At 38.4% G+C, this 72,089-nt stretch overlaps 2 protein-coding genes across 3 annotated transcripts in view; one reads left to right on the top strand and one right to left on the bottom strand.

Moving 5' to 3' along the window:
• PSME4 (proteasome (prosome, macropain) activator subunit 4) overlaps positions 1 to 1,360 on the bottom strand; it is a 69,111-nt gene extending 67,751 nt beyond the window's left edge. For both annotated transcript variants that reach the window (XM_010574877.1, XM_010574878.1), the window contains exon 1: positions 1,158 to 1,360. In XM_010574877.1, the coding sequence (XP_010573179.1) occupies positions 1,158 to 1,333 (176 nt within the window). In that variant the 5' untranslated portion in view covers positions 1,334 to 1,360. The remainder of the gene's footprint in view (positions 1 to 1,157) is intronic.
• Positions 1,361 to 19,470: 18,110 nt separating this feature from the next.
• On the top strand, positions 19,471 to 65,179 carry ACYP2 (acylphosphatase 2, muscle type). The gene is made up of 4 exons (XM_010574876.1): positions 19,471 to 19,540; positions 20,218 to 20,234; positions 22,504 to 22,613; positions 64,998 to 65,179. The coding sequence occupies exons 1-4, from the start codon at positions 19,471 to 19,473 to the stop codon at positions 65,110 to 65,112; spliced, it is 312 nt and encodes a 103-aa protein (XP_010573178.1). The 3' UTR covers positions 65,113 to 65,179.
• The last annotated feature ends 6,910 nt before the right edge of the window (positions 65,180 to 72,089 follow it).

The following is a 72,089-nucleotide window of genomic DNA, read 5'->3' as shown; positions in this document are numbered from 1 at the left end:
TTTGACTGCCACATATATTAGATTCCCAATTAATATTAAAAAAATTACTTAGGTAGGGAGGAAGATTGCAAGTGAAGATCTCAAAATTGTACAAAACGCACATAATTTCATCATTTCTAGCACACAGGAAACACCATTTATGAAGGCACATGGAGCATTCAGAAAAAACAACATTTTAAATACCCACAGAGGTAAGATTTACTGACTGAAGCTACAGGAGTCATTGTCATACGATGCCATTTCCAGTGTCAGAGTGTCCAAAAGAAAAGAGGGTTAAGTACGCTTTGTAAAATTCACAAAGAGAAACCTACATTCTACTCGGTGCTATCTGTGAAATGACCGTGTTTTCATCTGTATTAAAAGCGCCTTGCCAGCACACACAGCAGAGCCAACATCAGCGTAAACTACACCGTGCCACAGTACGGGCAAGCTATCAAGGGCACCAACGGTGTTTACACAGCATTAAGCCAGAATGTAATCCTGCTAGCGCTAAACTAACAACCAGCCCGTCTTGGGAAAGACTTCATGTTCCTACAGCAGAAGTTACACGGAGACGGCGTCTCACGCAGCTTGCTTAAAAAGGTAAGAGGTGAAACAGGTGGCCAAGTACGCATTTGGAAAAAAAAAAATCAAACAAACCAAGCAGCGATCAACCCCACAAGAGCTTGACTCGTAAAAGTCTGGAAGTTTCAGAGACCACAGGCACGCTCTCGGAGACGAAGCCACCTTTGTCCCCGTTTCCTACGTCGAAGCACCCACGGGCCTTGTGAAAGACCCGCGCTGAGGCCTCGCCGCTGGCCCGCAGTCCTGCCTCGGCTGCGCCGCCCGAGCCTCAGGCGAGCCGGGGGGCGGCGGGGGGGGGAGGCGGGCACGGGGCAGTCGGCACCCGCTCGCCTCTGACGAAGCATCGCGGGGAGGAACCGTTATGCAGCGAGCCTGCCTTCCGCCGCGCTTCCCCAACAGCCCCATCGGCCCCGGGGCGGCCCCGCGAGGAAGGGACAAGCCCGGCGCCCCGGCTCCGCACCCTCTACAGCCCTATAGCCCGCAGGCCCCGCTCCGAGGCGCCTTAACCCCGGGCGCGCCGCCCCCGCCGCCCCGGCGCGGACGGAGCCGCAGCGGCCCCGGGGCAGGGGGGGAGAGCCCCGCCGGGCACTCACGTCGAGAGCTTCCTGGTCCAGAAGAGCCCGCCGGGCCACAGCTCCTGGAGCTGCACGGCCCGGGCCAGGTTGTCTTTGATCTGCGCGAGGAAGCGGGCGGCCTCGGCCTCCAGGCGCTCCCCGTAGGGCAGCAGCTTGTTGTAGACGATCTCCTTCTGCGGCGGCGGCGGCGCCATGGCCGGCGCTGGGCTGCTTCGCGCCCCGCCGCCGCCCTCAGCTGCGCGCCCGGCCCCCGGCGCTCACCCAGCGGCGCGCCGTGACGACACACCGGGGAACGGCCGGGGAGCGAGGGAACGACCGCCCGCCCCGCCCCGCTCACTTCCGGCGCGGCGGCGGAAGGCGGGGGCTGAGGGCAGCGCGCAGGGGCGGCAGCCCCCCCGCCCCCCCCATCTCCACACAAACGAGGCGTTTTCCCGAGGAGAAACCTCGCGGGGCCGGGCTCAGGGGAGGCGGGTGCGTGAGGGGGGCTCGCTCCCTGGCCCCCCGGTTCTGTGGCGGAGGGGAGCCGGGGCAGCCCCTGGCAGACTCGGGGAGAGGGCGGGTGGGTTTGGACACCTGGGTGAGGAGAACGATGTGGCGGCAAGGCCGTAACGCCTGCTCGAGTTCAGAGTTCGCTTTCTGCGGCTTTGCGGTTTATTAAACAGCCCTTTTCGTACAGCTGCCGCCAGCCGAACGCATAACTCGGCATAAAAACGTTCACCTTCCAGCTGTTCTTCTCTTAGGAAGAGACTCGAACGTTAGTCTTCACCCCCAAAATTTACTGTAATGTGAAGCGGGGATGGAGTTCATGAGGGAGATAACTGGCCACGCAGTTTGACAGCAGATTGTGTTGGCTGTTTAAGAGGCTTATTTGAAATAATAACGCTAGTCAGTAAAGCAGAGCTCAGTGGTGCCTGGTCCTGCCATTGGCCTGCGGGTGTAGGATAAAGCTTGTGATGGATATGTGATAACAGCACTAGCAGTACTGATAGCTGTTATCTCCAGCTGTCTCCTAAATATAATTGTTAATTGAATTTCCCCTCAAGAATCACATCCTGACCATACAACAGCTGCAAACTGATTAGATTTAAAGCTACCCACAAGGGCAAATCCTGTTTTCTCATCTTTATGCTCAAACTAGCTCTGCTTAAAATTAAAAAAAAAAAAAAAGATGGCTAACTAAATGCTGAAACACATTACGAAGAGGAGAAATGCCACAGAAAGCCCAAGTATGACAAGCAAAGGCTGCAATGCTCAGATATTGGCATTTTCCTGAAGAGCACATTTATACCATCTCGTTATATGCCTTTTGTATCGGGTATTATTTTTATTTCCAGTCCACTGCAACAGGAAACAATCCTGAGTGTTACATTCACCTACACTTGCGTGAGCACAGTCACACTACTTTGATTTACAGTCACCAAAAAAATAAGCAGCACAAGTGCTGTAGGTTTCTTCTGACAAAGAGTACTAATAAATCAGCATTTTATTTATAAAGTTTTTTTCCAGGTGCCCAAAGGAGGCCTGATGCTGCTTTTTCTTGTATTTTTTCTTGTAGTATCTTGGGAAAGTTCAAGTCTATTGTCACATTAAGTGCACCAAATAGCTCCTTTTCCTAAAGCTTCAGTGACAGTAATTGTTCTGTGTTATAGGATGAGATTAGGACAAAACAGATACTTTGCTAATTTGCCTTGATTGAAGTGCTACAAAGGCCGAGCCTTTTCAAGCAGGTATCCAAAAAACAAAGTTAGTTCTACATTTTCTCACCTTCCTAGACCTATACTTTTAAGAAAGGAAGCATAATGATTTTGTTTAGTGTTCAGTAATTTTGAAATACCCTTCCATTCCTAGAAGATTTTGTATCACATAATGTTGTAGATTATGTGTATCCCCTTTTACGTTATTAAAAAATAGCTGGACTTCACTATAACTTTTACTGTGATTTGGAGGGTATTTGTTGACATCTTTCACAGTGGCTTTACAATTACATTCTATTGCCTCATATCTACATTATGCAAAACAATTTATACATGAATTTCTGTCCTTTCTGGCCTGAATTAAAAACAAAACTTGATTACGGTCAAATTTCTATGGGGACAAAGTACATCTTGTTTAAGTGTTTTGTGGATGAAAACAAGAACAAGCAAAAGGTGTAGCTAAACACTATGAAATGAATAGTTTCAGACAAGGATAAATTGGGTAACTGGCCCAGAAGCTGTAAAAAAAACCCCAAACCCATGTTTAAGGATTAAGTGAAAATATATGTGCCTTGAAACTGAAAAGTATAAAATTACTTATTTTCTATCATTTATGGTCAATTCTTCTTTCCTACTTAATTGCAATAGTGGTTGGTCCAGACAGCCGTTTCCAGTGTAGGGAAGTGTTTATTAAATGTGAAGCATGCAGAGTTTGTTTGGACTTGGAGAAAAAAATAATCCAAATTATAGTCCAATTTTCTGAAATTGAAGTTGGCAGATACATAAGGAACTTCAAAGCTGCATTCTGTTGCTTCACAGCTACATTATCAAAAAAATACTCCTGCAGTTTCTGCCCTTTCCAACCCGACTTAAAACTGAAGCTTGTTTTTTCACACGTTTCTAAGTATTTTGCAATGTTTATTCATATAAACACCTCTGACCTCAGGGAGCCCATTTTATCTGAACCAGCAAGCCTCCTCATCTGCGACCGTTGTACCTCAGGCACACCAGTGCCTTCCACCAGAATTAAACACTTACCTTTCAGGGAAAAATGTGCCAAGTATGCCGTCAGCCCCTCGGATAGTCATTGTACTAATGCGACCTCGTCGTTCACAGAAATATGACTCCTGTTTTCAGAATCTGAAACAAGGAAAAAGGAGATTCTGAGTCCCTTCGCAATTACAACAGTAAGCATATATATAGCACTTGCATTTTCAAAGTATTTTCTGCACATTGAATAATTTACTAATTACATTTACTAATTATTAAAAAACTAATCCTTTCCCCCCAGTATGCTGGCATTCTGCTATTCAAAAGGAAAAAAATGATGCATTTTGCCCAGTGAGTCACAAATAAATTTGTTCTTCAAGTTTGCAATATGTTTTGGCTGCAGCAGTGTGTAGAAGCACATTTGGTTCCCAAGTCATATGATGAAGGACTAGCTTTCATAACAAGGAACCCGTCTGTGCTACTTGCATCAACAGCTTTTTCCTCTTTTATTAAGTAGGAGGAATATGAATTGAGAGCAACCCAAATATGGCTGCCACCTGTTGTTTTTGGCATTAAATCTTGAGAATTGATGAATCCAAGTGTTGTAGTTGTGAAAAAAATACAATCTTTCCATTCATGAGAAATTTCAACGGTTAACAGTGGCTTAAGCCACGCTGCACATTGTTCACGCATTCCCTTGTTGGACGGCTTGCTGCCTTAGGTCAACTAACACCAGCACTGTCATCAGTATTTAGGAAACTTGCCACTCAACCTTAACTGTGGCTTCTACTATCTTGGCTCTCAAGCAACTACTTTTCTTATATAGACATTTGGCTTAGTGACCCACCTGTCCTTTCCGACCTAAGTCAAATAATTTTTTGAGTGACAAACTCCTATATATTTTACAATTTGGAAAAGAGCACCCAATCCAACAGGATCTTCATATTACCTGATCACACCCGTCCTGGTCTGTGACCACCCCATAACTCAAAGAGCCCCATTACAAAAATAAAGAGGAATAGTTTGCTTTTTGATGTTGTCAGTGATGAGGATCCTCAGACTCTCTCACTCTTGTGTTTCTAAATTGGTCAGTCATCCAAAGCAGGCACTGAAAGATGCCAAAGAGAGTCAAGAAGCTGCTGCCATCCTGCTCACTAACTTTCAGACAAAACAGCAGTAACTTACTTTCTTCAAGAAGAAGCATCTGTGATTACTAGCTGCAAGTCTTTATACTAACAAGGGCATTTTCACTGCAAGGAGCTGCTCCATCCCTTCAGGATGGGGACATGAGAAGAGCCTGTAATTACAGCCTGCTGTGAAAGCATTTACTCCCCTGCCCCTGGGAAACTGAGTTGCTCCAAAGATTTTGGGTAGTAGCAGTTCTTTGGTGTAAACAGCAAAGAGCAGTAATTACAGCTGCTCACCTCCCCTCCTGCCCCTAGGAACTCAACTGCAGTTATTACTTTCTTGAGAAACAAGCAAGATGGCAGTAGGATTAGTCAGTCTAACCAATCGTTTGAAGTGTGTGAATGCATTTTAAATCACTAGTTATAAGTCAAAGAAACAGAAACACTGATTTTAAAACCAACATATCTATGCTGGTTTGTAACTAGAAAAATCTCATCTGAAGACATGACCTCCTTTGCCTTATTTTAAAAAAAGTATGAGAAACACTGCTCTGCCTAAAGATAGAGAAAATTTTCAAGAGCCAGAGAACAACAACTTAGAAACATACCTATTGCATAAACTTCTATTTTACAGAGAATTTATTTGAAGGATGGCGGCAAGAGTGATTACAGCATCTGAATGAGGTGCCAAGGAGCTTAGGCTTCCTGCATAGTATGGGACAAAAATAGGTTCTTCTAAAGCATGATTCAGAGTAACTAATTTTAGGTCCCTAAAGTAAGGCTGTCTAAATACTCTACATGTTTCAAGTTGGATGGGGAGGTGGGTTCAGTATCACCTAAAGCACATACACTGAACACCGATACTGTTCTGTTTCTATAATGCCTGTTTAGATACACATGTTCTAATGTAAGTGGAACCTTTCTCAGTTTAGCCTATACTGAACACAAATAAAAGGCACTTGTAATAAAGGGTTAAAGTATTAATATGGACACCTGTACAACTTGTAAAGCTTTACTACATAGACCAGGCTGACCAAATATGTGCAACATTGCTATACTTCACTTTACATTCTTGGTGATTCTGTTTATGAGAGTTCAGGTGGTTAAATCCATCCTCAATTATACCAATTCACAAGATATTATTTGGCCTCCTCTCTTTCCCAGCTAAAGTTAGTGGGTTACTGTTCTTACAAGGATCGACAGTCACTGTTTGTACAAAAACAGGACCAAAATCCTCCTTGGTAAAATAAATTAATTTACAGCAAAATGGGTTTTCCCTCTCCACTCCCTGGATTTGTTCTCTTTAGGTGTCTTATTGCCTAAGATTTGGAACACAAAATTGTCTCAAATCCACACAAGAGAATCTGGCTTTGAGTCTGTTTCCTCTACATATCCGAAACTCCTGAAGATATCCCTGGAAACTATTGTGCCTGCAGTGTGAAAAAGTAATAGACTTGAGCCTCATAATAGGAGCTTACTGCTGATTTCTTTCCAAATTACTCATAGCTATTTGAAATAAATAATTCCTTGGATATGAAATAAATGCAGCCAACTTTGGGGAAGGAGACATTACTTTTGTTGTTGTTTTCCTCTTGAGGCACTGAGATGGATTTTTCTGTCTTGCCAAACAGAAACCAGCTGCAGAGGAGCATGTGATGACAGTGAACTCACAAAGGTCAATTCTAGGAAATCAAGGAAACACAGTTCCTTGGCAGCCTGAGCATAGAAACTGCTCATTATGGACTTTGCAGTTTCATACCACTACTCTGTGTTTGCCAAAACAGAATTGTGGCAGACCTTACCCCAAGTGCTTGAGTAGTTGATGGTATTTTTTTTTCAGTAGTAAATGCATCTGTTGCGTCTTCACCTGGAGTTCTCAGTTCTCTGATTTGTCTATTCATTTCTCTCATTTCAGTCTCTTTCCAATTCTTAGGTTAGCAAAATGGCAACTACATATAACTTTTCTGGGCAGGATTTATCTTTCAGAATAGGAACAAATTGTGAAATACCAACTTGTGTGACAGTATCCTGTTTCATTAATAGTCCCATTGACTTCAGTGGGGTATCACGCACAGTGGTGTGCTTCTTTGCATTAGATTATAAATACTGTCTTTTAGAAAAGCCTTCAAAACCCATTTGGATATCACTGATGGATGGAACCCGTGAACAGGTACTCTTCATCCTAAAATATCTGCAGTCTTGCCTCTTTTGAATTAGGCATTAGCTGAAAATGTAAGGTCTTCCATGTTGTTCCAGTTAGGAGAATAAATCGGCAATGTCTATTTAAAAAAAAGAAAGAAGTATAAGGTTTGTTTTCCTAACCCAGGATAAATCAAGCAACAGCCAAAAATCTTTCCTCAGGGTTTCAACCTTGTTTCAAGTAGCATTCAGCACAAATAATTGTTGTGTTTATCACAGCCGTAGCTCAAGTGGTTGTTCGGACTTTAACTCTTTGAGTAGATTGTGTGTTCACTGTTTCGACATATGGATCAGAAATATTTAAATATTTATGAATTCTGGAAGAGAAGCAAGCTCACTTAAATATTGCCTTAAGCAACCAATCCTTTCTCTCCTGCTAAAGAATTATTTATACTTTACTTCTGGCTGCATGGTTTTATGCATTGAATCTGCATGGTAGACATTTTGGCACATTTCTAAAGCAGCAGCAGCTTCTCTCATAGGGTATTACGGAAACATCCAGCAGATTAACAAACCTTTGAGAGGATCACATGAAACAAGCTCAGAGCTATCTAGCATTCATTTGGTCTAACGTGGCAAGTTGTTTATGCTTATGTCCTAGTAACATGGGGATAATAAGTATAATTGTGTCAGGGGCATGATTATGGCAATGCAGGTCCCCCTGACTAAAATTGGGATTCAAGGAACTGTAAATTGGTGGGTTTTATTTTTGTGTCAGGTGTCCCGTTAAGAAGAGTTCAAGGTGAAACAAGGACTGTAAATCAACACTTTGTAACAACCTTGGAAATGTAACTGTCAAAAAGGCCATTTAGGATAGAAGGAGTGTTCTAATTAAGGAACACAACAGGACTGTAAATTCAGAGAAACCCCAGGGAGAGGGGAAAAGTCACTTTTGCCACATTTATGCATTGTAACTTAAAGGCTAAGCCCAGTGGAAAACTGAGCCATATTTAGTATAAAGCCAGAAGCTGCCCTTCTGCTGGGCAAAGTACCAAGAACTGGGTGAAAGAACTAAGGAAGCTTAAAAAACTTGAGAATCTGTCTTGAACAAAAAGAGCAGAAAAGATAGCTTGTAATCTCAAAAGAGAGCTCTGCAGGACAATACAGTAGGCGTTAACTGTTATTTCCTCAGACAGATAGTGATACCACTATCTACAACCCCCATGTGTTTTCTTTTTCAGTAACATTGCAATGGATGAATACAGAATCTGATTCATGCTTTCTTGGCTTTGCCAAATGCGTGCTCAAATCCTATAACCATGCTATGAATTAATCTGTCTGATGAGACATGGCTGGAAAAATGGTTGTCCTTGGAGATTCCAGCCCTCTTTGCCTGAGTCAGATGTAGTAAGGGATTGGTCATCAGCATCTGGAATGGTATCAGCAAGAGGCCTGACAGGCTCTGAAATTAGAAGAAACTGGGTCAGGGTCACTCTGGTTATCCCCAGCAAATGAACACCTCTGAAAAGCAGGGCATTTTGAAACAGGAGGTTGGGAGGAAAGGGAATTTGGGGTGCTGTCAGGGGTACCAAGCAGGGATCACTTTCAGATCCCAACAGACCACACAATGGCTTGATGTGCTTTAGCTGCCAAGCACAACTCCTCTGTGTCACATTAGCTGCAGCGCTTACCAGAGAACAGAGAGAATGGCCATACTAGCCAAGACCATCAGCCCTGTGTACCTAATGCTATCATGCCTCTGCTCAAAATGTGGGATAGCATCCCCTAGCTCTCTGGGGGATTTTCAGGGAGCGGTTGATACCTTCAGGGTTGCTTTGTTCAGTATCTCCTTCTGGTTCCCTCATTTTGATGTTTTAATCTTAGATATTCACCTCTTTTCTCATTAGATTCCTGGGCTCTGTGCCTTTTTGTCTCTCCAGCCCATGCAAACATTTATTTTTTCCAGGAAAGCTTTCAGTTTCTTTAAGACTGATCTCAGTCTTTGCTGCGGAAACATGCAAGAACAGTTTCCTGTGACAAGACTAAAACTAAGTACTTAAGACCAAGAACTGGGCATGCATACAATTTTACTTCCCCTTTGTATACTCTCCATTTTCTTCAGTTCACAGACAGACATCCTGAGTCACAGGCTACTTCATTGTGTTTAATAGCGCTAAATTGGTTTTTCATCCCGTCATTCATCTGCTTTTTAAGCACATTATGTTTTGGCATCAATGTTCTGCAGCCGCAATTTCCGATTCATGCACAGTGTGAAAAGTTGTTCCCTTTTGTTTGTCATAAACTTGTTACCCAGTAATTTTGTTTGATGCCCACAAATTCTCATATGTGAGAAATAATGAGGCCTATTCACCATTTATGATTATACAGATCTATGTGGTATTCCCTGGACAGACTGATATTCTTCTGCCTCAACAAGACACAGAAGAATATTAGTCTAATTAGTCTTTCTTTATATGAAGTTGTTCCAGGCTTCAGATCATCCTTACTGATTTTGTTTATTGCATTTTCTGTTTTTGAGGTGAGGAATGGCTAGAACAGGGTATTTGGTACTGCCAGGGTTTGCAGGGTGACCTGAGGGTATTTTCTGTTTTACTCTGTTACTTTGTTAACATTCTTTTCCTAAGAGCTTTTCTTGACAGCTACTGAACAATTATGCTGATCTTCTCATAAACTGTTCACAGTAACTCCAGAATCTCTTCCTTGAATGATAAATGGCTCATCCAGAAACCACCACTGTGTTTGTACAGTTTGGTGTGGTTTTGCTCTGTGCATAGTGTTTAATAACATTGAATTTAGTCTGACTTTTTAATAGCCAGTCATTCAGTCTAATGAGATACTGCAATAGTTCTTTGCAGTGGCACTTGCTCTTACTGCCCAGAGTAATCTAGTACAGGATTTTGTCAAAAGCTTTTTAAAAATCCAGAAACACTTGATCAACCAGATCACCCTTTTCCACACAATCACTCATATCTCAAAAGCATTCAAGTTGATTCGAAACATGATTTCTTTCTACAAAAATCATGCTGATTACTCCCATTTTGTCAGAACTACTCATGTTCTTACTAGGTTGGATGGGGAAGATGGCATCGAGGTAGTATAAGAATGGAGGGAAGTCTGGGTCTGACAGCAGCAACCTTTTTATCTAAGCATAAACCCTGTCTAGGTAGGACAAAAGAAAGGGCACACAAGACCTCACTGTAGGGGTCTGTTTCATTACCTTTGGCATGCACTAAGTCTTGCCTGCTGCATCTAGATAACATGATATATGTTTCTAGAGCTTCATCCCACCTTTCAGAAGCAAGAGAGCATCTTCCTTCATCCAGATGCTGACTTTCACTGATTTTGTCACAAGTTAATGCCTTTGAAACATACTCCCCTCATTTGATTGGAGTCGGCCAGCAGATTCAAACTTGGAGAAAGATACGGGAGGTTGACAGACAGGTGGATACAATCAGTGCATAAACATTGCTTCTTCAGCAAAGAATTGTTATTCTTATCAGCTTACTCTTACCAGTACAAGGTGCTGTACCAGGGAACTATGAATAGAGAATAGAAGGACCATCTGAAACCATCTCACAGTTTTCATGTGTTACAATATAGACAGTATCTAGGGACTTACTGCCTTTCACACTTTCTCTCTTTTTATCTTAGCAAGATGAGCATATCAACATGCTTTTATTGTTATGACTAATTTACCATTTAATCTTCTAGCAGAAATAATAACTCAATGTACCAGTTTAAGAAGGTAATATTATGGGAACTTAAAATAAATGTTTAGAACAGACTATTCACTTTCCCAGAAAATGTCTGAATTAAAATGACAATATGACAGTATTTATTGCTAAATCTAAAAAGCTATTCTGACCCCCCACTCCATCAATGCCAGCTGCTTGGCCATCACTTGTTCTCAGATATCCCTGTAATAATAACAGATAGCTCATTTTATCTATTTCAAAACAAATTGTAACTTAAGCTTTTGAAGTTATCCAGTTCCAAGAATTGAAGCAGTAACCAATTCAGTGAGACTTGACTGAAATACTTGATGACACAGGCTGCACTAATATATTTCAAGATTCCAAAATATTAATTAGGGGTTCTCTTTGTTGCTTTTGAGAAGAAATAGTGGGCTAATGCAGTTAATGAGAATGAATCAAGTAGTTTCACAGAACTGCAAAATTTAATAGCTGTCAACCCACCTCTATTATAAACCATTCCTTTACCAACCCACGCTCTTTTGTGCTTTCTTAGATCTTTTATAGAGCCCTAAATCCTCCACAAAACCTGACATCATTGTTCTAGTGGCGGTGGGAAGGGTGATGTTTAAATTTCCCATATTTCAATGGGAATAAAGAACTAACTGCCTTAAATGACCATATCTCCTCCTCCTCAGCGTATTGCATAAGAGAAAATATAGCCATCAGCAGCATCTCAGCTGCATCAATGTTTTCCCCAAATTTTAATGCATTTCCTGTGAATGGATATTTCATAAGTGAAACATCAGATAAATCTCCTTCTGCTTTCCTATCAAACTATGTGAGTAAGACTTCTAAAGTGCTCCTTCTAAATATAAGAAGATGGCCTGGGGTCCCCTTCTTCACTGAGCCCCAATCCTTCCGCACTTTCTCTCTTTGCCTTTGGAGCTCACCAATGTTTCCAGTAAAACCTCAGGAAGCACGACATTTCAAATCATTAAATAATAATCCAAGTAAAACAGAGATCACAAAGACAACACCAAAAGAGCAGCTTGCTAAATTGAAGAATTTTAACATTCCACTTGCATGCAGAATAAGCTTTTTCCTGAATAACATTCCTTTTACATGTTTGTTAGTTTAGGATCTAATCTAATTTGCATAAAACTCCTAGGACTTGGATTCACAAAATTAAAATATTATGGTTAAATTGTTCCTTTGTTCCCAAACTGCTTATAAAGTCAACTTATACTTAACTTCTGTAACGAAATTATACACAGTGAATTTAAATCCTTGCAGGCATTATAGTAGGTGGGTTTGTGTTTAGATTTAATCATCAAGCCAAGACTGACTTGATCCATCATGCCAGCACAGGACTGACAGACTTAACCCCAAATTGCACCCTCTGATTCTTACACTTTAGAACTCAATAGTATAACTTTATCAGTCACATTTTTGTTTGAGATGGATTTTTTTGCTATAGGATACATCAGTTCATATTCTCATGTTTTATTTAACAACACTTTATGATTTAAGAGAACATTGCGATGATCATGCAAGTCTTCAAGGCTGATTTCCTTATACTAAGTATTTATTTTTACCCAGTGGTTTAGTTCCTTATTATGTTTTCAGATAAAAAATTTTACTACTAACTAGAACTGATTTACCTGAAGATTCTTTCTTTTTATTTACCAGTGAAAAGACTTATTAAAGCTTAGACTGAAAAATCTGAACTTTATTTTCACATGGTTGTTTTGGTGGAGACTTAGTGGTTTATTGCCTTAGACATTTATGTGGAAGAGTGTTAAGCAAACTAAGAACTTTGACATGGCAATGATAAAAAAAATGTTGAAAAGTAGACAGAAGTTTAGTTTCATGAAATATTCATATCTACATATGATGTCAAACAAAATTCTTGAGCTGTGAATAGGATCACAAGCAAAAGAACTTTGGGGATTACTGCTTATCCTGGTTTCAGCTGGAATAGAGTTAATTGTCTTCCTAGTAGCAGGTACAGTGCTACGTTTTGAGTTCAGTATGCAAAGAATGTTGGTAACACTGATGTTTTCAGCTGTTGCTAAGTAGTGTTTAGTCTAAAGTCAAGGATTTTTCAGCTTCTCAAGCCCAGCCAGAAAGCTGGATGGGCACAAGAAGTTGGCACAGGACACAACCAGGGCACCTGACCCAAACCAGCCAACAGGGTATTCTATACCATGTGATGTAACATCTAGTATATAAACTGGGGGGAGTGGGGGCAGTGGGATCGCCACTCGGGGATTAACTGGGCATCAATTAGCAGGTGATGAGCAATTGCACTGTGCATCATTTGTATATTCCAATCCTTTTATTATTACTGTTGTCATTTTATTAGTGTTATCATTATTAGTTTCTTCTTTTCTGTTCTATTAAACCGTTCTTATCTCAACCCACGAGTTTTACTTCTTCTCCTGATTTTCTCCCCCATCCCCCTGGGTGGGGGGGGAGTGAGTGAGCAGCTGCATGGTACTTAGTTGCTGGCTGGGGTTAAACCACAACACTGCTTTATCTTAAAAAAAATAAAAGCTCATTTCAGAGAAAAATACAGTTGATATATCTTCATGCCCTAGACAGAATCAGGATGTAGTGAATTAGTGCTTTGATAAAAGGAAAAGTCTTCCCTGCAATTTGCTGTATGGGAACACAGTTGTTCTACACATAGACTCTCAGAATAACTGTTTTTAAAGGCACAAAGTAACACAAAATCTACACAATATAGTCTAGCCACAGTAAAATAATAGGTTCACAATTTCATATCCATCACCATATAACTTGTGTTACTTAATGTAAGCAGTCCATGATTTTAGAGCATGACAGGGACAAATTTAGGTCCCATCCACACAAAGTTTGGCTGCAGTCCTGTAATGTGATCTGTGTACGCATGACCCTTTGCACAGCACTCCACTTGCTTAAGTGGGCCTCCGCACAGGTGTGTGGGTCCTCCCACACAGATCAGATTGCTGGATTTGGATCTTGCATTATAAATGGATCAGAAGACAAATGTTGTAACCAGGTCACCTGCCTGTGCTATGGGTATACTGTAGATTCATCTATAATATGTTTAATTAGTCAACTGCCAAGCAAATATTTTAGCAACTGTTATTTTTGTCCATGCATTATTACTTCAAGAACCTTTCATTTTCATTTTTCTAGAAGGGTAATCAAATCCTCTTTCAAAACTGAACTGAATGCAGTACTTCTTTCAACCATTCTGTTAAATTTTTTCTCTAGGTTACACAGTAATAATTACAATATAAGTAACCAGGTAGATCATTCTCAAAGATTTTATAAAATATATATGGTTGAATTTCAAGTTTTGCAGTTCTACAGCACAAAGTAATTTTTAGTTTATGATGCAGCTAAAGAAAACTGTTTCCTTCTATGTTGTTCTATTTTAACACGTGACTTCATTTTTGCCGAACACTACTTTGTTTTTTGGCTTGTTGAGTTATACCTAGATGCTCTCTTATCAGACACCCTTTTCCTACACTTTTCTACAGAGTGCTTAGACTCTCTATGGTATGAAGACACCATATGAGAGGTATATAAGCTTAAAACTTTACTTCGGTTGACACTTTTACATCCGTTCCACTTGATTTTTAATTTCCTCTAAATAAGCTGACTCATGGCTGTTGGTAATAGTACTGGCAAAACCCTTACAGGCTACAAACACTTCACTATCTTGTACTAAAGCTTATAGAATAAAAGTTGTTTTGTGTTTATTTCTGCACAATTACAACATTTCTATTCAGTAGTTCTGCAACAAACCATTGTTTTATATCTTATGCTGAAGAAGGCAGACTACTGCTCTTCAAGAATCCCACTGTGTGCCTGTCTTGTCTTGCAGGCTTCTAAATCTAACCTTTAGTGCTAAAGAGAAGACAACAGCTACTGTTAGCCAGCAATTTGCAGAAAGAGGAAAAAAATTAGGTGAAGTGAGGCCATCTCTTATTTCACAATTGATCAAGATTATGCCTTCAGAAAGTTTTCAGTCTATTTAGATACGATGTAATAAACAGGACTGCAAAATACAGACCCTGAAAAAGCTTGTACAACTTTGCAGTAAAATCTGTAAAGTTGGAAATCCTATTAATTTTTCTTCAGAAATGAAGTAGTGAGAGTGAATACAATTTAGGAGAAGAAAACACAATAAGGGAACAAAGAAAAGCAGAAAACTACTGAAGAAGAGAGAAAGTTTATAATTTTGCTTGAAGAAGTAAACACAAAGGAAGAATAGAACATTATTTTAAAGGATAGAAGAGAGAGACTGATACACATTGCATTTGACAGAAAACAAACAAAAAAAAGACACTAGAAAGGACAAACTAAACTCATAGAACTTCTAACCTTTTTCCTGGGTATTCACTCCACTCTAGGTAACAGCAATAACCAGGCAAGAGCAGCAGTAGCTTCTTTTATCTAGAGGCTTCGGTATCCTTTGGGAAACCACTCATCAAAATCAGCGGGGGACCATTTGCAAGTGGATCAGGTTTAGAGTTTGGTTCAGATAAACAGTGATGAAACAGTTGCACAAATATTAAAAATTCTAAAGAAAATTTATAGCTAAAGATATCAGCTAGCAAGTTGAGGGCTGAGAGAGAGGGGTGAACTCCAAAGAAAAATCAGGAATGTTAATAGTTGTAGACAGTGCAAGAAACTCTACAAAAAAGCAGCAGGAGAGCAGAAATGCAATCATGGACAGGTCTGAGGAGGAGCCATGTTAAATTAAAATGGTGCAGAAAAACAGCAGCATAGTTACAAGTTGAAGGATGAATTAAGACAGCAAGGCGGGAGGTTATGTGCCTGATGGGACATCTGCGTGAACGCCAAAGATAGTAATTTTAGGAGTGGGACACATCAAGTAGATACGGTGGTGCGGGGTGACAGCCACATAGAGAGAAAGCAGGAGTAGTGGGTATTGAAAGAAAAAAAAAGGTTTTAACAGTTTTCCAACTATTCTGTGCCAGAGGTGAACAAACAGCATAAGTAATAAAGCTACAACTTTCAAAATAACTTTAACAACCAAAACAAAAGCTTAATAAATAAGAATTTTTTTTATTGATAGTGGTCAGTGTCAAGGGCACCAATAGGTCTAATTGTCCTGACCAGTCTCACCTGGGACCCAACCACACCTCTCTGCTCCTTGGTCCAGGAGCTCCATTTAAGCTCAGGACTGAACACATCTATTTCTCCTAAGGTATGGGTAGACTAGTCTTTAGCCCTGTTTTTAGCCTTACCTCTTGGATGCACCTTGCTTCTGTGTTGTAGCTTACTTCTAGTCCAGTCTTCTACAGCACCTGGATGAACCCTGTTGCTACCCTCAGGCTCTGCCTGCCCTGCTCAGGTACTGTAGGGCTGTGTCACATAAATGCTAGGATCACTCTCAGCTCCTTGTACAGCCATGTTTGTGCTCTTCTCTGATGTTTGGCCACAATGGCACCATTGTGGGGTTTTGGTGTTTTCCAATAATTATATTTTTTACTGTATTTCTTTATACTATGACTAAAAACAGCACAGTGGGAAATTTTTACTACACTTAAAGTAAATACTGGGAGGAATTTTTAAAGGTTTAATGTTCAGAGTAGAGGCAGATGACCTAGTGGTAAAATGAGACCTATCTGCAATAGAGTTTTCACCAATTGCAAAAAGCTTGGTAATTAAAGCACCTTTCAGAATAAAGAAGCCCTTCTGTACAAGCTTAAGTTGCAATAATAGCTGTTCCTAGATGATGCTGTGCTGGTAATGAAAGTCAATCTGTGTATCAGAAGTGAGAACACAAAACAATGTCTTCCGAAAGAGACAGAGGAATAAAAGGACATGTAGTGATCAGAAAAGGAAAACTGAACTTAATAGGGTGAAATCGGAGATAAATCTTGAAAAAGCAACTGCTGTGAGTATAGCAAAGGCCTGCGCAAACTGGCACCATAATGGTTATCACTGGAATTCACTGCAGCCTGGAGTTTCTCACTCAGATATTAATTGTGACTGTTGCTGCTCTGCTTTAATAATACAAAAGGTCACCCTTATTTACCAAGTAGCAAACTGGATCCAACATTTCGTAATAGCTAAGCTGTCAGCAGAATGAAAGACTCTGTATTTTATCTACAGATGTTATGGCATTACATTTTTCTGTTCATCCTCAAGCTCATCCTAAAGGTACAGCAATTTGTTTGTTGCAGGAAATGTTCATAATCCTTTGCATTCTCTACAGTATAACCAAGGAATGTATCTCATGCCTTAACAGATGTAGGCATTTAGCATTTTTTACAATTGGCTGTAGCTTTACAAATTGCAACCAGCTGATTCTTCTTAGGCCAACATCACTGCCCTAGAGTAAAGAGATGGGGGGGGAATTCAGAATTTCACTGAATTCATACAGACTGTCTACATTCTTGATAGTATATGCCAAAGCTCTCTTGTTAATTAGAGTATTTAAATACTGTTTGTTTACTGATTACTTGGACTGTAAAATATTGGGTGTTTCATGGTATCACTTTCTGGAGTTCTTCAGGTTCTGTGTGGTATCTCTGTTACTTGTCATGAAATAGTGAGAAATTTGGACTCATCTAGGGAAAAAGTGGCAAGATGTTCTTATGGCAAATAAAAAAAAAAAACATTAAGCTGAGTTTTCTGTAAGAAGACAATAGCAGTAGGAAGACAGGAGATCAGATTATCTTTGAGCCAGGAAGCTCTCAAGGACAGTGACACGAATGGATTCCCATCCTGAGAACAAGCCAGTACAGATATGAGGAGACCTAGCTGAGTGACATTGAGAAAACTCACTTGAAAAGTCAAAAGATTCTCTTGATAAAACAAAGGTTGCCATTGCCAGTACTGGAATCTGCAGATAGCAAAGGGTAATCAGTACCAGAATAAGCTCTGGTTTCAAGGCATGCATTACAATGCTTTATACTGTAAATAGGTTGCTATTGTACCTTTATTTTTTTAATCTGTCTTGCTCTTCACTGCTGATAGATGGCAGCAAATGACAAAAGATTTTCAGTCTATTCCTCTTTCTGTTCCTCTTTCTGTAGAATCCTCCTCTTTAAAAACAAAATGGTGCTGATTCCACACTAGCAAAATGTATGACCCCTGTAAAAAGGGTATGATTTAACATGTTATACAGTTAAAGTGAATGATGAAACTTTGTCCATTGTGTTCCTATTCCCTGTAATACTGGAAGTTTTCTGATCCTATGTGAACATTTTTGTTCTGCACTGAATCGAATGGTTGTTTCTCTAGTTAATTCATGTATCTCGGAAAAGCAATTTTTTTTTCTAGGTCTTCATCTATTTTTAACCTCCCTCTAGTCTTGAGATTCAAACATGTAAAGAACTCAGGTTATGCTGTGTTACTGTTAGGACATGAAGCAGTGTGTGGGATGGAATTGCCTAATGGAGAGAGCAAATAAAAATTATTACTTTTGAGTTTATTGTAAAGTCACAGTTAACCTGCCTTTATCTGTTGGTGAGTAAGGGAAGGCTGAGTTCATCTTCCAAGGTTGGTTAATGTTGCTTCTAGTGTAGAATTCTACCTAAAGACACTGAAGATTTTTTTGGAAAAAGCAAATACAGGAGGGGGGAGAGTTAAACTGCCAGCAGACATAGAACACTCCAGAGAAAAATTTTCATGGTGTTTGGTTGGAGGTTCACTCCACTAAACAACTGATTCCTGGCCTGTGGTTTTGCGCATGTAGCACCTACATAAAAGAAATAACATGCCAACACTTCTGAAAAGGGTTGCTAATGAGAACATGAGCACTAACAGATACCAGTGTGAGGGTCTGGTAAGTAATCGTTTGTGTGAGGTGAGCTTTTTATCTCCAAGGCCCAGTGCTCCAGCTGAGGAGTCCAGCCCCTTGCTGGCTTTGGTATTTGCCTCAGCACAGTGGTTGAACAGGGAAGAGAAAAGAGCTTTTAAAACTCCAGGTGAAAGCTGAAGTCACGTGGAGATGTGAGAAAAGGCAGTCATGCAGCCAGCCTTGCCAGGGAGGGATGCCCAAGATAAACTGGGGGTGGGAGAGTGTTGTATGTTGTAGCTTTCAACTACTTAACTTTCCACCTTATCAGTCAAAATTGCCTCAGTTCAGCCATGCGTGGAAAATACTTTTTTTGTTTCAATGATTCCTGTAAATGCCTGAAAGCGGCTAATGCTGGTTACCTGTGTGCTGGGTGCTCGAGGTGGGAAACCCAGCTGGGCGTATACACCTACTGCACGAGCCCTGAAAGAGGAGAGTCTCGTTCAGACCTTTGTTCTCTCAACGTACTTCTAATCTCAAATACAAGAAGGAATAACGCCTTTATGAGGCCTCAGCAAGTACCTCACCACACGCCGCTGGCGGCAGCTGCCGCAAAGGGGTGGTAGCCCGGCTGAGGCGGCGAAGGGCCGCGCCGGCCCTCAGAGGCGAGGTACTCCCCGAGTGGGCTCCTCCCGCCCCCAGTCAGGGGGGTCGTTTGGGGTGTCGTGCCCCGCCCGCCTGCCTCTGTGTGAGGCGGCCGCTTACGCGGGAAGCTTGAGCCTCGCGCGCTGCCGTCCGGACGCCGCCGGCCGGGGGAAGGCGGCGGCCCCCTTCGGCCGCGGCCCGGAGAGCAGCGTACTACGCGACGGCGGCTCTTCCTTCGCCCGCGCGGCCGCCATGTCTGCCCTAGCGAAGGCCTCCGGCGCGCTCAAATCGGTGGACTACGAAGTGTTCGGACGAGTGCAAGGTAAAGACGGGCGCTGGGCTGGGGGCGCGTGGGGAGGGGCGCCGCACTGAGGCGGCGGCTGCGGTGGCGCCAAGGGCGCGCCCTTGCGGCGGGCCGCGCATGCGCGCGGGGGCAAGTGAGGCGGGAGGGGGCTGAGGCGATGGCGTCGTGTGGGGGAGCGGGGCAGGGGCGGGAGCGGCCGCCGCCTCTTCGCCCCCAACGGGAAGTGGGGGAAAAAAAGGTTGTAAATATGCCCCGGCTGTAAGGCTCGCCCGGTTCCCTGGAGAGCACAGGCTGTGCTGTCAAAAGCACTTGCCGTTAGCCGCGTTTATGCTCGCGTCTTCTGTCAGCGCGGTTGTGTGGGAATGCCTCCCCGCCCCCGCCGGGTTGGCAGCAAACCTCTAACGTGAAAATTAAGTCAAATGCAATTCGCATACAGCAGCGTCTTCATTAAAGAAAGCTACATGAGCTAACTGCGTTAATGAAAATAATCGGTTGTCGAAGGGAAGACTCAAGGCCAGCTTGTACCCGAATTCTGTAGAGTTTGCCCAACGTTAAAATTCATAACTGCTGTCCAAAATTTCTGTAAGAAAAGACCCCAGATGACTTGTATGCAGTTTACTGTAACTATATGAAGTGAAATTCCTAGAAGTGGTATTCTTTCAAATTATTTTAATGTCTTTTTCTTTCTTTTCTAGGTGTTTGTTTCAGGATGGTAAGGCAATGTCTAATTTACCAGTTCTATTTTACAGGATAGTATTTCCAGTGCTAAAAATACGGCAGCAGGTCTGTAGAGTATAAACATATCCAACCTGAACTTTGAGTTCTAGGTTAGATGGTTAAGTATTGCAAGTGGATTTAAAAGGAAAAAATATTTGGTTTATATTACTGTTATATTAAAATGGATTTTTAAAAGCTCACTAATGTGTTGCTTGTTTGCATACTATCTAAAGATTGTGTTTGGATTACTTGTGATAAAACAGCCACAAGAGCATTATAACATGTTAATCTCTAGATTCTTGATAATGGCTTCTGAAACAGTGTGTTCCAGTTTAATTTTTTTTTTAATGGCAATTGTACCCATATTTAAGGAAGCTTATTGTGTTTCCTTGTAACAATGTGCTACAAACACACAGTCTATGGCTCGTATTCCAGCCAAATGTCTCCCCAGCTCTGAACATGCAGCAGGTAGTTTTGCATTTCACAGAAACCCAAGAAGCAAGAGGACACATTTCAAATAAGAACAGTTCTTTGCCTGAAAATAGTGGACCGTGCTTAATATTAGACCTGAAAGTTTTTATGTGTAGTTTATATGTATTGTGAAATAGTGAAAAATTGAAATGGATAGAGAATTATGATATAGTATGCCTTGAATTTAATTCTTCTATCAAGTGGAAAAGGTATGCCCACACATTATGTGGTGGGCAGGTGCAAGCTTGCTCTGCCTTGTTTTGAGCTGACCTGGAGCTGTGCGCACACACACCACAGTGCCAGTACTGAGCTAATAAGCAGCATTGAGAAACAGGTTGTCAGCTGCATTCCCATGCTTTTGGACAAGTTCCTATGGAGAAGCTATTCACAATCAACTTGAAAAATACTCTTTGTGATTAGCAACACCTTTTCATTGCCTAGATTACCCCAAAATTTGTTTCATCTTTTGGAGTGTAGTCATATTGACCTGCAGTTTGGCTGTTGACATTAGAGTAAGTGTGTAAAGAGGCTGATAATGCAGTGCACAGATTTAGTATCTGTGTACTTTTTGGGTATTACTGCACATACTCTAAAATGTTTGGCTATTTCCCATCAAAATGTATTGAAAACTCTCAGATCTTATTGTTGGAGCCATGAGTCTGTTGATGTTCTGTAATACAAAATAAAAACATGGGCCACGTAGTCTTATACCTCTTTACTAGATGTGCAAGAAGCAAAACAGAGGATGTACCTTTAATATAAATAAATTTGCTATTGATAAAATGAAGTACTGTGTATTGGCTAATAGTGTTTTTATTGTCCTATATGGAACAAAAATTTAATGGATTTCTGCAAAACAGGTGTTCAGTTCCCTACCATTTCAGTGTTCAGAGACAAAATATGAAAACCATGCATATGTTTCATATGTACATGAAAGACAGAAAATGAGAAAGTTTAAAAAATAAAACAAAAATCCCAAACCGGAAGAAAAAATCTCAGAAAACAGGGTACTCAGAAGAAGTGAATAACTGGGAAACCACAATTTGTTGTAGTATTGCAAAAATACTAGAAAACCAGTATAATTATGTTATGACCCTTGCAGCAATTTGTTAGTAGTAATGCAGCAGCTAGGGGTAGAATTTAGGGAGTGAAAGTCAGGTGGCAAAGATTTAAAATGAAACTGGAGAAAAGGAACTATGAAGCTTGTACATGTAGCAAATTTAATGATTTTGAACATGTGATTGAAGAGGCAAATGAGCAGTGATAGGAGCTATAGAAAGGAATAGAGTAGGTATAAGGGAGTGGTGTGGGATTAGTAGAGTCCTTTGTGATCAAAGCTGTGTTAAGTTCCTTAAATAAGGGGAGCAAGTCTTTGGCCTCCCTGTCTGAAAAAAGTCATCACACCATCAGAAGGTTTCTATGTATGTACGTATGATAAAGCAAAGAGGAAGATGACTTTTATTACGAGCAGTGTAGTGTCTCAGTGGGAGCCATCATATCTATAGGGGTTTTTTTGAAGAAAAGTATTAAAAGCTGTGAAAATGGAAGTGGGAATTAACTCATGCGTTTATTACCTATATGTAAAATCTCATTCTTGTTCAAAAGCTGGCTGCTTCTGCTGCAACTTCAGAGCTGACAGGAGTATCTTAATGCCTGAGTATAAGTATCATCCATGGATTTTTTTCTTAAGTGTAGGTATTAAAGCTATGAAAATGAAAGTAGGGTTTTAAGTGGTATGCATGTGGTGTATGTGCTGACACTGATTGTCCTTTTTCATTATTTTTTCAAATCAGTACACAGAAGAGGAAGCTAGGAAATTAGGAGTGGTTGGCTGGGTTAAAAATACCAGTCAAGGAACTGTAACGGGCCAAGTTCAGGGCCCAGAAGATAAAGTAAATGCGATGTAAGTATTTTTGTGGGGTTTTTTTTAGTCTTATTAAAGTAATTTACAGAAACATTTTTCATCCAAAGTGACAAGTACATTCATATGTCAGTAATGTAACAGTACTTTCAGTAATCAGTTTTGGTTTTGAGGAGATACATTCTTTTAAGCCGTAGAAAAGTCTTTAAGGTTTAAAAATAGTGTGTGGCATTAGCCAGTTTTAATTTCTAATGTCACACAGTTTGTCAGTGTATTTCCCTAACATACTCTTATCTTGTGAAATGAAGAGGAAGCCTTTATTCATACATGTGAGCACGGATCTGGTTAATTCTTCAAAACATCTCTGTAAAGAAACACACTGAAAAATTTCTTGAAATGCTTGTTCAGCCTGTGCTTAATTTAATGGAAACTGAGTTTAAGTATGACTTTTTTTCCCCCGATTAAAAAAAAAATAAAATACACATTTCAGTAAAGGCCTGTAGTCTCTACCATCTGTAAATAAATTTTGAAATATTTTGGTGTCTTTAAAGGAATGGGTATTATTTTCTTTATTAAACTGCCAATTTCCAAATGCTTACAGCTATCACTCTGAGGAAATGATGCCTGGAAAAGCACAAAGCCCAATTCAGTTGCTTCCAACTATCATTTTTTGCAAGTGTATATAGGGAGATTGTTGGGAGTTTTTAAAAATCCTTCAGTGGTTTGTTCTCTCAACAAAGAATGAGTGATGTTAAAACTTTCCTTCGTAAGCTTTAATATGGATGGGCAATTATTAGTGCAAATTCTGCCAGCGCTTTCCAATACAGGAATTGCTTCAAAACTGAACTTAGATACTAAGTGAAGTTGGCTTTTTTGCAGAGAAAGTAGTGTTACACTCTCTGGTAAAGAGATTTATATATGATTATTGAATGTGACAGAAGTATTTGTAGTAATTTTCTTTGGTCTTGAGCTTAACATTCGGTTGCTTATCTTGGGCTGCAAAACATTTACAAAGCCAGAGAAACATCAGTTGTTTGTTTCATAGGTCAAGTTTATACTTGTGTTCTGGAAGACTTTTGCCCTATCTAAGTATTTTGTAAATTTGGTAACTTGGTGCCACCTCTCTAGTTAATTTAGAACACCTAAAATGAATGTGTGAGAAATTGGGATTTGGTTTCTATTTGTTGGAGTACTTTTTCATTTAAAAATTTCTAGTCCATTGATTTATTCTCATGAAGCAGGTTTAAGTGAAAGCACAGCTTAGCTCCTGATATTTCTTGTATTTGCATGAACTAGGATTGCTGCAGAATGCAGTGTTTTCTTCTATCCTTTTCCCCTTCCCCATTATCTGTGTCAGTAGGTTTCAAAGGAAACAGTGCTTACCCCAATGCCAGAAAGTTTGTGTGTAATAGGGGATCTGGCAGTACAGCTGCAAAATTAGACTAACAAGGCTAGGTTTTTTCTCAAAGATATGTGCAGACTATTCCAAAAGGAAGTAAAAGTTTTAATTTTTCATTGTTACACAATTTTAAGTAGGGTCAGCAAGCTGGATTGTGACCAAAAAAAAAAAAGTTGAAGCTTTTGATGTACATTGTGTTGCCACTGCTTCATTTCATGCTGGAAATCAATCCCACTCTGATGTGGGAATAATGTTGCAATACTGAAGTTGAAGTATGATTTTGAAGTATGCATTGAGATCTGATTATTAAATTGGAGATCCTAGAGTAGAATGCTGAAGGAGAAACTTCACTTTTCCTTGCTGCCTGTGTGCACTCTGATATAGTGAAAAGATAATGAGTTTATTTTTGGCATTCATTCGGTGAACTTGCACATGGAAAGGGAGCTCTTGTATATGAACAGCTACAGGCCCTTATTTCCTTCTGCTAGTACATGTTAATAGGAGATTAAAATAGGTTTGCGTTTTTGAAGTTTTTTGCAGAGCTTATAGCATTTTTTGTAATGCTCAGTCATGCTTCCTAGGAATTCATAATACTGTGTTCTAGGTTGAAGTGTTATTTAAAATACTATATTAAATAAAAATCTGAGGCTTGCTTCTGCTATGGCAAATTAGTATTAACCAGTAATCCTAAACATACATTTGTAATCAAACTGTGATAAATAATCAGGAGAAAATTCTGGCACCAGCTTCCTATGCAAGCTCTTGTTTGTATTTGCTAGATATTCAGAACTTAAGAGACTGTATGTGTATCACACTTAAAAATTTGGAGATCTCATGTGTTCAAAGAAATTGAACACTTTTCAGAGAAATACAGTACATGAATCAATATTGTAAGATATTTCAAGAAAGGTTCCTGTTGAGTGCTATTTCAAATATTGGGACAATCTGTTACCTTATAGAAATCTTTCAAGAATAGTTTGTTCAGTGTCTTTTGGACAGGTATTTTCATACTTGCGTTAATTTTCCAAATTAAACTTTAGGCACAAAATAGCCTGATTTTCAGAGGTACAGCACCTGGACTTTTAAAAATCATATATTAATGGTAATAAAATGATTTGTCAGTTGTTTTACTGGTTCTGGCTTGTTAATGTTAGTATTTTTTTAGGGGGAGATGGAAGGGGTGTTTTGGTTTATCATAAGCTATTGTTTGTTTTTTCATGATGCTAAATAGAATCATGAACATAGACTAAAAAGAGAGTAGGGATGCCATGAGAAAGTACAGTTCTAGAACAGGTAAACAGAAAAAGCAATATGGGGGGGAGGAAAAGAGGAATAAGGGTTCGAGAGGAGGATAAAGACAGGGAAAGTATAGAAAATGTGGGAAAAACACCATGAGGCAATTCAATGTTACCAGAAGCATGGAGTGAATAACAAAGCATGCCTTTGTTCTGGAGCAGTAAAGCGGCAGACCTCTAACCCAACGGTTTTCCAGCACCAGTCTTTTGCTCCTGATTTTCTGACCCTTTTTATTCTATTTTGTATCACTGCTTGTATTGTGAGGCACAGCTAGGAAGCATCCAGTACAGGCTCAAGAAACAATGCCTTTATATGATTTTTTTTTTCATGTAGGCTGCAAGGTAAAATACAATCTGGGAGGAATTATGAAGATGGTCCTGGTGATCTATTTTAAGCATTATTGTAATGCATGCATGGAGTTTAGATGGAGAGTGACCAGAACCAGTATAAAGTGGAGAACATAAGCTTTAAAGCAGGAGAGTTTGAGATATGACTATCCACCCATTCTTAAAACTCTCTAGTGAAGTGAGAGCATGTTAGAGAAGATGCCTTTTGAAAATCAGTAGACCAGGCAACCAATGATCTTTGGAGAGTCTTAGGTAGTCAAATACAACTTTATTGCATTAGAACTGAGGGTTTAGGTGTGGGAAGGCAGCCAGAGGCTATGTGTCTACTGCTGCAGATGCAGCACAGAGGAGCGTTTGCTAATGCAGGCAGTGGTCTGCGGCTTTTGTTCCTACCCATCTTGCCAGCAAAAAGAACTGGCCTTTTTTACCTGAGCCTGGTGTAGTTTCTTAAGCAGAATGCTGAAGCCTGGATTTTGTCCTAAAGTATGGAAGTAATTGTTTCTCTGCAGACATAAAATATGGTTATGATGAATTACTTTGAAAGATGAAATGCAAAATGGAGTTTCCTCTGGAGCATGTAACAACTTAGCAGGGGCATTCTGACTTTTGCAGAAATGAGTGGAAATTGGTAGGTAAGTATGAAGGATTGGGGCCTGAAAAGTGTTGTATGTAGAGGAAGTTTAGTTCCTTACTGGACCATTCACTTTGTGTTGAATATGGGTCTAAGTTTTTGATTTACGTTCTGTGTGGTGAAATCTTGACCACATTGAAAACTGGCAAAATCTACTGACTTCCCTGAGGCTAGGATTTCAGTGTGAATTTCACTGAAATTCAAGAAGCTTGAGGTATGAATGAGAAGGTTTTGATTTTTAGATATTTTCATTTCAAGATTTGTCTTAAATTTGTTTTAATGAAAAACTTTGAGATTCTCAAAGATCAGGTGACTTTAAGTAAAAGTGTGTTTTGAAGCCAGTTTTTCATTTTAATTGGGAGATCTTGCAGACCATTTTAGAGGGTATTTTTAAGAAGACTTGAGAACCTTTTACCTGGAAGCTTGCTTTAATAGCCTTTGCTTTTTAACCTCTAGATGGAGCTGTTTGGTCTGTAGATACTTTCAACTATACATGCTTCATTTGAAGTGTATCTATTTTTAGACTCTTATGGTAGAATCCATCTTTTTCTTCACTACCTCTTTCCCTACTGTATTTTAGAGTCCTGTTCTATTTGCTGGTACTGTGCCACATAGATAACACCCATTATCCTTAGATACTGAAAGCTCATATTCAGTCTTTTGCCTGTTTGTAAGCCAAAGAATACTGAAGTCACAAGAAAAGCCGAGTTGCAGCATTTCTAAAACATAATGGCATAAGGTTTTATGGTAAACTGAAGGCTTTTTTGCCAGCCCAGGTATTGTTAAATGGAGTAGAGGAGGTAGCCCTTTGGTTTCTTTTTTTCAGGAAGACTTATAGTACAGGGTTTTCATTATAGTGTCTTGTAATATTTTTTCCATTTTATTCATTAAATAAGGTTAGAGCTGTTGTAGTCATTGTAGTTGTTGCCATAGCAACTTGCATTGACAAGCTAGAAATCACTTTCCTATGAGAATTTTTGAACTTTGAATGATGACATATTAGTTAGCCATTAAAAAAGGAAGAGAAGACTCTTGCAGATTGCCAAGTTCAGAATTTATTCCAAAAATCAAAGATTTCAAATCAGGTTGACACTTTAAAATGTGAAATCTTACAACATTTTTTAGACACAAGTAGTATATAACAGCATAGTAAGTATTCTTCCTGTCTTTGTAGAAAGGCATGATATTAAATATAGATTGCTTGTCTTGGAAATTGTTCTTAATTAGTAAATTAATGCTAATTTAATTTGAATGTTTTACCTTTTAATATCAACATCAGTTAAGAAGAATTGATATTAAATATATAAATGACACAAGACTTGAAAATTACTTCAGTGTGTATCTGCATAGAAAAATCTAGATTTTTCTACCATGTAAGAGGGGAGAACAAAACTCTGTATTAGTTAATATTGTATCTGTCCTTCTGTCTCTGCTTCATTAGTTGGGTGTATCCAAGATTCCTGTCTGTACCAACTGGCATTGAATAAATACTTTTTTCCTCAATATAATTTTTAATTGTTTGCAGAGAATAGCCCTGATGGCATGAAACGGAACTAAATGCTAGTAAAAAAACCCCTCCATATTTAGACTATGACTGGGTTCCTTGAGCAAAATCCTGGATCTTAAAACCCAATTTATGTTGAGATATAAAATGAACAGATTTTGAGATTTTTGTCCATTTTAAAAGGATTTTTTTTTAAATTTTCAGCTCAGTGTAAATGTTGTTTAAGGGAAGAAACTGTAATGCTTCTTTTCACATGAACCTAGGCATAATAGTAGAAATGAATCTGCAGGGGACACTTGTACAGACAAGGAAGTGGTTTAGGTTTTTAGATACATTCAAGACTTCTGTGGTATACCCAGAAGCCTGCTATTGAAAAGAAGACAAAGGCAGTTGAGTGAAAAGTTCAGAGAGGTTGGAAATGTTGATGGATTAGGGAGAGAATATGGAAGTCAATTTGTGTTTGGCAACAGCTGATCTGTAAAATAATGTGATTGCAGACTGGGAACTAGTAGATTCAAGAAATGGTGAGTAACATCAGACTAGCAGAAAAGATACAAAACTTCCAGAGATACTTTTATATCTGGGGGGCAGAGAGGCAGCATGATACAGTAACCAAAGGTGTGCTGTAATAGAAAAAAATCATTATGGGAGATTGGTTGGAGAGGTAGAAGGAAAATTCTGAAATCTGTTAGTGTGGGAGAGGAGAATGTCAGTGGTGGAAGTGAAATATGGAGGGGAGGTTGATAAACTCTACCAAGTTTATGATCAAATGCGGTAGAGAGGATATAGCAAGAAAGATATTTAGACCATCTTAATACAATTACTTCTAAAACAAATGAAGTAGGCTGTGAGAAACTCTTACCATTATTCAAAGATGAATGTAGTTCTCAAAGTAGACTCCAAATTCATAGGTATACATTTTCAGGTTTGTATTTATTGAAAGGCTGTAAAAATTTATTACTGGAATGATTTAATTGCTAGCCATGTTTAATGAACACACTGGCTGAAATTCCGTTGTATCTTTTATCTGATCAACCAAGGTGAACATTAGCATCCCACATGTCTGGAAAAGCATATAGAAACAAAATTGCAACTGCTAGTTTTGAAGTTGATCATGCAAAGAACACTGGTTGTTATAGGCTTTGCTGTTACAGAAAACATTTCTCAAATTGTGAGGCCTAATACTTTTTGCCATGCTTATTTTCTATAATACTCTATAAAAATACATCTGCTCTGATGCAGAACAGTTAATGTTTACCTTGTGTCTTGTCAATGAGGTCGCTATGTGCCATAATAATATGGCTGAAGTATTTCCTGAATGTGCTGTTCTTGGGAAGCTGACAGTGATATATTTTGAAGGAAAGGGGAGGGGGAAATTAAAATCACATTCTTTAAGCTTTCTTTTTACTTTGCTAAAATGTGAAATACTGAAAAAGGGTTAGGATGTGTTCTCATATATGATTGTAATGAAGTAAAGTTCTTCCATTAATCACCACTGAAGGTGATTTACAGTGTTTCAGTGACTCAATAGCAGTCAGATGACAAGAAATATGATGGGGGCTTTTATAGTTCAATGTGGGTCCAAGTATAACAAGCTCAGGTTTTTTTGTTTGGTTTTATTTTTATTTGTTTAAAGGTTAAACTAACCTATACTGGAAAATTAAATTGTGTTAAACCATAATCTTTGTGGCTAGTGTAATGGTAAATGTGACCATCTCTCTTCATACTGAATACTTGAGGTGTTAACTTCTTGTCTATGATTATTAGTTTATTGCTTAAAAGTGATAGGCTAAATTGTGAACTATTTAAGTTATGCAGGCTCAGAGCTTGGTCCTGTAAAAAAAATTTACTAGATGTTACTGATGATGACCTGGGAAGAATGGAATTAAACCCTGTTCTTTGGGATCTTAGCAGTTCAAAACTAGATAAATGAAGGAAATAATTATGGTTTATTATAGCAACTGTACTCTGGTTAAAAGACAAGGAATGGGTCAGGTAAGTCAGGAGATGTAGTTTTTTGTTACTGGCTTCTAAGAATAAAACCAGTAAGATATTCATGATACTTAGCTGAAGGAGAGCGCTGTGTGCTTCCAACATAAAACTGGAGACCTGGTGGCTTACCCTTGTTCTGCACTTGCCATTTTATATCTTGCAGTAGTGCCAACTGCCCCTAAGTGAAGTCTGCTCTTGTTAGTCACTTAAGGGCATAGGAAAAGGCAATTCTCTCCCTGAGGACCAGGAGTGGTCGAAGGAAGAGAGGTGTAGCTCTCCATTAAGGTCACACAGCCCACCAGTGACAGAGGCAGAAACAGAAGTGGACTCCTGGCACAGGTCCTGTCCTTTAGACTGCTGGATTGTCACTGTTGGTTACTTTGAAATGCCATAAACCACTAAAGCTTTTAACCATGGTTATGTCTTTCTTGATATGGAATAGTGCAAAAAATGTTTTCCACACCCCTGATTTTTCTGCTGGAGTATAAAGATAGCTGTATGGTATGGCCCTGTAGATTTTTTTAATCTAGAAATTTTTACAGTCACTGTGAATTTGCAGTAGCTCAAAGGAACTGGAATTCTTTATAAAGTGTCTGTTTCCTTTTCTGATCACTGAAGTGTTTGCAGTAATATATTTTGATAGAAATATAGTTTAACAAATTATGCTAAATGTAGGCTTATAATACAAATAGTTAATTAGGATTTACTGAATACTGTCCTATTAGAGCTTAATACTCATGTTTTCTTTACCTTTTGAGTATTGGATTTTTTTGAAGGAGTGCAAGCTAAGCAGTTTAGTCAGGTTTGAGAATAAAAAGTTCTTCTTGAAGATTACGTTCTCATTGACACTTAAGGTTAATAAGGTAGTGCAGTGTTTTAATTCTCACAGCTGTTAGTCTAAAATATATGTTATAGTTTAGTCTTAAACACAAGTCTATTGAGTTATTACCTCATTTGTTGGAGGGAGGGGGCCACCTCTCAACAGCTTATGGTATTTGATGCTTGAATTGATTCAGTGAAGAATGTTTCTTCCTTCCACCTCCCTCTCAAGCTGCCAGAAATGTCTGTTTGCTTTACTGGGAGCCATATGACTCCTTTTGTTCATTAAAACTTTAAGGTATTCCACACTTGCATGTTTGTAAGTCTGTGTAAATGAGGGGAGAAAAGAAGTTGCTGCAGGCCTCTCATGCATACCTGGTCTCTTGTTCTTATTACTAGTGGGCATATTAATATTTGTTTAACTGTTAGATGCAGAGAAGACACAAAGCTGCTTTCCTTTTATGTTTATAGAGCATCTACCAGATGTTATTCCTGCACTGAAACAGGACTGAATTTCTGGAATTGTGCCTCTGCAATAAGAAGTGTTACTCTGTACGGTGTCTTGGAAAACTCAGTATGTGATCTTGGGCAAGGTGCTTAACTTGTTTTCTTAGTATGTCTCTCTAGTGGCTTGCCACTTTGGAAATGATGGTTTCACAGGGATGTTGCATTAATGCTTCAAAGTCCTTTAGCAGTGTTAGTATGTGAAGTCCTAATTTGCTACAGAATTCCAGGCTTTCATTTGCTTAGCTGATGACTATCTGTGATAACATTCAATTCTCAAATTTCTGTTGTATGGTTGAAAGCAAGTAGGATTGCAGGGTTGTATTGGATTGTACTGTAAACACAGGCAAGTGAAACTGTTGTCTGAACACTCAATTTAGGCATTTCCTTGCATAATTAGAAGTGAGATGCCTTTCATCTGCACTGAAAATTCAGGACTTATTTTGACTCTAAATAAATCTTCTTAATTAAACCACAGTAACGGTTCTATAGCAACTTTATGCAGGATTGGTTGAGCTTTCTGGGAGACTGTTTTCAAAATGCAGATTCCACTATGATGTGTGTTTTCTACTGGAAGCTTTTTATTCACTTGAGCATTTAAAGCATTTTTGCATTCTTTGTAGTTTATATTATTGGGCCCACGTGCAATGCTTTGATATTTTCAGAGTGAAGGTATTCTCTTATTACTGATACAGTAGGATGTGGTACAGTTCAATGCCATTATTCTGGCTTTTTTGTGCTGAAGAAAGAGTGTTCTAGATGTCTTTAGTGCTCCAACACAACATTTACAGAAACACTAATGAGTAAAAGTTCAGTTTCAACTAGTATTTTTAAAGGAAGCTTTTGTACTCCAGTTTATCAAGGGGAGTAACTGTGTGCACACAGTTAAAAACAGATCTTTTTAACAAACTGGAAATTACATGAAGTACATGCTTTTATTGATAGGGGTTTTTTTAAACCTACTATAGGCGGTGTATTTGACAAAGCTGCCTGGTTTTTGCAGTATGAAATAAAACTGGTACTTGAGTAGTGTAAGGTTCTAAATGTTTGTCCTGTAGAATATGGCTTACTCTGTCAAGACTGCTGAGACAATGTCAGTGTTGCCTTCTGAAGGTGCAGTCTTCCTTTACCTCTGTTGAAAGAGCCAAAAGCTGTGGGACTATTTTCACAGCAGTGAACCTAAGCTGCTGTACTTCACTTTTGAGCTTAGTGCTTCACCAGTCATACTCTGTAGCTTCCAGTCATCTTACCACACTCTAGAGCTTACTTGTATTTGCCTGTATCAAATTGCATAAACATAATGGGAAGGAAATTGAGAAACTTTTTACTTCCTGTGTAGAAAAGACTCAGATGCTGGTGAGACTGAGTTTATTCATGTGCATGGATTACACACATGAAATTGTATATAAACTCCAGTGAGCTTATGTACGCGCATCTTGGCCACAGCTTGCATGTGATGTTTCAAACAAGTTCTGAAAATAAAAAACAGCTAATGTGGTTCTTAAAGAACAACTTCAGAAATTTAATTTTTTGTTTTGCTTTTTTTATTCAAACACGTTTTCTTTGACCTCAAATTCCGAAGTGTGTTTTGTACCGAAATAAATCGGGGCACTTTAAAATGTTTTTTTAAACAGCATTGCTTAAGGCTAATGTGTTTCAGCAGATTAGGCACAAAGATTGTGTAGGATGGTTGTGACTTTTTTCAATGTTGTACAGGAAGCCATGCCAAAAGTATGACGTAAATTCTGGTATGAAAATTTTTGGTTTGGCTTCATGTAAATTCTGATGTTTCTCCCTAGGTAGGTACTAATTGACATTAGCATGAACCAAGAAATAGCCTGGGATACCTACATGGTAGCTGGATATCATAGTGCATATTTGCCTTCTGAAAAGTGCAAGGCATAAGAATTAACAAATCTTCTGTATACTGAAAGGGTAACTAACACTCTTTATACAAACTTATAATTTGATAAGGGTGTCTACTCAATGTTCTAACCTATAGAAGCTTACTGAGAAGGAAAAGAATTCAGCTAACTGGTCTAAAAATGGAGATTAAATGTGCAGAGCAATGTTAAAAGATCATTACTGAATTTGTAAAGCCAAGCATTCAAAAGTCAGGGTAGACTAGAAATACGTTGTGCTACAGTGTACTATAATATCTGTTTTGTTCTCTGATCTTCACACTTGATGGCTGAAGGGGTTTGTTTTCGTTTTGTGCCTGCCGATTTTATTTGAAGATTAATAGCCCAATAAGTAGGGAACAAGCCTGTTGTGACCACTTTTCTATCATAAGAGGGATGAAGGGTGTTATTCTGGGTCTAGAGATTTGTGTCTATAATCCACAGGAGAAAGCAACATTAAACTAATATTAAGGTTGCATAATATAAGGATGAAAAGACCTCTACAAGAATGCTGCCGCTCTCCCCAGAACAACTGTTATGAACTAGGCAAACAGATTCAGGATTAAGCTAGTAGTAGCCCTCACTTCTGGTAAGAAATCAGGAGGGAATATTTTTCAGATGTATTACATCATGCGTATAGTACCAGATGGAAGAGCTCTTCCATAGGAATGCAAAGATTTGGTAGTCAAAAAGGACAGCATACAAAGCGGGGGGGCGCAGATAGTTAACCATGCATCCTACGTTGAGTGGGTGGATTTGATTTAGTTCTGAATTCACTGGTGTAATGATGCACATATCCTATGAATCTTGCTACTACTGATCTTATCAACATTCTGGTGGTAAAAATGCTGACTTGGAAAAGCATAATCTCTCTAGGATTTAAGCACTTGATTAGCTAGGTGAATCTGGGACTTTAAGTGAAATCTGTATTACTTATGCCATGCTGCACAGATAGCGAGAAAGGAGGAGGAAGCTAGTTAGAGCTTGTTTTATGGGCAAAGAACTCTGAAGCCTTTTTATCTTGCTGACAGATACCTGTTTGTTTTATTCCATGAATTACTGTAGTACTGATTTGATTCATGGGCAAGCTGTGTTCAGTTTATTTACCATATTTTTATAGAAGATGATTATGTTTCACACTTATGTACTTAAGATATGCCCTTTTGCCCTTTGCCAACGGGGGCGGGGGGGGAATCAAAATTTCTTCTGATGCTGCTCTTCTCTCTGCCACTATTAGTGCATTGCAGCAGTAGAAAAAAAGGTATTGCTAGGTAACTTCATTATATAATATATAACTCAATTTTACCTTCTTCTCTTTTCCCCAACTCCTCCCTCCACTCCCTTGTCTTATGCTCCAGGGAAATACAGTGTTTATTTGCTTAATGTGGTGCCCTGAGATTTTTCCCCTTGAACTATGCTGGATGCTACCAACTATCCTGCAGAGTTAACATTACTTTTTGCATCTTTGCCTTTCTTTTTTATGTGGCCCCTCTGAAGGGGATACTGAAGTCTCTTTACAGAGAATCACTTGGATAGACTTGGAGAAGAAACTGGGTTTGGTCTGACATCCTTTTGCTCTTGAGTTGATTAACTATAGTCACTCTGCTACTGGATTAGAAGCTTTTTCAAAGCTGGTATTCTTTGTGATGTTTTTTTCCCTAGCTGGGGTGCAACAGCTGGCTGTTTTAATCTATAGTGAATACTCTGCTTGTGTACCTCAAATGCTTTCCACTGGTGTTCAGACTTGTGCTCCTATGTTGTGATGCTGTGGGCTCTTCCTGCTTGTTTCCCTTCTGCTAAAGGAAGAAAGAAAATCAGCCAGGAAAAAGTCTGGAAAGTATTCAGAACTTAATGAAAGAAAAGCAGGCTTTAAAATGGGCAGCTGATACTATGTTTGGAAAAAGATTCCTTGAACTCCCAGTGACCATTCTGATGGGAGAGGGTCCTGGACAAATAGTTTTCCTTCCCTTTTTGACTCTATAAGCCATAGAATTTTACTACATACTAGTAAACAAACTATCTGGAGCCACAAACCTGATCTCACAAATCTCCTAGCAATCATTTAATGAGATTTCAGTCATCATGTTTTTGGATCTGAAGAGGTTTGGCCTACCATATAGGAACTCACCTGAAATCCTGTTATGCTGTACAAATGCTAATCCTGAGCCTCTGGCCTTGCTCATTGTATAATATAAGCCATTCCTTGAAATTAGATTTCAAGGTCAGTACTAGGAAACTTTTCAACACAGCTATACCCACTGTCAGTCTGTATGGGTTTAAAATATTCTTTAAATTTAAAGGCTCAGTGTTTTTTTTTGCCGAGGAGATTTTTCAAGTTTAGGAAAATGAGGTGGTTTGGCTCTGTATTCTAGGAGGGGTGAAAAAGAGCAGCTGGCTGCTGCCAGTCTGAGACCTCCCTGACGTGCCCTGCCTTTACAGACTGTGGATCCAGGAACTGGAGCCTGGAAACTGAGGTCTTCTTTGTCAGTCATGGGGCTGTAAGGACTCTGGCCGTAAGAGAGCTCTACAGAGGCTGTTGCAGAGCCAGGACTGTTGGAAGGATTGGTCTTGAGCAAGTCTGCATAGCACAACTATTCTGAGGCTGTGAACTTTGAAAGCTCAGGCTCCCCAGCAGCCTCATAGACAAACTGGCAGCATATTCTGATGAAAACCACTTTGTTGGAGTGCAAATTCAGTTCCTTTTGGAGATGAATCTGTTCAAACTCTTAGGTCAGCTGCCTGTTTTCCAGTGAATCACACCTGTAACCTATCTGTGCTTGGGAGTATATACACAGATAGAATTTTTATTTGTGCTGCTGCAATTTACTGTTGCATGTGCTATGCCCTGCTTGGCTGGGAAACTGTGCTTGAGCAGTATTTTTCACCTTCAGCAATAGGAAAACACATTTGCTGTTCCCTGCTGTTCGTCACAAACATCACTCATGTGGTATCTACTTATGTTTTAAAAAAGTCATAGCTAGGATGTGGTCAGCTTTGCAAAAGTTCAGGCAAATAGGGCTCCCGTGATGCCTTGCAAAATGACTGCTGTCCGTTTGGCTGCTTTTCCAGATCTTTTTTGTTAGAGCATGAATTGCTATATTATATTATCCTGCTGCCCTCATGAACACTCGGTGGTAATCCCCACAATGTGTTGTGTGAGACCTGCTAGGGAGAGCAAAGCTGATTGAATGCTGGCTGTCCTAGTGATGAACCCTGCTAATAGTTGTATTCATGTTTTCAGCTTTCCTCTAACTGCTGTATCCTCTCAATTAGGGGAAAAGCGCTGAATATTAGTATGAGTGAAATGAGATACATCTCTACTTGGTTTGAAGATTGAAGCGCTTTGTATGCTAAGTGTGCCAGGGATGTCAGGATATCTGTTGGGACCCCCCCTGAAGATCAAGATCTAATGGATTTCTGTATTGTCCAGTTTACACAACACTTTAATGGTTTTGTGTGAAGTTTGGCTGTCAGGACCTACTGTTACCAAGCCGAGGGGGTGTTTGCTGCTATTGCAGTAAGTGATGTCATAAATACATCAGTAGCAATATAGTACAACTTCAAAAACCAGATAGAGTTCATAATTACTTTTTGCTGTTGTAATGGAGCTGAAACTGATAGCCATGACAGTCCTATGTATATTTGGAATGATGGCTGAGGCAAATTTTGGTAAATTCTTAGCACAAATGTGAATTAAAATTGAAATAAATTCTGTTGAATAGCTACATAGGGATTATTCCCATGCTGTACATAGAAGAACTGGGGCACAGAGCAGCATCAGTACAGTCTCATACAGCAAATCTGTGATGGAGTTGAGGGACGTGTGGGACTGTTGATACCCTGTCCTACACTAATCATCAGCACAAAGTTTCTCCCTTTAAATTGTTGGGGTTCTGTGCATTGGTTAGCTAATGTCAACAAAGCCCTGAAGAATAACATCTTGCTCTAAATTTCAGGGTATAGTATGCTTTTATCTAGTTTCCAGTAACTGCATTTGGATTGTTTCAAACTACAGTCATACATTATTGTATCAGCTGATTTCTCTGGGCCAGCTGGAGCAGTCAGTTTCTGCTAGGTTTAGAAGAAATTGTATCTTTCTAATCTCAAAATCCCCCTGACGTTAAACAATACAAAGAAAAAAAATTTGTAGGCTGCAGTCAGTCAGGGCCCCATTCTGCTTTATTATCATGTTTTAAGAGAGTCTTACTACCAAAGAACAGATAGTAAAATTAAGCAATAAAGCCAGAGAGTAAGAAAGTATTAATTTACAAATGGAAACCTGTAGCACAGAGATGAACTGATTCGCTCAGTTGCACAGGAATTTTGTTGCAGACTCTGAACTCAAGTTGTTTCCTGACTCCCAGTCCAGTCCTTCACGACTCTGTTCTCTTTGCCTTTCTGATCCTGTAGTTTAAAACAAAACTGTTCAACTTTGTCTTTCATAGCTATTAATAAGAAAACAAATGCCTTCTGTAGTTCTTGCACAATAGAAGTGAAGTGATGGTTATGTATGCCAGCTGGCATTTTTTTTGTTAAATGCTAGCAGTATTAATAATTAATTGGATAATTATGTAGAAATTTTCTTTCTGGCTTACATCCATATGGATAGTATAGGCAGAAAATTCTGAGCCATAGCAGTGTGGAGTGGAATGTATGAGCAATTAATCGTTTCAGTGAGTACTTGTAAACAAGGTCAGCTCAGCAGGCATTCAGGAAATCTCTTATGAAATGTGATGCTGTCTTCATTATCCTTTTAAAGGGTTTTGGTGTAGGACTAGAACAGCAGGCAGGATTTTTCTCTGCCATGCTGTTTAAGTACATACAGGAGATTTCTCAGGACTTGCAGACCTGTAGATAAACATTTAAAAAACCAGACCTGTAGTCTTGTATTAAAACTGTATGTTATTCTCACCTTCTGAAAGCTGTTCTTTTGCCTGAGTTTAGTCACAGTTATTCAGTGAATTCAGGCTAACAAAAATCTATTCAACTTAGTGTCTGGTTTACTATTTTAGCTAACATTAAAAGAGATGTTCCAGTTATTCCCAACCAGAAACATGTAGAAGGCTGACAACCTAAATATTGAGCACCATACATTCTGGGAAATGCTAAATATTTTGCTTGATTGTGTTGGGAGTGATCTAGTAGACTTAAAAATCATCTCAAGTTTTCTAGTTGTTAGGCATGTAAGGTATGCCTCTTGGAGACAAATGGAAATTGTAAAGTGTGGAGCACATATGGGACCCGGGCATGAAGCAGCATGTTGAAGGGATAGGTGCCAGTGTTTGCCTTGCCCAGTGAGTTAAAATGTCACATTGCTGCGTGGGATTGACGTGGGAGGGGATGCTAGAGCTTGTGGGACAGCAGTGTGAGCTGTGTAGGGATTGCTGAAGATTCCTTCCCATGAGAGACCTGCCTGATGCCTTTACCCTGACAACAGTGCCCCTAAGGAAGCCATGCTATGCTATTGGCTCTCCTCTTCCTGACTGCACTTTAACTATCTTCCCAAAGGGAGGTAAAAAATGAAGTTAATGTCTTTAGTTGGAGTCTTGCATGGAAACCTGTCTTCTCCTGAGGGGATTGTGTCACTGGGAATGTGATTCCCTGTAGAAAGAGGTCTGTGTTACCATGTGGTTTGAAAATAGAACTTACTAAAATGCTCTAAATGTGCTAATGTGGCTGTCAAAAGTTATGACATTAATCTTGAAATGGATAGTTTTTGTATGAATATGGAGCCCAGGTGTCTTTAGTGGGACTCTACTGGTGCAAGGGTCTGTCCATATCTCCTTGACTACATCATGGCATTTGTTATGGGAAACATTTGCCTTACTCCATCCACTTCATAGCCTGTTTGAAATCACAGCATGTGCTTTGAGATACAGGGGGACTCAAGAGAAATAGCATATTTTCTTACTCTTTGCCAGGTGATATGTACTGCCTAACCCAATATTTTTTAGTGAGGAAAAGGAACAGAAATGCCAGGGCACTAAAGGCAGTAAATATGTAGTCCCTTTGGTTAATGTGAGTCAGTGTTCCAGGGCAGCAAAGTGTTTGTTTGCAGCAGTGGTTTCCCTGGTAGGTGGTTGCTTATTGATGCTGCTGTTAGAGAAAACCTCAAAGGACAGTAGGAAAGGACAGAGAATTTATAGTAGTTTCAATAATGTGCTGATGTCAAAGTATATCTGGTATGTAGCAAGTGTTAATTTTAAACAGCTGTCTTTAGGTAGAAATAAGTTCTCTGATCTACACCTCTTAAAATACAATCCAGAATTGTCATGTTCAGCTGGTCACAAGATTAGGCAAATCCACAAGTGAAAGTTAGTGGTGGTGAAATGAACAGAGGTGACACGGGCTTGCCTGAGGGTAGAATACGCGGTCCATTTCAAGTTAATGTTGATGCCACTTGTTTAGAGCATTGTGGTTGGTAACTCTTTTCTCCTCTCAAACTGCCTCCCTGCTCTTAAAGTGGATCAGCAGTGTAACATGCCAGTGGCTTTTGGAATTAATCTCAAGGTCCTATCTAAATACAGGGGAACAAAACGAAAGGCCTGTGCTACGTTCCCCACCCCGCCCCAGTCTGCTGTGAGCAAGCATAATGTATACTCTGTATCATTATTATACAGTCATCCTGGATTTAGTTAACTTAGCATTTTTTAAAAGTTGCTACATATTTAAAGAAAACAAAATTGTAGCCCATGGCAGTGTAACCGAAGTCTTTTACCTTTGTTTAAAACAAGCATTTATCCTTGAATAATTAGTATATAAGAAAAAAATTACCACAATTACATTAACTTGTGCATTATTGCCATTGTAGACAGTATTTCAAACAGCACCTTGTGAGCCTGCCGTCTGCTCAAGGTACAGGATTGTTGATAAGGTGAGCAAAAAGACCTTTTTCTTAGCTTTGGAGTTGGTGGGGGCAATGAGATGGAGTTCATTTTGAGGAAAGCACAAGATGAAGTACTCTAAATGCTGACATAAAAGAAAATGTTAGTTCTGGTTCTGTAACCAGCTCAAAGAAGAAGGAGTAAGATGGGCAGGCAAATCAAGTACTTCTAAATGATTTCCCCCCCCCTCCCCTTGATTCTGTCACTCTCCAATAGAAAGAAAAGCAGCTGTCTTGAGGCCAGCAGACATTGAAATCCATGAACACTTTTGCCCTCCCAGTTGTTCTGGCTCTACTACAGCTTGACAGCAAACAAGTTCCTCTTGTGGCATTAAGTTGAAATTTTGGCTATGTGTATACCACTATAGTGGGAAAAAGTGACTGGATAGTGGAGAAATTCTGCCTTGATTAAATTTAAGCAATCTAGTGATATATTAAAAATAAAGCAAGCCAGCCTCACAAAGCATATGGATCTTGATGGAAAGATTTCTTTCAGGAAAGGAGAAAAATTAAATTCCTTTGGGAGAAAGGGCTATAACTTAACAAATTGTGCAAAGAGGGCTATTGCTCTAGCAAGTAACTGCTGGTATGTTTTTAGTTGGTGAATAAAATAAAATGTCTAGAAAGGTAGGTTAGTTTTTAGTTAACTCTACAGAGAACAGCAACAGTCTGTTTTGTGAAGCCTGTCTTTAGGCACACTGATAATATTTAATTCACTAATGACTCGGTGATCGCACCTGGATTGACTGCATTGCTAACTAAAGATTTTTGTGACAATACTTGATGTTTTTTCTCAAAGCCTTAATGCTTGATACAAAACTATTATGTAGGAATTGAAGTTCTGCTTTAAAGAACGGTTTTCAGCCTTGCACATTACAGAGAAAAAGTTGGCACTGTTAAGATAGTGCCAAAACCCAAAGGCAAGCAAAACCTCTGAATTTTATTTTAAAGGTCTCATAAGATTTCAGCTGGTCTCGTGATTTTCTGGCAGTTGATTAATAAATCTGAACAGTGGGATTAGTAATAATCTTTAGTGAAAATGAGATACTAAGAGTATTATGAATAGTTTTCAGGTATTTCTTTTTCTATGCCGTAGGTTCATTGCACATTTTGTTCTGATGTCTAATTCCTCAAAGAAAAAAGGATGGTAAAAACAAAGAAAATAATTATGTTCAAGTAATGCCATGGTATGTTTAAATATTCTATTTTTTCAGTCAGACCCAGTGTAATACTAATGACAGATGAGAAAGCAGATTGTGAATCCATTTGGTAGCTGGTTCAACTGAATTCTGAACTGTTTTTCTGGGAAATGTTCAGCCAGAGCTATATCTGAATCTAGGGAAGGTGTCCTAAATTTCTCAGCCTCACAACAAAGTTAAAATATAATGCAGTGTGTGTAGCTCCTGAACCAATGAAGTATGGTATGAAATATCAACTGCTTCATAATTAGAGATTCTTCACAGTGGGAATCTCATGTGTTGCTTCTGGATGTGTTCACTTCTTTCATCCATTTAGTATTCCTCTCTTCACCTGCTGAATTTTTTCTTTGAATTGTGGAGGTTTTGTATCTTAGGATGTAGGGAAGAATATTTAATTTGTGGTTTGTGTTGTGTTTCTCTTCCTGTAGTTGCATACAAGATATCTCTCCCGATTTATTGCACTTGAATTATGGTGGTCTTTTAAACTGCTCATGTTCAGTGAAAAACATGTACTGAGTAGGGCTGCTAGAGAAGGACTTCTGAGTGTCAGGATTAGTATGTGAAGAGGAGATGAGACACAAACTGTCTGGTAGGAATAAACTTTAAAAGTAACATGGTAAACTATAAATTACATGTCTAATGTGTAAGATGTGAATGGAGTCAAGTTAAGCATAAAGCAACTTACTCCCTAGATCTCTCAGATATTCAAGGAAAACAAAACTTAAGCTGTTTGTTCCAAAAATATGTAACTTTCATTTGTTTTCGGTATGTTTCTGGAGTAGTTATCTTGGGTGCAGTCATGGATCTTTACTGGGCATTTCTCCAGTTAGTTTCATATTGTTGGGTTGCTAGCACAAAACAAAAATTGACAAGATACGGATTTTTTTCCTCAGCTTTTCCTGCTTGTTTGCAGTTTCTGAAAATCCTTAGCTTGAGAAGCAAAACTGGATATATTTGAGATTGGCAAGGTCTTTGGTATTGAGCAAATTCTTTTTAGCTTTCTCTTTAGAGCTCTGTAGGGTTTAAATGGTGCCAAGAAACTATTTTCTGGTTGACTTGATGTGTACAGTGTAGTTACTGTCAGGAAAGTTTTACTTCAGTGTGTAGGCTTACAGTTTTCTGTTCCGTGCCCTTGCAAAAATGGCACAGTGAACAGCTATTTGTTTTGTTTTGTTATTCCAGATATATTTACTATTTCCAGAGCTTATCCTGAAGTCATCACTTGCTTCTGACTCATTGCGCAAAGGTTCCCTCAAGTCCTAAGTTTTCCTGAGTGAAAACAATCCTTTGGTCATATCTGCAACGTTGGAAACGGTTAGTTGTTTAATGATTAACATATTGAGTCCATGTCAAGCTAAGGAATCATATTTACTCATAAAGAATTAATCAGTCTTTGCGCCTACATCACAGAAATGAAGGTATTAAAGATCTTTTTCAGTTGTAAACTCTAAACCAAATCATGCAATCATTCTGCCTTTGTCTCTAACTTTTATACTTCACCTTATCCAAGGTTAGAAAAAGAACTTCTGCTTGACCAGCTAGCCTGTGCTCCTCTCCTTCTCGGTCTTGTCTTGAGTTTCTTTCCTAATTCTTTCGTTGGCTTTTATGATTCACTGCTAACGTATCATTTCTTCTCTTCTAGAAGCTACACTTCCTCAGTCACTAGTAAAATGTTTTTGACTCTGTGTAGCAATTTGAAAAAAACATTTAAAGGTGCTTGGAGGATTTGGTTCTCTTGTCATTTAAACATATATTTTTTTTTTTACTTATTTTAAATTCATCCTTGTTGATATGCAGCATAGGCTTTGTAGTTCAGTGTTTTCACACTAGATGTCAATCTACTTGCATATGTAGAAGTTGCTATGTATTTTTTGCCTTCTAGATATTTCTTTCACCAACTGCACTAGAAGAATCCTATTTTCCATCTACTTTGCAGGGGAGTCAATGCCACGAGAGAAGGGATGAATTTAAATATCAATTTTCTTTTGGTGGCTAATATTGAAGAACACTTCTTCCAAATAAGACAGCAATTTCGGGATTGCCAATTGTAATTAAAATCTTTGCTTTCACTAAAGCTGGTTGACAGCTTTAATTGAAAATGAAATTTCAACAACATGGAAGCAGAAGTTGGAAAGGCTTAGGTAGAAATATTTTTTCGAATTGCTGAACAGTAATTTAAATATACATATTAATATTTGTTGTTGATAGCTGTGTCTTGCTATTTCAACATTGTAGGTACTGAGTTTAGTAAAATGGCTGAATATTTGCGTGACTAGTCTCTTGTTGGCTGCATAAAACTTGTTTGCAAGAACAAATTCTTAGTTCCTAGAAAACGGAGGCTGCAAAAATATGAATTCTAAGCTAGAGGGAATCATAGATGTGTGCTTGTGTCACCCCATCTCTGTTCTGCTTGTTCTATTCCTGTAGCAGGCAGCGTGTTGAGGGATATAAGATGAGCCAAGTTAAACTTAGCAGGAACACTGCCATCATAACAGTGAGTAAGAGAGGGAAGCTTGAGTATGAAACATTTGGAAGTCTGAAAACATTGATTACAAACATACATACAATTAATCTTGTTTACTGTCTTGTATAAAAAAATGTATAATTCATAAAAATGTAGAGAAACTTGTTTCAGTGCTTATTTTTTAATCTCGTTGCGTCTTTTCAAATACCATTCTTGCAAGGTCTTATTGAAATGAAGATCTTTAAATTAAAGGAGGAACAGTGTGATATATTGTGGTGTGCTTGCAAAACACAATACAATTTCAGGCTGTCACGGATGGAGCGATGCACTTCACTCATAAGAGAGAAATAGCAATATGTTTATTGATATAAAAGAGCAATTTAACAAAGTTTAATAGTAAGTGTGACAGTGGTTTAACAAGGTTCGATTGCAAGGTTCACTTGATGCTTACTGCATAGAGGACAGGGTCAGACAAAACTGTCAGGGAGACCCTCCCATTGAGTCACGAGGTTCAGAAAGGACCCCATTGTGTTCTAAACCCTTTCTCAGAGGGCAGTTTAGGGCCAGCTGGATCCAGATTTAGTCCCAGACTTGGTCAACAGTTTATGTCTAAAGGATTATATGTGCACAATCAGTCCTTTATATGACTTCGCTAAGATTTCAAAGTTTAGCATGCTATTAATCACTTACTGAGAATCTGTTGAGGCAAGGAATCTCTCAACCTCGAGGAGTAACCTTGAGAGGCGTCCCTACTCAAGGGGAGATCCTGGTGTGCAGGAGACCTCAACGGGCCCTGGGCTATCCACTATTTATGGAGTAAGATAATTGACTCATAGTCATATTTGTATACTGACTACAGGTGTTAGGTTCTTCCAAATTTGGCTTGAGTCAGACATTGACCAGCACTGTGGTTAGGTGGATGAATTGTTCAAATTGGTCCCTGGCTATTGTGTTGTTATCTGTCTCCCCCAAATCCACTTTGAGACAGATGCAGCCATCATGACCAGACACATCCATTACAAATGCCACTGGTGGTTATCACTTGAGTGGGGTTATGGGAAATACAGGTCAGGTTAGGTGGAGCGCAGAACTACACAGGCTTACAGAAGCAAACATGACAAGAGGCATTTAAAGTCCATTTAACATGGTGTTCACCTACAAGCCAGGAGACACAAGTCTTAGCTCACATCTGTACTTATTTAAAGATGAATATTCTGGATGGAGGTGTCTGTGGCTGACTGAGATACTTAACTCCAGAGGAATCCTGAAATTTTTCAGTGATTTAGTAGTACTACTTTTGAAGAGGTAGGAGTATTAGGAAGAACAGAAACACTTACAAAATCAGTTTTAATAATTTTTCTGATACTATATCCTGCTTCTGCTGTATCTCTTTTTTTTTCTTCTGTTTTCATTTAAGAAATCATGGGGGGATGGGGAGAAGACGCTGTCTGAGAGGTATAATACTGTATGGAAGTCAGGTCCTCAGCACCAACCGTTGTACTCTACAAACCTGCTCTTGCTGGTCCCTGCTCCTGGCTAATGTAGGTGTAACCACCCTGTTTCTAGTTAGCCTGGTTTTTTTAGTACTTAAGTACCATTTACAAAAGCATCTCCCATTGTGTCATTGCAGAGCCATTAAGAGATTGGAAAACCTTTGAGACTGGCAGCAGTACAGGTAGAAGCCTCTGCCTCCCACTGTTTTTTCTATACACCTTAGGTAGTATTTTACTCTGAGTAACTGTTTAGAAGTGGAAATAATTGCTGCTATGAATGCTATTGGCAGGATTCAGTGAGTTACACTGAAGTTTCTAGTCACAGAGAAAGTAGCAGTGGTTGTAACAATGTAACTCCCTTTCTCATTGTGTTAACCTCTTTCATTGTGTTACAGCTCCAGTTTTAGTGGCAGACCTTCTCTGCCTCTTTTGAAAGAAGCTCGGTACATTTTTAGATACCACTAAAATAGCTAATTGGTCTAACAACTTGTGTAATATTTTTGACAAAGGTAAATGTGATTCAGTATGATACTGTTGCTGGTATGCTTTGTCATCTCAGCCATCCCGATCCTGGCTGGCTTCCAAAACTAGAGTTACCTCTTGTAAATGGCTGTGGAGGTTTTCCATGGGCAGGAGGGCCTGTCCGATGGACTGGAGCGCTCTGGCATCTCAAAGATATTGCGTATTGTTGCCCTCCACCTGAACTGCCTCTACTGATTGCAGCATGTCCCAGCTTAAACCCCAGAGTTTGAAAACTTTTTTTTTCTTCTAGTCAAGCAGTGTTTTAAATATGTTTTAATTAGTGTCTGTGTAAGATGAACTTGACCCTAGTTGGAAATATTCAACCAAATTATTTCCACCATGAAGGTGTCTTGCGTTATACTCTAATTCTGTCAGATTAAAACATTCAAATAACAGTAATACTGCCCTTAATATGCAGGAGTCTTGTTATAATTCAGGTGTATTAGTAGTGGTATATCAATGTAGGTAAAATTCTTCTTAAAGAAACATTGTATTGTTTTTTGCATGCCCCTACCTGTTTGGATTGGAGTTAATATTTTTGTATGTCTGAATAAATGAATAAAAGTTCCCATACTTTTAAGTTCAAATGCAATTATAAAGCGTATTAAACTAATTGCATTAACTATTGAATTCTTCAAAGCTTTCAGTGCTTTGTTTGGGGCAAAATAAATTACCCAATGTTTTTTTAATTTTGTAATACAGATAGGTATGTATCATTAATATAACTATTTTTCAACATTTTCCTATTTCTTTAAAAAATTGATGAGATTAAAAATTCCAAAAATCATTGAAGAACTAAGCTGGCCAATGTTTCTAGTGATTTGGAGATCTGATATATATTGTTTAGACATCAGTTTAAAAAGTGAAAGAATACATTCAACATTGCAGTAAAACAGAAAAGCCACACAGAGCATCATGGCTAGTTAAACTGGACTTTCATTTAGTGCATTTCATTCATTGATGCATTTCATTCATGCATCACCTCTGGTGTGAGCAACCAAAATGTGTAGTTGCACCTGACTTTGTGTTTGCACTGGGTTTATCATTGTAGTGAGTTGTGTCTGGGTGATCGCTGCCTACGTATGCTGACACAGAGAAGCCTTAGAGGCAGAATTGGAGAAGAATGAGTGTGAAGGCAAGATAGGGCCTAGTGCCAAGAGACAGGCCACACTGCTTCACATAATTATATAATAAACCTCAATAGCAATTTATAATGTAATTTCTTCATGTTGCCTATATGAAAATTATTTAAGAACTTTAAATATGCAGAGGCTTGAAGAAATTGTACTTCTTCATTATGAAGTTAATTGCAGATGAAGAGTGAGATGGACCTGAATTTCTTAAAGAACTCAATTAACTTTAACTTGTTAATTAATGTGTTTTCTTACAAGGTCAGAAAATCCTTTCAGCTCACAGCGGAAGAGCTGTAAGGTTAGGGAGGATGTATGACTTTGTGAATAAAAAGATTCATTGACTTTTAAGTTTAGAGTGGAATGCAGTCTCAACTGAGTGGCAGCATCTTTCATTATCTTATGTTATAATGAAGAACATTGGAATTTCACCAAATATATCCTTAACCAGAAAGTCATATTGGATCCATATTGCAAAGAACAAACTGCAATGTATGACATGAATAGAATAGAGTAAGTGAAAAGATGGGGAAAGGCAGAGGCGTTTATGTAACAATAGGTGACACAGGTCTCCGGCTGCATCCTTAAATATCTGTGTATCTTGCTGGGGTAATTTCAGGGACCATTAATGCTGTCCAACTGATGTTGCCTTGACTGCTTTACAATTTAGAATTATGAAGCTAAATACTTAAAATACTCCTGAAGTACCAGTCTGACATCATTACAGGTGCCCTGAACCAACCATACGAGGACGTAATTGAAACTAGATGCGAATGCAGGCTAGCTGGGAAGAGAAGTGAGAACTTCATCATGGCAATTTTAAGCTAAAGAAGGTATTTCTAGCAATGCCTGGTACTTCCAGGTACAACTGAAACTCTGATTGGAATTATTGTGCAGAAATATTTTCTTTAAAAGGAAGTATTTTAGCATTTCTGTTCTAAAATATTAAAAGGCCTTTTTGGTGCCTAATTCCACTTAGTAGCTTAAAATACTTTTGAACTTCTATAAAATAGGCTTGCTTTGGGATTTTTTGGTGGTTTACTTAAGTCCTCTTTTTTTGACTAGAGATTCCTGGAAGGTGTGTGGTAGAATGTAGTCTTCATAGTTATGCTTCATTTATTTTGTGTTGTTATTTCGTAGGGCTTAATATCAGTTGAAGAGACAACTTTACACACTGAGTCACCACTCCCAGGCAATGAACTGAACAGGGCCATTACTCTTACTTTGTAGCTGACCGATACCAACCCTATTTAAAAACTTTGCTAACCACCGCTGCTCTGAGAGCTCTTTCTAACCTATGGGGTGAGTGTAGAGTCACATGGACTGTATTGCCTGGATTCTGCTGCTAAAATAGTTATTGAATGTATATTATTTTAACATAAATTTGTCTCAAATACCTATTAAAAGTGGTGAATGTACATAAAGTAATAATTAATGAAAAATAATTAGCTTTAAAAAAAATTCTTTTGATCAGGTGGAATGATTTGTATCCTTTAGCCAGCATCTATCATGGAACAGTTTCACTATCTGAAAGAATTTAGCTGTAAGGGAAATGTTTTGCATGCCTTAGCAAACACAGTCTCTTCCAGAATTCACTGAGGTGTGCTAAAGAGCAGTAAATAAGTAATTGCTTGGGTCTTGGAATTGTCTTTAAAACTGATTTTACTTTAAAAAAGTATCAGGAAAGAGTGCAATTTGAATGTTACGTAGTAACATAAAACAGAGATTTAGGTGTTCTTTATCACATTTTATACAAAAATCCTCAGTTTAGAGCATGTTACTTTGGAGCAACCTTCAAAGTGATTTCTGTAGAAGCACATGAGTGATTCTGTTTGTGTCATTTGAAAGTGTACATAGTTCTTTGTTTCTCTTACTTCCACCTGTGAGCGTATGGATCAAAGTGAAGGCTTGTTCATCTTCACCTGTCACTTGATCTTCCATCATACACTGGACATGTTCTGTGTCAGGTTTTACGCTGATGTGAGACTTGACTGCACACCCTTTATTCCTGCCATCTACAAAGTACCCAGCAACTGAGTAACCTCATCAGGAGGTTTAAAGTGGTGTCCTCATTCTCCATAGACTTTTCTGCCAATGTTCATGCAGACTGTGGTCCTTTTGAGCATAATGGTGAAGACCAGAGGATATGAATGCTGATGTTCTGTCTTTAACTGTGCATATTTAGGCACACAATTATTGTTCATACTTACTTGCTCTATCTTTGCCGCATTTAATTCTGCTTAAAACAACTTCTTTTTTTTCCTCTGTGCTTTTTATTGGTAAGTAGTTCTCTATTCTGTCCGAAGTACCAATAGTTCATAAGGAAACATTGTGCCAGCTGCATCTTTGATGCACTAGCAAGGACCTGGGATTTTTGACTGTCAGAACTTTCTTGTGGAGCTAATGGCAAGCAACATAAGTTAAAAGCTGTGTTCACAGTGCTCAAGCTGCATGATGAAGTGTATATGTGGCAAGGTAGCCTTGATTTGTGAGAGTAACAGTAATAGAGATGGAGGAAGAACTGGAGGGACAAAAAGATTTTTCCACATATAAATGAATTGGAAAGCTACCCATTATTCTGAATTAAGTGCTCTTTGCATCCCCTTTAGCATCTATGTCTATGTTTGGGGCTGGTACCCAGCCAGGTTTCTATCAGAATTGTGTGGCTGTTCTGTTTAAACATAGCAACTTTGAACTGTTTATGGCTTGTTAAAACTACAGTCATGTAACCATTTTTGTCCCATATGCTCATAGTAAATGTAATTGTATTAAAACTATACATAGAGATCAAGGCCTGAATTGTTTATGCATAGTTTTCTGTTCCGGTAATTTGTTCTTCTTAGCATTCTCCCTGTTACATTTTTTTTTTTCCCCACTGTGTTTTTTCTTAATCTTGTTGGTAAGCGTTGTGTACATGTTTAAGGAAAAGGAAAAGTTACTATTTTCCACCAAGTGCCCTGTTGCTTCAGGGTTTTGTCTGTTTCCTAGTTGGTATTTGCTGGTCATACCAGTGGTGTATCAATTATATATCTGGGAAAAACGCATTACTTCTTATCCTACTAAAATCACTGTTTTGCATTTTGTGAAAGGTAAGAAACTGTCATCCCTTCATCCAGTTCTTGGATGCCGTCCAGCCTTTTGGATACATCAGTGCTGTGGTTTTGGAGAGAATCTGCTCTAGCAATTTGGAGTGAACTTTCTCTGTCTCCAGACACAGTGAGGGAGCAGCAGATAGGCCCAGCACTGTAACTCAGGTTTGAATGTATGGAGAGGAGTCTTAGGGTTTTTTTCTCTACCATTAATTACAATTTGATTAGTTGGGCAGGGTTTTTCTGGCTTTGTTTTTATCATTTTACTGCTGCTGTAAGAGCAAGGCAAAGCAGTAGATAGTAATATTTAATTAAATATTCTGAATATCAACCGTAATCATGTTGCTTTTTGTCTGGATTAAGAAGGGTGTTGCCTCTTCAAGTTCATACTGGATTCCTTTGCCCAAGAAGCTAAATCCAGATTTCATAAGCTATTATATTTAATCCTTGAGTTAGTTATATTGAGATATGCTTACCAGTTGTTTGGGTATATTTGTAATGGATTGGGCTTTTGGGTTAAATTCTTACAAGTGAATATCCTGAATAGGAAGCTATTTAAGTGGGTGGTTAGCTTTTATAGACCTTCACTGAACTGATTTTTAACATGTCTTGGAAATGAAGCACTGTTGATAGCTGAAATAAGAAACGGACCCTTCACTCTTTATGAATTTTGGGGCTTTGTCTTCCAGTTTTGGAAAGCTGAGTCATGAAAAAGGTCCAACAATTCAGACAAAAATGGGGTGGAAATAATTATTTTAAAGCTGAAATGTGGAGTGTTATCTATTTTGGGGGATAAAAAATTAAGAAAATGTGGTAGTATTTTTCTACATACTGTATCAGAATATATTGATAAATAAGCAAACTTGCAAGAAGGAATAAAGGTGGTTTCTGTCATTAAAGCAAAGGAGAATGAAAGAATAGAATTATTTGTACCATAGCAGTAAAATCTGTCAATACTTGAATTATGAACATTATGTACTCTTGTTTCCGTTGTTTAAGTAAACCAAAAAATATGTAGGCAAGACTGTAACATCCTGTGTTAAGTTTAAAGCCAAAACGGATGTACTGTTTTAATTCAATAAAAATCCTTTTTGCTGCTTTATATTGTAACAACAAAGTTGTTCTCTAATAAGAGTAGAGATACATTTTCTACTTGCAGGCACCTTCATAATAACTCTTACAGCTTTTCTACTTGAAATGCTATATTTGTGTCCTGTAATGAAGGAACAGGAGAGCCGAGTTAAATGTGGGAACTTTTAACTTGCAATACAGTGTTGTTGCTTTACTGATGCTACACAATATACACTGCGAATTTCGTAGAAGTGCAGGAGAGTTAGACATATGTTTTACTTTAATGAAAGTTCTGTGGCTAAATTCCCTGAGTCGACAACTGTGTACTGGATTGTTTATGACATTATACATGTTTAATTCTTAGAATCAGCATTACAAGTATTCACTGTCTAATGAATTTCTAGCAGAAGTCCTTGATTACTGGGTTTTGACATCTATTGACTTCTGAGTACCAGGATTTCCAGTCTCCTGGAGTTGTTTGGTGCTCCTAAATACTTTAGTGTGTAGTTTGGTATGTGTGTCCAAAAGCAAAATGTCCTCTGGTGGTTAAGATAGCATTGGTATTCAAGAGTTTGAAGTATGTTTTGACTGACCATAATCTTTGAAAATGCAGGTCTTTTGAATTGGAAACCTACATATATCTGAGAATATGTTCTATCTAGAAGTGCTATAGTAAGGATCTAGCTCTTTATATATTCTTGTCTACACTATGTATAATGCAGGTTTTGCCCCACGTAGGCTGTATCTACCTCTATTTACAGAGTACTAGCAGTTGTGTTACTCAGACATATTTGCATGTGTGTTTTTTAATGAAAATTGTCATAGAATACTAAGTTAATAATTTCTCCAAATACAGGAGAATGATTCAGTATGATGTCAGAAATGAAAATTTTACTTTGCATTTCTTGTATTTCCATACTACGTTGAACGAAATGGTGATCACACTGCTTGTTAGAGGTATAAAGGATGAAATTCTGATTCTGTGCCATTGGAAAGACTTCAGGGATTTCAGCAGGGTGAGAAATTCACACAACTGAGCTCTTTTCCTACAGAGAGTGCTCTGGTATGGTCATCTCCCTTCACTGGAAGCAGCATTGTTCCCAAAAGGAGTGGCAAGTAGTAAAAAGACAAATAAGAGTGCGTTATCTTACCTAGTACAGGTGGTGTAGCAGAGGACTTCTACAGGGGTGAAGTTATTCCCAAGTTATGTACTGAGGGAAGAAAGGGGGGTATTGGTTGTAGGGATGCAACCTGTAGGGTTAGGAGAAATGGTGAAATTAAGTGTTTGTCTGTTTTTCTCCTTTTACTGGTACACAGTTTGAGACCCTGGAATGTGACTTGCAGAAGTGGTGTGCACTGAGCTCCTTCCTGATCTCAGTTACATTTGTTTGGTCATGAAATTTGTCATATAATCATAAATATTCTTAAAAATCAGGCCTTGCTTATCTCAGAATGGGCATTCGAATTCCTGAAGGCTTTTAGTGTCTTTATCTGCAGCCAAATCTGTGGTCTAGCCACCCTTTTCATCCTGAGTTTCATTGCAGCTGTTGTAATGTGAAGTTCATATTTAACTGATATGATTTATGTCGTGTTTGGAGTATTTCTTCTGGACAACAGGGAAGCTGGAGCATACTCTTGTTTTTTATAAAGTGCACGATGACATGAACTGTTCTGACAATTCTGCAAAATTATTATTTTAGAACAGCTCCCCCTAATCATATACTGCTTATGTTTGTAAGCTTGCATAACTCTTTGTCCTAAATTAATAGTTTTGTTTTGCTTCTAAGGTCATGGTGTTGCAAAAATGGAAAACATCTTTTATTCTCTGTGCACTTGTAAATGGCCGAACAAACCTTTGTGAGCAAATTCAAAGAGCATCAGTGCGTGCCTTTCGAGAGGTTTTATTCTAGGAAACCTGCCAGTCATTAATGCCAGCATTTCAACTCTCTGCCCTTGGAAATCTTTGTCACTTGAAGTACCAAGTAACTCAAAGGTTTTTTTGAAATTAGTTATTTTAAATACTTTAGTTACTTCTTCACTTTAAGAAAGTATTAACTTTGGACTGTATTCCTGAATCCCTTCTTAATTTAGTGCATTTTAGCACAGTTGAGTCAGGAATGTTACAGTTAACAAGGAAAGGGCCAAAACCTGCCCACAGGTGATCACCATCACACCATGACCATCACAGGAAATGCTGAGTCAGGAAAGACATAATGCAGCTGAGCATCTGTGACTATACCAGTGAATTATCCCATTTCCATGAATTCTGTTGGAAAGCCCTTTCTGTGGGGTGCATGCAAGCTTTGTAGTGGAAAACAAAATTTGTTTCAAAGTGGTGAGTCATGACTAGCCTGGTAGCATTCACTACTCATCTTTTTGTGCATTAATGAGGCACTGGTAATTAGCTATAAAACCCAGGTTTGTCAAGCATATATTAATGAAGTATTTGTACATAACAAATTTCAGTAAAATTAGCTGCTAGTGAAATTAGTGCGTTTCTGGGATTTTTCTATAGTTCTTAATTCACATTACAAAACCTACATAGTCCCTAGCAGCAGTCTACAGCGTGAAAGTGATCAGAAACAGATCTGTCTGCTTTAACTGTCCAGGCAGAATAAAATTTCAAAAAAGGGGGAAGGGAAAGAAAGAAATGGAATAAATTACAGAAAACAAATGAGATGTTTGATACTTTTTGACAGCGCCTGAAGCTTGAGGGAAAGATGAAAAAATGGGAAGATTTATGAGTTTAGGAACACAGTTATACTTTGCCAGTAATCCTCTTCTTACCAAGCGTTTCACACAATATCAAAACCCTTTGTATATTAAGAAATAACAACATATTACACTTACTCTGCTGTTATAATCTACCTTTGTGAGAGACAGTAGTTAGGTGGCATTGCCTGAGCAATGCTTTTGAAAATCTAATAGTTTACATGCTCAATTATATACATGAAAAATGCAGAAAGCTGATTTCATCTAACTCTTACTGCTTATTTTTAAAATGTCTTAGTGTTTCATTATTAAAGCATGCATTCTTAGCTCATTGCCCACAGTCCTTCTGAAAATGTGTTTTTAAACAATTAAATGAAAACCAAACAAGTTTATTTGGACTAGAAAATATTGAAGAGAAACTCAGATTTAGCTAGGTGTTACCCATGTCAAAGGAATATGAAGTTATCCTAAAAAAGAGATAAATATGTTTTCTAAAATGGAAATTCTTTGCAGTGGAGAATACTGCCCAGCTCACTGCACATTTAGAGAATTGGGCCTGTTAACATGTTGACCCAAAACACCTTCTTTCCAGACTTGCCTCCTGATGCACATTTCTGCTCTGGCAGCTTACATCACATGAAGCATAAGTGACAAAAATTTTCCATTGTGCAAGACAAGATGCTCATTAATAGTTAACAATGCCTCTTTGGAAGGAATACTTGAAAATAATATGGGCCAATCATCTTCCAAAGATGGTTTCCTTGGTTTAGGCCTTTTTCAGGTGTTTGTTTCTTGTAAGTAGTCGTAGATCTTTGTTTAAATTTCATAAAAACAGAGGTCAAGTCTCTCACTGTGCTCATTAGAAGTGTTACTGTTGACTTCAGTAGAAATAAGATGCTGTCTTCAGTAGAATTCTGCTTTTATTCTAGTTTTTGAAGTTTGAAGCTCTCAATAACAAAAAAATGTACTGCTAAAGGGCAGATTCTAATGAGTCAGCAGGAAGATGTCCAAAACTAATGGAAAGTTTAGGAGGAAAGATCAAGTCCATTATCCTCATAATAATAATTAAAAAAAAAAAAATCAGTAAATCTGCTGGTTTGCTTTCTCTAAGTGGTGACTTTAAGCAGGATGTACCATAGTTGACTAGAGAAGGTAATAGTTTAGGATTTCCAGTCTGGGCTTATTTTTGTAGGAAGAAGATGGGTTTTTTTCCAGAAAGAAATCTCTATTTCTTGATTCATTTTATCACTGCCGCAAATAAACAGGAAAAAGTTTTTACAGAAATAGTCTGAAATCAGGTTTAATAAAAATATGTACAGCACAGGAACCACTGAATAGCAAACAACATGTATCAGATCTTATTTCAATAAATATTAAAAGCCTTGTTTAAAAGAACAAATTTTTTTATACAAAGAAGCATTGAACCAAAATACATGTTCATGCTCTGATAGCTTCCTTAAGTAGCTCGGAGCTTTGATGTTAAGTGTGTTTATTTCTACTAAGTGAGTATATTCATGACAGCTTATACACCACAGAAATGGACTTTACCATAGGTGTGCTTACAGCACTGTTGCAGCTCACATGAATTGGTCTTTTTTTTTTCCTATCGAGCTTTTCGTGATATTAATAGAAAGTATAAATCCTAACAATTAGAGATGTTACAAAGCTGATTTGAATAATGTAGACATATAGGAAATCAAGTAGCCTATGGCTGAGAATTATTTTTGGTTCTCTTATTCAAGATCTCAGCTGATATATCTAAGACACCTCCTATGGGAGTAGTTTGGGATCATGACTTGAAAGGCTTCTTTAGATGATATATTTAATACCCACCTGCAAAGATGGCCTGTGGCATTTATGGACTTAAAACCAAAGTGCCCACAAGTGAAATGATAAATTTATGGAACTTATAAAGCCAGTAGAGAAAAACAATCTTTATATTAGGTCTTTCAAGAATGGTATTTTTAATGTATATGAAGTCGTAAGAAAAACATCATAAAGAAGTAATATGTTAAAAGAATGAAAATCATTTTCTTACTTTAAATGAAATACAACTCTTTGGGATGTGGCAATATGGAAGACGTCACTTCCATAAAGTCTGCCTGCCCTTCTGTAAGGGACAGCATGCCAGAAGCTTCGCACATCTCACTTTTGTGCCTCTGCTGCCTTAGGCTGTTTGCTGTGTCTGGAGACTTGCCTCAAGGCAGATGAGACAGGCTAGACTTTGGGAAGTATATGACTGCTTTTAAATACAAGATCTGTTTCTGTTGTTTATGGAAACAATAAATATGTAACAACAAATCCTAGTTCTTGGTAACAAATCTAATCAATTGCAAAAGGGATTTTATTTCTGGGGAATATTGTATATACATCTTGTATACCATGGGTACAATGTTACCTTCCTTGTAAACATACCATGCTGGGTTCACCTCAAGCGTGTTCTGGTGTGCTGGAAACCATAAATAGCTCTTGTTGAATAAAGAGTGTAATAGTTGTAACATATCCTTATGTTAATCTTTTGCTTCCTCCTTAGTAGCTATATTTATAATGGAAAAAAGAAATACAGCATTATGACAGTAAGTCTTGACAAAGTCCAAATTGTCTCATTGTGTAAAATTTAAGTAGACTATTAGCTAGTATCATCTACTTAGTGTTTTTCTGAACAGTTGTGCTGTCTGGTATAACATTATTAAAACATTTTCCTGATCTTTTAATTCTTATACTAAAATGTCTACTATTTCATATCACAGTTGCTTTAAAAAAACCTCCTTGAGATTGCAGGTTAAAAAGATGGGTGTAGCTGCTTCCTTTGAAAGTGTGCAATTTAAATTACCATATTAAATCATGTAGTGTAAAGTCAGTTGAAAAAATGGAGCTCCACTAGCTGAATGCTTAATAAGAAAATTTAAAAACACTTTTGCAAGCTATAGATAAAAATAAAATTCTCTGTTGTTGCATATTTTTCTGTCAACAACATCTACTTCTATAGAGGCTAGACACCATATGTGTTGCTGTTATCCTTTCTTTAAAGGTAATTTTTTAAGTCCCAACATATATTAATCAGTTGGCCTAATAGCAAGAAGAAAATGTATGTGAAATGCCAACATATCGAAGTAAGTATTTCAGCTTAAAATTGTTTTGGCTGAGATTTTTGTGATAATCTCAGAAGTGGGTTTTGTTTTCACTATAAAAATGGGCAGGCAGATATTCTGTGCGTACGAAAGCAATTGTACATGCACTTCAGCGTGAGGAACAGCTGGATGACTAACTACCTAATCTGTGCTCACATGTGGATGCTTATATAAGGTACTTTGATAGAAACAAGTCACTCATGCATGTTTTGAAGTGAGCCAACCTGCAGTATTCAAACAATGGTATTCTAGGAAAAGGTAAATTCAGGTACAGTCACTGCAATGCTGGAAATATTAAATATTCTCACTCAGACTTGCACAGTGCTCTATAACATAATGCTTTAAAAATGGTGATGCTTCCCTTTTAAGATCTCTTTTTTTTTTTAATTGGAAAGGGCCAGTTTGCAACTTCTCAGTGAGTCTTCCTGGTTTTCAGTCTTTTAGCTATCCAAAGTACTTGCAAAGTAAAGGAGACTTTTGAGGAAAATAGTAAGAATCCCAGTGATGCTTGAAGGAATTCACTGTGTTTTGGTGTGGCATTGTTTTTAGTTATTGCATAATAAATTAATCTGTATTTTTTTGTGTAAATCTGTCTTCTGAGAATCACCTAGAGGATACAGGAAGCATGGTAGTTATGGGGATTGGTCCTCGTATGGTTTTATGTCTTTCTCCCTTGCTGAACCTCATTACCAGAGAACAGAAAAGTGTTGTCTTTCAAATTCTTGACTGCATTTGTCATCTGCGGTTTTCTATCTTATTTGAATGCTTTCTTGGACTGTGGATGCATGTTGGTTTGATATGAATTCTCCAACTGGATGGCTGTAACTCGGGTCTCTTTACTGTAGTGTCTGTTTTACCAGGCTCTATAATGAAATGGACTTTAAGTAAAATTGAATTGGCCAAAGTGTCATGATTCATTATGGTCTTCCAATAGGGTTGCTTTGAAATAGCCACGGTAAGGGTTTAATTAATATTCTCAGGTACAAAATTGATGGTCAGAGGCAACAGTATTTTTCTCTTTGTTCAACTCTAACACAGCCATTTGTTTTAAATATAGTTTATGTGGGTGATGGGTGCTAACCAGTTTCTAAGCATTAGAACTAGCTTTTCTTTTCCAGAAGCCTGAGTTGTTACACTAACAGCAACAGTTCCTCCTCATCTAAGCTTCCTGTTTCCTTAGATTTAATAGATGTGGAATGAGAAATAACTTTCAATTGCATTCTGTGCAGTGGAGTAGGGTTAGCCAAAATTCCTAGTCTGCCTTGTGAGCCAAATTGTACCCTGTAGAGGCAGATGTATTACAAGGAAAAAATACAATAGGCCTTTTTGCTGCTTCTGGCTCTCTGCTATGTTTATTGCTTTGGGAAGATAGGACACAAGCTTAATAGGAAATTCTCTTTTGTCTTGTACTTTCTGTAGGTCAGTGTGGACATAAAAGCTGTTTTGAGTTACTGAAATGGCTGAATTTGGTTTTACTTTTCATTTACTTCTTTACTCTGTTGGAACAAATTTCTGCAACATTGCTTAGTTTTTTCTGATAAGATCTATGAAAGAAGCCAAATGTGACTTGCCTAACATGGTTTAAAGAGACATATTCTGATAACTTTTTAATAAAAATATACTTCTTATGATCCCATGTTTAAATAAGTTATTAAATTCTACTTGAAGTTGACCAAAATTAATAGGAAAATGCACAACAGATCTTTGCATTGTATACAAGAACAAAACAATTTCATACTTGGTTTCATTCATTCTGGGATAATTCCTCCTCTTTAAGGTGTGAAGGCATTTAACATAGATCAGATATGAATAACAAAATAAATTTGAGGTACATAGAGTCAAATTCTGTGCTAATACAAACTACTAATGATCATTTTTACAATAAAAAATCTTGCTGATAACATACACAATGTGATGAAGATTAACATACAAGTAATTTTTCTCAGGTTTGTAAATAGAAATGTGACACCAAAATACGTATTTGAAGCTTATGCCGTCTTGTGTCACACAATACCTTTAATGTATCAGATTCTGCTAATGTGCCCTTGCTGTTGATGTTACTTTCAAATAGTACCTCAAAGAAAAGCTCATCATGTATTCTCTAGAGAAACGCTGGCCTTGAGTGCAGCAGGGTTTGACAGAAAAGGAAGAAATATAAACAAATTAACAACATTTGTCTGACAGCTGTGTTTAAAAATACAAAGCCAAACACTAGTTATGCTTAAATATCTTTCTTCCTTTCTAAAACAGTTACAGAACTTCTGCTAAATATCCAACAGGCCAAGAAATTCCTGTTGTCATGGTGCCCAGAGCAGCTAGTGAACAGGCAGCAGCAGTGGTGCAGTCCTCCCTGCACCTCCAGGCTCCAGCTCTATTCTGGGGCACTGTGCCTACGCCTGAGCAGGTTGCTTCATTTCTAGCCCACCCACTTGTTGGCCTGTATCCTTAGACTGCTGGTGGCTTTCTCTTTTTTTTTTTTTTGTTTTAATCCTCTGAAGTAGCCTGTCGCTTGGCTTTGATTTGGTGGACTGTGGTGGGGTCATCCTAATAAATGTGCTAAAATTCCCCTCCCTTGCACTCTGCATTGTTTTCCCTCTACTGCTTCCCTCCTTCCTTTTGCAGGTACGTATATGCAAATGGCATGGACATGTAATTAAGTGCAGACATTTGATCCTGACATAGTGTGGACTGCTGCCAGCAGTGATTTTGGTGGTGTATCAGGCAGCAGGCACAACAGTCTAAAAACCACCCTTTGCCAGGGGCAATTGCAACAGTTTCCGTGGCAGCTTGGAAGCCCCTTGAGCGCAGAGCTCTCTACAGGCAGCAGCTTTTTGGGTCAGGTGGCTTCAGGTTTTTACTCCAAGCTACAGACTAGTTTTGAGAGCTAAAAAATTACAATGAAGAGAGGATGAAGGCCAGTAGGAGCAAGTTGACTGTACATATTGTATATATTGAGTCCTCTTGACCTTATCCTGCATGAAAATATTAGTAATTCTTCCCAGGATTCTCCCCAGGATCCCTCATGTATTGTCTTCAGAACCTGTTTTCTCCACCTTACTAAGGCGTTGATTGCTTTTGCTAAAGTTAAAATGCTAAATGTGTTTTTTTCAGGCCACACTATGATTCAAATCATGTCAAACAAAAGTATTTTCAAACACTTCTGTTACTAAGTTTTTTATCCTTCCTGCTAGTTTTTTCACAACGTGGAACCTTATACGTTTTATTTCCAGTTTCCTATTTTACTATTAGGCTTCTGCAGCAGGAACAGAGCTGTAGGGGCAACAGAATGGCTCTACAGTAAACTGAGAGGTGTTTTTACTATACAGGCTACTAGACACTTTACCTAGATATGAATTTCAGGTTTATAAAAACAAAGGTTTTAGGTAAAATATTGCTAGCCCTTATGATTCTAGAGAAAAGCTTGAAAACCATGGCTAAAGTTCTTCCCAAAAGCTCAGAAGCCAGACACCAATGAAAAAGAATTCCACATTTCTTCTGCAAACATTTAAATATCAGGATTTTGGAAAACTTGACAGTATTGTTTCAGAATACAACAACATTTTGGAGGTATTTTATAAATATTTGCAATTCTAGTCTATACGCTGTCACAGATGTAAATACAATCTTCAAAAAGCAACATTCTCTTCAGTATTTTATCTTAAACAAAGGGAAATAAAGTGTAAATAATCCAGTGCCTTTATTTTCTCTCCCTCTAAATAAAAGCACACATTTCTTTTGTTCCACTGTAAGTGACACTGTGGTTAAGGTGAGGAAAAACAAACACATTCCTAAACTGTGCCTAGCTCACCAAGTATTAATGCTGTAGGTAATTTTCAGGTCCATTTCTAGCACTATAAACTGTAAATTACTCCAATCTCAGGATAAAATATTTTGGCTTTTTGTATACAGTAAATGAACTATTGTGGAAGCATCCCATGTGTATCAATGATTCAATACAGAGTCTAGCACAGGAAAAATGCATTGTTTGTTTATATGGTTGTTTGGCATGCCTGCTGTGTAAAGGTGCAGAAAGGCCTGTTTCTTCCTGTATCAGAGTTACTTTTTCTTTATCAAAGTACGAAGATATTTCAGTCAGAGAATAGTGCCAACCGAGCCATTTATTTTAGAGAAATCTGTTTTATAACGTAGGCTTCAGTTAAAAAAAAAAAAAAAAAGTTATTCAGGGAAATCAAAGTTACTGTTCTGCCGGTAGTATTCAAAGTGTGGTGCTTTTTAGGGCTGTGCTAGTGTTATCTTGTATTACAGAGGAGGCAAGGCTCCTTAAATAACATTTCCAGAAAACTCTTCAGATTTGACCTGGTCGGGGTTTCATTCCGATTAGTTAACAGGTAGGCATGTGTGCCTCATTTTGCAAGACAGATGCCTGCTTGGAATACTGTACACAGCCAGGCAATTTCTGTGAGGATCTAAATCAGGATGGTGCAAACCCAGCTCTTTAGATGTTGTTTTCCAATAATATGTTGAACAGAAAGAGCCCAGTTGCCTAGGTAACAAGCCAGAGTCACTGAGCAAGGTTCATTTTAGTTAATGAAATGATAAAAGGAAAAGAATGATGGATCCAGTTGTTCTAAACTGCTACCATGAATATGGAGATAGAGAAAAAAGTGTGTGTTTAAGGTCAGCAGGGAAGCTGTTTCAGGCAGGCTGTCCTAACTGGGCCAAGGAAGTAAAACCCAGAACGGTGAGAAAATCAGTGTGCTCTGAGTGGCTTCACTAACAATGCCTGGAGTGCCAGATGTGCTTGGGAATGCTGTTTAGGTTTGTTTTGGGGTATTTTCGTGAGCAGCCCTGCCCAGATGTGGCAGTTGGGGTGAATGGGGCCTGGTTGTGGGGGACATCTGAGGGGTGAGGGGTGGTTACTGGCTGTGAGGCTGTGGAGAAGCTTCCAGAAGGAGGTGGGCAGCGCACACCAGCAACAGCCAATTGTCAGGTGCCACCTGTCTGAATGAACCAATCAGCTGGGTGTTCTTAGCCCTGTAGCAGAGGGCGGGAGGAGTGTGCTAGGAGAGCTGCACACCCCGAGGAGAGACCTAGGGCGCTGGCCTGCCTGGGTTCTCCCCTGGACAGGGAGGTTGTGTAACTTGTAAATCTGTGATTAAAGTGTGTCTGAGTCGATCTAGTCCCCACACTGCCAGTTTGGTTTAGAACAGTGCAATTGGAGCACGGCCAAGAGCGGTTGCATGGCCGTGCAGTACTTGAGAAATAAAACATGGTAGGAAATGGCTGTTTGGAGATTAGCTCTTGTTCCAGACTCATTGAAGCAGTGTAGCTTTAGAAATACATCCTTTAAAATTGAAGAGTAAGCTATATACTGTCCTGTCACAGACTAAAGGAATGTCCTTGTTTGATTCAGACATACCCCATGTGACAAGCGAGGTGGAGGCTTTCTCACTTCTGAAGAGAAGTGGGTAGCAGCAGTGAATTTTAAAATGGAGGCTATAAATGGCAAGCTAAAACTCCAAGTGCTAGTAATTGCAGCTAATCTCTTGCACACATTGGGTTATCTGAAATTCATGGCATGTGAAAGAAAATGAAGAAGGCTGAGTGAAGCAAGAGGAGGATACAGAACCTTTTCTTACCTCAGGTCTATTGATCTGAATACTAGTGAAAGTTAAAACCATTTTAAAAATACTACCCTTACCAAAGATATTAGAGATGACATTTTTCTGCTCTGTAGATAAATGAGGAAACAACTATAAATGTCTAATGCTTTTAGCAAATACTGATTTCCTGCTTTCTTAGCTTGCAAAAAACATGCTGCTTCATAGTGTTCAGTGAATAGTCTGTCACTTGAGCAAAGTGAGGGAAGATCAATGAAGTCCTATGGCAAAGTATTAGCATCTTAGTGAAGAACTGAGCCCCTGTATTCATATAAATCGCAGGTAGGGAGCAGTTCTGTAACACTTCCTTCCCTACCTCCTGCATTAAATAAGGAGTAAAATGCATGTATCCTATAAAGAGTTTCTATGGAGCTGGATTATTTAATTGGATTTTCATAATTTGTGCTTTATCCTTATTCATGTGAGTATACGGAGCTGACAACAAATAAAGTTTGCTCTGTGCAAAGTTTGCAGAGTTACTTTCTTCATGCAGTGGAACTTGGGAATTGGAAGCAGCCGTGGATGAATTTTGGTCTTATGTACAGTTCTGAAGGCTGGGCAAGGAATATATGTCTCTTGGTTTTGTCTAGGACAAGCTCACCTTTAAAATGAGAAGAAGCAAAGTCTGTTCACTTGTGGATATCACATTAGTCTTCTAAAAATAATACAGATTTGTTTTAAGTAATTCAGTATTTCAAATACATGTTCTTTTTTCTCACTTAAGTACTTTTCTGCTAAATAAACAAGGGGCTTTTCAGATTTTTCATAATATGGAGCAAAATGGACTGGTCTATTACTAGGCTTCTTTCCTTCTGTTGAAATATCTGGTCTGCCTTTAAGGTTCCAGTGCAGAGTGGAAAGTTGGGTTCTCCTGTTTCACTCATGTACTCCTATTCCTGTGTTATACTCCTTACTGGAAAGGCTTCATCTCCTAAAACAGGCGAGAAGGGAGGTTGTTCACAACCTGAAGCAAAGAACAAGAGGTGTGAAGATGTGTAAACATCCGACAAATATTTATTATTTTAATTGCTGTATACTAAATTAAGGCTTGTCACACTTTGAACATGAGATAGCCATACCTGGTTTGTGTTTGCTAGGCAGTCTTTCAATACAGAGCCTCTATTTTAGCAATCAAATAGGAAGGGGCTCACATAGCTCTTCAGCACTGCAAGTCTATAATCCACCAAGCATATTCCTAGGGTTATATTTCAAAATACATGAGTACTAGGACATACCTGCTTTCTTAAAAAAGTATTAAGGATATATACTTCTTCATAATCAAGAGACTGTGTGTGGAGTTTAAAGACCAAGGTTAGTTGCATAGGTCCTGAATACAGGTTTGGAACTGTCCGTGCTAGTGATGAGACCAATCTTACGAAGGACTAGCACAGTTTGGAGAAAATTACTTGTCTCTGATAACCAGCTAAAGACATTTGAGATGTTTTGCAGTGGTACATTGTGTCAGAAATTGGCTTAAAAAAACCCAACACAACAACAAAAAAACCCCAACTAACCAAAAAAACCCTCTTGCCACATAGGGTCTCTAACAAGATACATCTCTGTATCTCGGGTGTGTTTTATTTACTGGCTTACAACAAGCAATCTCTAGGCACAATTTTCATTACAAAGTCATCAAAATTAAGTCTCGCTGCAAGAACATTGCGTTTTACAATGCTCAGTGTGATTTTTTTCAATGGATTAATTAACATAGCTGTTAAGACATAACTTTTATGGTCTTCAAATTGAAATTTAAATGAATAATGATATATTTTTTAATACTAATCACAGTTAGGTATCTATACCAGTTTATGCATCATTAAAATTATAAAAAGTAATTGTGTGGAAATATTTCTCCTTAAATATGGTACACTAAAATACTTTCTCTTTCCTAGTTCTGAAACTTTAGTACAACAGAAGATACTGATAAAAGTATTTTCTGTAAATAAACCTCTCTGGAAGCGGTGTCGTCTGCTGCACTTCAAGTGTTTGTGCTCCTGCTTTTATCATACAATAGTTTTCACTACTGTGACTTCACAAATTACTGCAGGATACAAATATAGTGGGTGTGTGTGTAGGAGCAGCCATTGCGCTGTCAGCTTCCAGCCTTGATTACCTTATGGTAATCTGTGTTCAGTACTATTTTCTAGTGTGCTGTGGAAGAAGGCAAGCACCAGCATAATTAAAGATTGGATTGTAATGCAAATACCTGCAAAATCATCACATAAGAATGAAGAATGCCTGCATAAAATTCAGTATTATTACAATGTAGTATTGCTTTGTGACATCACTTTGATTTTGTTTGCTTTATGTCTTTTTGCTGGTTTTGAACTTACTCATTTTTGTTTCAGTTTCCATTTCTTTTAGTTGTCAGAAAAGGGTAAACTGGCTATTAGAATTCTTTCTTCATAATATTTTTCAATTGGAAGGGTTTTTAGGTGCTTGCTAAAAGTATAGTCTTGAATCTGTAAAGCTAATACATATCTATTTTAATGCTATTAATAAGCACTTAAAAAGGATTATTGAAGTAAATCTGCTTTAGCCTTTAGTCATGTGTGTTTTTATGTAATATTCTGTAATAACTTCTTGACATATTGACACAACTTAAATAGTTTTTTTCCTTTTAAATGAGAAAAGGAGAGAAAACAGAGAAGAACTAAACATATTCTTTATATGCTAACCTTACTTTTTTATATGCTAACCTTATTACTTTTCTTGCAGGAAATCCTGGCTGAGTAAAGTTGGAAGCCCAAGTTCTCGCATAGATCGAACAAATTTTTCCAATGAAAAGGAGATTTCCAAGCTTGACTTCTCAGGATTTAGCACTAGATACTAATAGAAGAAAACATCACTAAGCACAAAACCATGACGTTTCTGCTGCATGATATTTTTTGTGCCTCCATAAAATGTCACAAGAGTATTTGGATGATTTCTGTACTAGAGATAAACATAAATGGTCCCTGTTCACATGAAGTAAGAATTCTTAGTTGCTGTATTAGACATTTTACACCATGACTGTCAATATTTAATATCTAAAATGCTAATATCTAATTTATTGCATCTTGAAAGCTGGATAAATGGTTAAAAGTGCCAGTGATCATTTGTGCACAATGAGACTTGTTATATATAACCACATGGCACGTAATCTTTACACTGTGATTCATGTTTTACATGCAAAATAATTAATGTATGTTCTACTGTTCGTAACCTCACCAAAAATACTTAACTATAGAGCTGGAACACTAAGAGTTCTATTGTAACAGCTCTGTATTATAGATCATGTTATTTGTGATAATTAGTTAAGATATAGCGGTACTTTAAATTAAATGTATGTTGCCTCAAACTAAGTTTATCTAACCAGCTCTTGTTTAAAATTCTCTGTAATTATGCAGATAAGTCTTGGAACAAGATGATGAAATGTGTGGCCTCTCATCCTTTTTTCCTTGTCTACCTGCAGCTTACATCCATACTGACTATAAAGGATGTTTTGATCTTTTTGCTTTTTTGATGTTCTTACTAAAGGAAAATAACTGAAATATTCAATTTATTGATGTGTATTTGCTCCTTAGTTAACAATGTATGTTGGAACCTGATTTAACATGATGCATCCACACACATCATATCAAGTACATGAAAGGTCCTGAGAAACTTGAGTTATGTGCTTGCAATAAATACTGGATAAGTCTTTGCAGTATTGGATCTAATTCTCATATGTAGTGCTTTTTTCACAGGCACCAAGGAGTCTATCAGGGCTGGAGCAGACCTATATCCTCACTTCTCAAGGACTTCTGTGTCAGGATTAGTACATACTGGAAGACTTTGGTTAGATCTCTCATATATCCAAGCAGGGACCTGCATGATCGGCAGTATTCTCAGTTAATCAAGATTGGTGTGATCATGCTATGCTGGAGGCTCAGGCTGTAAGTCCCTGTGAGAAGTGTGTAGTACATAAAGTGCAGTAATACTGCAGTAACGTGATCATGCGGCCTCGACTTGGCTCCGAGCATGGGCAGAGCCTGCTGTTGTCTGCCTGCGATCTATCTAAGATGCCCTTCATGGGGATAATTAAGCTGGTATTTCCACTGCCTGGTCTGTATCTTTTCTAAGGGTAGGTAGTGTCAATTTAGGCTAATCATCAAATTTGCAGTTTATTTTTTTTTTTATTTCAGGAGAGGACATTTCATAACTTAAGCATTGTGCTTTTTCATCTGTGCAGAGCAAGGTGTGCATAGAAAGGTATTTCTACTGACTACTAGATTTATTTTCACTGGGCCTTTGTGCATTAAGCAGTAAGATCTCCTTTCTAGAATTTGGAGGAGTTATTTATAAATTGTTATAGTTCAAACTGCACTTGTCTTCTATGATTATACACAAGCATCCTTTGTTGAAGTCATTGTCAATAACTCTTGATCAACTCAAATGGTAAATGGCAAAGTTCACGTGTAGCGGTAGCTCAATAGCTGTTACATCCTCTCTGAAAATTGTATCCTGCAGAACAGAAGTAGTTTACATTTTCCTTGAAGCTACCTGGCAGAAAATACCCCCTCAAAGGCATTTCCAGCGAAGTTGCTTTGCTTATATTTTGAGCAACAATGATAGAGGAAGGCAGGAAACAAATGGGACATCAGATACACAGGAAGAGGAGTCAAAGATGAAATTGTTGTTTCGATGTGTTGGTATGGCTGGAGCTGGATGCTCATAAGGACTCAGTTATTTTAACCTGACTCCACTAGAAATTCAAGGCTTGAGGAGGGGGAAGCAGCTATTTAAAGTGCTCACTTTTGGGGGGAGAAAATGTGCAGGTAGAGAATTTTCTCAAAGTTGAAAGATGAAGAAATCTGTATGTAACTTTCTCACATATTCAAAACCAAAAAAATACTTGAAGTCTTGATATGAGCACTACACCAAGAATTTTAGAGTGCTTTTCTTTTCCTCACCAAGAAGTTTTTCAGCAGAAGTTATTTCTAATATGGTATTAAGCAAATATAATTCCTGTAATCTGCGGCCTATATACTGTAGGCCAGACCTCTTGTTAAGCCTGTTACAAGGGTGTTTTTCTCTATCTGTGTGACAACACTCAGCCTCTGCTTTTGCACGTTTTGAGCCTATCTGAGAAAAGGTTGATTCTGGAATACATCTATAACCTTCTTCTTTGTTTGCGAGTCAGCAATACTGATGTTTTCTATTTTCAGCATCCACTTCCCTCACCTCAGTGTTATGACAAGAAGCAAAAAATACATGCAAGTTCTTTAGTGAGTTTAGCTCTTAGTTTCTGACATTATTCAAAACTAAAATAGATGTACTTTGTGTTGTGCCATAATATATTTAACAGTTTTCTAACAGTGCTAAATAAATAGCACATAGTATGTGTTTCATTCTTAGAGAGGTTAAGATTTCGCTGAGCAAATAAGCATTACAGGTGTGTCTGTTTCCCAGAAACCCTGGGCAGGGTTTTCAAAGGAAGAGAAAAAGGGAATAAATATCACATTCCATACCTTCAAAGTTGTGGGAAGTCTTATAGCCAGTTGTACTTCTGGAATATACTCATGTAGAGTTTTCTGAAGTGCTGGGGACAAAGGGATCTCTTCCATTATGCTTCCTCATTCTAGCTGAAGATGGTGGCCCAAGGTGGTGGTAAGGGTAATAATAATATATAACATAGAAAAAACGTATGTCCCTGTGAATTTAGGCATTACTGAGGCCAAAGCCCATCTGTTATCAAGCTGAGGAATTAATACTTGACTTACTGAGTGCTGCTGGCATCCTGATGCATGGCCATGGGGAAATGCCTTCACAGACATTTTAGGCTCTTTTTACATTGCATTGAAATCAAAATGTAATGCATCATACCTGTTCTTAACTGTTGTTGCACAGCCATGTTTTATTCATGCAAATGCCTGCAGTACAGTTAGGATCCCGTATTTGTCAAGGCATATAGCCAGCTTGAGAAGTAACTTGCTTTATGCACAGGGCAATGTTTGATTTGCACAAACTGGCACCTGCCTTACTTGTGGGTAGATATCAAACTTGTAGGACTTTTGGCCAGGTGATCATCAGCAATAAGCAAATAATCCTGCATCTCCTTGGGGATATGCTGCACACAAAATGGAGGCTTGTACTGACTGCAAGAAAGAGAATAGATTGAAGTTTCTAAGTAGCTTACATGAGATGGTGTTGTCAAAAGCATGTTGAAACGAAGTGGTCTAGAAGACAGTGTGTCATTGTTGCTCTCCTGAAAAGGCTATTATAAGTGAACAGATACCAGTTTGTTTTTTATAACTTGGGTGACTTTTTCCAAGACAGATATTCAAAGACTGTTCAAAGTAATTTCTGTTCTCTGTCTGAAAGATCCCTCAGATGGAGGCAGGATGCAGTCCTGCAGTCCAAGCAGGTCAAGGCTTAATGGTGAGCCTGTGGTGTGGCAGGAGATGGTGGTAACTTCCATTTGTCAGCTTCCTGGGTAGGCTAGTGAGGCTGGCCTATGTGCTAGTGAATTCAGGGGTTCTGAAGTTGGATGAAGAGCTCATCAGAGGGATTGGATGAGTCTGGGCAAGACACCTTTGCATTTGGGGAGACTTGAGCCATCTGTAGAACTTGGTTGCTTGGAAGTATTTTTCCATGCTGCAAGTCACGTGTTGCTGTGTTACTGCAACTAATGAAGTGTTGCCTTGCACTTCGTGCATTAATCTTATCATTTTATTTAATCCTCAGATTCTGTTAAAGTATCATGAGTCCAAAGTCATCCAATTTGTGGAAATACAGTGTGTGCAGAACATCAGAGCAGTATCTCTAGATTTAATGAAAACAGCATTGATTTTGAGGAGCCAAAGAATTCCAATGGTAAGATGGAAAAAAAGGCAAGAACAGTTGGCTAATTAGACGTCAAAACTAAGTTGACACCTTTTTCCTTTTGTACTACATACTAATATCACTTAGTTATAACTGTAGATATCCTTTAATTTTATTTTGACTTATTTTTTAAAAATGCAATTTAGGAAGAACAAATTATGTGTAGGCCAGCTCCATTCTTGCTGTAAGTGGAAATAGTTTCCACCTACCTAAAGAGGATTGAGACTTCTGAAAGTCTGTTCCCATTATTTCCAGGTTATTTGTGAATTCTGGACAATGCTGACTTTCTTGAAGGAAAATTTTGTGCCTGACTTGTATTCCACCGTAATTTAACATTAAGACCAGACATTTTAATTAAAATTGGAGCTTAACTCCTAAATGGCCAGGCAATTTAAAAAATTTATGGGTTGGTTTATATTTGATTAAAGAATAAAAAAAATAATCTTCCCTAAGCAGTGTACAGAAGTGAGAGCATTCTGCCTCATCAGGAGTGATGGAATCATGTATTATGCTATCTATTCTCAATACTTAAAATGTTGTAATGCAGAATAGGAATGTTCTGCTATACCTACTCATTCTTAAGCCTTCGTACAGAGAAAAGCATGATGGTATCTCCTACCATACTTTCTCTTACATGACACCAATCTGTCACTTCCTATTTTCTTGGTATCCTCTGGAGCTGCCTTTCTTGGCTTGCTTTGTTCTTAGAAAACTGTATGCATGTTTGCTGCTGGAATCCTCTTACTAGACAGAATGAACTGGATTAGTCAAGAGAGCGTACTGATTAATGCATAGCTACGTCCTACTACCCACTGAAAGTACTCTAATTTGAAGGGAACACTGTAATGAAAGATGAGGGCAAAAATTGGTGTATGCTATAATGTTTTTCAAAAGTTTGTTTATACAGTGGCAATACTGTAAATTGGAATTTCTGTAGTATTGTTCATTCTTCAAGGCTCCTCACAGTATCTTATGTAGTGGGTATAAGTACTAGTATTAAAGAGTCAGAAGTTATTTCTGCATCAAAACCAAAAAACATTGCACAGACTTAAAATAACTACTCTTGCCCCAGTTCATTTGATATTAATACTGACATAACTGAACAAGAAATACTGAAATGGAAGATTAAAGGAGGAGCAACCTCAGTTCTGATTAAAAGGGCTGCAGAAATGGATTGAAAGGTTTTACTAGTCAAAATTCAAGAATGGTTTAAGTAATGATGAGGTTATTAGTTGTCTTTCACAATTAGGTGATCTTATTATAATAGTTAATTTACATAAGTACAAATATAAATATATAAAAATCTTTTCTGATGAATCACTTAAATCCGTTGTCAGATGTAATCACCTTTATATGAGAAGGTAGCAGCATGAAGAATTACACTCTAAACAAGCATTAATGGAGGAGTATGAGAAGTTTGGCCCAATATCATCAGAGGGGAGATCTGCTCTTTGAAAAGGCAGTGTGGGTTCTCTTGTAGCTGTGCAAATAACTTCTTGGTATTAACTAATGCCCATGATTCCTCTATTTTAGAAATAGGATAGTTTTGTAACATTTCTTTCTGCATTTGAGTTGTTCCTGAATGTGGACAATAGGTTTTAAGCCATGTTTTTGGTTCACAGACATTTGATCAGCGTCAAGAAGTAAATTTTGTCCAGCATAACCATGCACTGGTGTCTACTCCAGAAAAAAGGAACAATACCCTTTAGGCTCTTTGAGACCAATTCTTTTCCAGATCTGCTATGCGTAGCACACTAAAACCAGGCTGAATTGGAGGTATACCCAGAATCCCTAGGTTTCTCCGTTAGCTGAAAGGTAACCTGGCATTCAGTTGTATTTGGCAGGGAGATAACAAAATGAACAATGGAGAGACACAGGCTCTGACCTCGGAGGCAGTAACTTATGTTCTATTGGAATGCTGCCATGGCCTTCAGTGAGAACAATAATTGGTCATGCAACTGGAGGAACACTACGAAGCAAGGAAACGCATTATTAATGGGACAGTGTTTGAGAAGTGGTAGATAAGATAAAGATACTAAGTCACTTTCTTGGTGCTGGCTTTGGTTTTCTCCTACTTAAAGAAGCATCACTGTGGCTTCAGGAACAGTATAAAAGCCTGAACTTTATTGCATGAAGTTCACCACTTGAAAACATGCCAGATGCTGTGCTATCCCAAGCAAACAAGCAATTACTAATTTGTAGTTAAGAAGTTGTTCTGCAAAGAGCAGGAGCAGAGATAAGTGGATACATACAACCCTGAGAAGCATTAATAGTAATAACTAAAATTCCAGCTGAGGCATAGGGATGGTAAATAGAGCAGGAAGGGTGTGGGAACTGGACTTTTAAAAAGCTCTGTGTGGAGAAATTTACCTGAAGTTGTTTATTTGGAGCTGCAGTCAATGGTATCACTGGAGATTTAGTTCTTGGTGAGCAGTATAAACAGAAAATAGCTAGGTGGGGAAGAGGGTCTCAGCAGAAGAGGTTCTATCTTGAAAGGAATTCTTGAGCTTGAGAAGGCATTCAGGAGCAAAAGCTCAGGAGATGTGTTTGGAACATGAAAAGCAAGGTCAAAATAATATATCAACTGCTAAGAGAATCATCTGTTGACATGGCAGCATCTTGGTGCTCCGGGCAGATTACACAGTTGGGGACATTTGAGACTTACTGTGAGTCTTCTACAACTGTTGCTGATGTTTTGTATTTTTTCCCTGTTCAAAAACAACTACCCTCATAACATTCCTATGACATATACTACTACTGAACTATATGACTAGAGTACTGCTGAGCAGCTTAGTTGACTTGGGAGGAGAAATCTTAGCACCAGGTAGGAAAATACGTGTGAATTGATGTGTATCTCCAGATAAGGGAGGGGTTATAATAGTAACATCTCTTATCAGAAATAACCATGTCTGCAGTCAGGAAATAGGCAGACAAAAAATTTGCAGACCAAGTTAAAACTAATCA

The sequence above is a fragment of the Haliaeetus leucocephalus genome, unplaced genomic scaffold (assembly GCF_000737465.1).
Source record: "Haliaeetus leucocephalus isolate CR32 unplaced genomic scaffold, Haliaeetus_leucocephalus-4.0 Scaffold450, whole genome shotgun sequence".
Classification (NCBI taxonomy): domain Eukaryota; kingdom Metazoa; phylum Chordata; class Aves; order Accipitriformes; family Accipitridae; genus Haliaeetus; species Haliaeetus leucocephalus.
This window is presented reverse-complemented; position numbering and strand designations above follow the sequence as displayed.

Bases quoted from the DNA above. Each gene is read 5' to 3' on its own strand.
- ACYP2 (XM_010574876.1), top strand. From the start codon at position 19,471: ATGTCTGCCCTAGCGAAGGCCTCCGGCGCGCTCAAATCGGTGGACTAC. The intron at 22,614-64,997 runs GTAAGTATTTTT...CTTTTCTTGCAG, and splicing joins GAAGATAAAGTAAATGCGAT to GAAATCCTGGCTGAGTAAAG.